Below are 72,089 nucleotides of genomic sequence, written 5' to 3'. Positions count from 1 at the left end.
TTAATAGCATAGGATACATATCATGCAAACTGGTTTATTTTTTTATACTGGTAATGAATGGAGGGGAGACTGACTTTGTGTAACATCTGTGTGAAATTCCCTTCATGTCACTTTTCAACTTTGATAAACAACAACACCTGCAAGTGCTAGATTTTGTGTCATTTATTTCCACTATGTACTCTATCCCAAAGTACACGCTGGGTCCCTTTTCTCCATGGTAAACCTTTTAAATTAGTTTGTCTTGAACAGGCAAAAATTAGTCTCTAGTTCGCCTTCTACAGCATTCACAGATTGGACTAGTGAAATCTAACCAGAATGAATTACTTTAAGATGTTGTTTTCCGCTTCATTAATTTTTCCAAACCAGTTTCCTATTTTCCTGCTATAAAACCCTGCCAAAAACACATTTTTGGCAAATAGTAAAATAATTCACATAACAGACATCTGAAATAATTTGTTTTGCTAGCTCCAGACATTAATGAAAAGCTGAAATGTTTTGATCAACTGCAAACATGTTGTGATCCTTAATAATTTCCTGCCAGTTCAACAAGATGTCTCTTCCCCTACCTATTATAAAGAAAAATGTCTGACACTTAACATAACTGGAGAAACAGTGAAGAGACTGTGGTTCTCATGACTATAATTTGAATTCTAAAGCCAAGTTAACTGTGAGAAATGATATTGTTCGGATAATTGGAAAACTGGATTTTTTCACTGTGTGAGAAAAACTTTTTATTATAGGGCAAAAATAACTGTGCAGTTAAAGGGCAGGCAACAAGTGCTCCGATAGGAAAATTTCACAGTGTCTAAAGTTACTCAGTCGGGGTTCAATTCAGTAGAAAATATTTGTGGCATTGTGCAAGGCCATGAAAGGAAAAATCTTTTCACCACGGCGCAAAGCCAAGTCAGCTGTCTTTGAGTCTTGTGAATCTTGCAGATTTTAAATGCATTTGGTATTCTATCAGTTGATGCATTAGGCTGCTTGTGTCCTGATTCTCCCTGCCCTGCAAACTCTAATTTTGAGTAAAGTTTGTTAGAGTTTTTTAGAGTTTTCAGTACTCAAATAAAACAGGTAGAACGTTTTTCAGAGCCTCCTATGTGACTGAGAGACTATTCTCTAAGGTGCCACAAGGACTCCTCCTTGTTTTTGCTGAAACAAACTAACATGGCTACCACTCTGAAACCTATGTGGCTGAGGAGCCAAAGTCCCATTTTCAAGTCACTTAGGTGCTTAGGAGTCTATGTCCTATTGAAAGTCAATGGGATTTTGGCTCTTAGGTGCCTAAGGGCCAGATTTATTGAAGTATTTAGATGCCTGAAAATTCAGATTGGCACCTAGTGGGGCTTACAAGAGCACCTAAACAGGTTAGGCACCTAATTTCCATTGATTTCAATGACTTCACTTCTGAAAGCACAAGTAGGTGCCTACCTGCATCTTTATGTAGCTAAAAACCATTGTAAATCTGGCCCAAAGACAGTTTGGAAAATTTGAGGAAGGCCCCTTAGGGCCTTTTGAAAATTTTATCCAGATTCAGATTTATAGTGTAAAATGGATTTGTCCTGATAGGGGCAATTGATCTGAAGAGTAGTGCATTGACCTAACACAGGTCCCCGAATTCTCAGCCTGAGAAGATTACATCTTCTGACCCTACCATCAGTGGCAAAGAACCTGCTATACTCAGGGGTTCTGGTTTGTAAGTACCACTGGACAGTTTGCTCTAATGCAGTTTGTTGCACAGGGTAAAGTGTTCCCTAGGCTCCATTGTGTAAATTACTTGATACCTTGTCCAGATTTACCTCACATATGTTGCCCTTATCCCAGTGGAATACTCTTGTTTGGCATAAGCACAATATACTTGAAAGGTCACCTTAACTACCATGCTATATTGATTCAAATAACCATATGCTTAGCTAATGTAAAGTGAATTATTTACAAAATACCTCTTTGGGGGTTAAAAAAAAGTTTTAGTAGTTCCTTTTTCTCCAAAACATTAGCCTGCAGCATGAATTGTAACAAGCTTCTGATGTAGGCACAGGAAGATACACAATATAATCACTCTGAAGCTATTCATATTCATAAACACAGAGCTGCCCCCACTGAAATCAATGAGTGTGATTCCCTTCTTAATTAGTGTTGTATATTGTCTTTTCATAATGTTTGTTTCTTCACTTCAAGTACAATACCAGAGGCAAAACAGCTTTCAAAATGGAATTTGGGGACAGAGCAGAACTTGCTCATAAATATAATATTGGTCATTTTGGGCCTGTCACTGAAAATTATTTGGGCTATATAAATTTGTGTTTCTACTGACTTCGGGCTAGATCATACAAAGCTCCTATTCACTTTAAGGGGATAGGATCAGGGACTTATTTAGAAAGTAGTGCAGATTCCCATAGCAATGTGTGGGTACCCTTTTGGATGAACTTGTAATCAAATTCCTGTAAACCTAAAATTTGAGTTTCCTTTTTTATTTCATGTATTTGATAAATGATGTTTTCTGAGATTTTAACTTATTTTTATGCTGGCATAAGATGATATTAATTCTTTAACTTACTTGGGATGCACAGTCTGACAAAAAAAAGGAAAGAAGGAAAAAAGGTATATATTGATTTGGTCTCAAGTATTACTTAGGAATTGGCTTTACTTCCCTGAAACAGCTATTTGCTTCTGTTATTTACAATGCAAGCAGGAAGGAGAGGTAAATTCTGCCCTGCATTAAATTTTTCAAGTCACATAAAGTCTGATCCAAAGCCTATCGAAGTCAATGGGAGCCATTAGTACTTGGATCAGACTCATATGGTTTAAGTGGGACCTAAGTGGTATATAAGTCTCATGCTTGCCCTCCACACAAGGGTGAATTTCATCCACAGAGAAAATGAAGAGAAGGAAGCCATATATTTATGCATTTTTGTTCCTAATGTCAGTTTCCTCATTATTTATTTCAAATAAATTGGTTAGTCTCTAAGGTGCCACAAGTACTCCTTTTCTTTTTGCAAATACAGACTAACATGGCTGTTACCCTGAAATCAGTTTCCTTTGAGTTGTTGCCAGTCAAATCTAAATTAATAGTCCAGTAGGTAAAACCATCCTATTTCAAGATAGGACGATAATGATTGATCGTATAATTATATATATATATATGCTCAGTTGAAAAACATAAAACTATCAGAGAACTCAGATTGACGGGATTTATTGGTTGGTAGTCAGATCTGTCAGAGCCTCAGCTCTTGCCAACAGACTGTATTCTTCTAGTTTATTCTGTCTCTAAAATGTAAAATAAAGATGGGTGAATGATTAGAGACAAGTATAACTTGAAAAAACGGATCTGTCTTGAACTCCTCCAGATTCTTGTAATAATTCTTGTGATGATAGCTTTGGAAAAAAACAAACATATCTTGGTTTCTCATTCCTTGCCAGTCCATTCTGGCTATTTTAAAATTAAATTAGGGTGGGTTAGTGGAAAAAAATCTTTAGACTGGGAGAAATTCAAGCTGCTGTCATGCCAAAGTTTCTGAAAGTCATCGTCTTTTAAAATGTGAGACTGTGCTTCTGATTGAACAGTTTACACTGTCTATATAGGTTTATTGTCTGAATTGTCTGATTTTTCATAAGGGGACTTTTCTTCATTATTTCAGAACTGAACTCTTATTATGAGTTTGAAACTGTCATAGTGCTTCTTGGGCTGTTGAAATCATGTGTCTCGTATTAAAGCAGATTGTTGCATCAGATGTTCCAGATTCAGTGTGTAGGCACCTTCCTTGCTTTGGCATGATCTCAGTGAGAAAAATATCATGAGAAAAGAGCTTCTCAAATTCTATCCAAGGAATGAAATTTTGCAAGAACAATTAATGTGATCTTTTTCAGTGCTGGACTGTTGAAATAGCAGAGAAAAAACAGAACTGGATTCTGTCCCCATGTCATTTTGACACTGGTGTAACTTCATTGACTACAGAGTAGTTACTCCTGATTTGCCCAGTGGGAAAGAGCAGAATCAGGCCCAAGAGGAAGATTCAGACCAAAGAGGGAGAAAGAAAAAGTGAGAGACAGTGAGATAAAGAGAGAGAGCAGAGGTGGCCAGCATTTTCAGAACTTAAAGTTTTTGATGAAAATTTGATTTTCAATGAAACAGAAAATCTGTAAAATTTTGCTGACAAGTTTTGATAATTTTTTGAGTGGGAGGTGAGATGATAGTCCAACCACTAACTAGCTAATGTATTTAGATGTTCAAAAAACATTGTCAAGATTTTGAAGTTTTGACATTTCTTTGAATGTTGACATTTCAAAACACTAATGAAAATTTTTGAAAAACTCCCATTAACTGGGTTTTTGACCAGCTATACCAGAGTGAAAGAGAGAGAGAGAATGAACTGCATACTCTCTTTGGGTTTGATCCAAAGCCCATTGAAATATTTCTATTGATGTCTGCAGGTTTTGGATCAGGCCCTCTTTAACAGAATGGTGTAAATAGTATCAAATGTGAAACAATGTATTGGGATTAGGCCTGTCAAGCAATTAAAAAAATTAATTGCAATTAATCACACAGATAAACAAAAATAGAATACCTTTATTTAAATATATTTGGAGGTTTTCTACATTTTCTTATATTGATTTCAATTACAACACAGAATACAAAGTGTACAGTGCTCACTTTATATTTATTTTTGATTACAAGTATTTGCACTATAGTAAACCAAAAGAAATAGTATTTTTCAATTCACCTCATACAAGCACTGTAGTGCAATCTCTTTATCATGAAAGTTGAACTTACAAATGTAGAATTATGTACCAAAAAAACTGCATTCAAAAATAAAACAAAGTAAAATTGTAGAGCCTGCAAGTCCACTCAGTCCTACTTCTTGTTCAGCCAATTGCTCAGACAAACAAGTTTGTTTACATTTGCAGGAGATAATGCTGCCCGCTTCTTGTTCACAATGTCACCTGAAAGTGAGAACGAGTGTTCTCACGGCACTGTTGTAGCCAGCATCGCAAGATATTTACATGCCAGATGTGCTAAAGATTCATATGTTCCTTGATGCTTCAGCCACCATTCCAGAGGATATGTGTCCATGCTGATGACTGGTTCTGCCTGATAACAATTCAAAGCAGTGCAGACCAACAGATGTTCATTTTCATCATCTGAGTCAGATGCCACCAGCAGAAGGTTGATTTTTTTTTTTTTTTTTGCTGGTTCGGGTTCTCTAGTTTCCACATTGGAGTGATGCTCTTTTAAGACTTCTGAAAGCATGCTCCACACCTCATCCCTCTCATATTTTGGAAGGAACTTCAGATTCTTAAACCTTCGGTTGAGTGCTGTAGCGATCTTTAGAAATCGTACATTGGTACCTTCTTTGCGTTTTTTGAAATCTGCAGTGAAAGTGTTCTTAAAATGAACATGTGCTGAGTCATCATCTGAGACTGCTATAACATGAAATATATGGCAGAATGTGGGTAAAATAGATCCGGAGACATACAATTCTCCCACAAGGAGTTCAATCACAAATTTAATTAATGCATTATTTTTTTAACAAGCGTCATCAGCACGGAAGTATGTCCTCTGGAATGGTGGCTGAAGCATGAAGGGACATAAGAATGTTTAACATATCTGGCATGTAAATACCTTGCAAATGCCGGCTAGAAGAGTGCCATGCAAATGCTTGTTCTTACTTTCTGGTGACATTGTAAATAAGAAGAGGGCAGCATTATCTCCTGTAAATGTAAACAAACTTGTTTGTCTTAGCGATTGGCTGAACAAGAAGTAGGACTGAGTGGACTTGTAGGCTCTGAAGTTTTACATTGTTTTGTTTTTGAGTGCAGTTATATAACAGAAACAAATCTACATTTGTAAGTTGCACTTTCACGACAAAGATTGCACTACAGTACTTGTATGAGGTGAATTGAAAAATACTATTTCTTTTGTTTATCATTTTTACAGTATGAATATTTGTTAAAATAATATACACTTTAATTTAAATTACAACACAGAATACAATATATATGAAAATGTAGAAAAAATCCAAAGTATTTAATAAATTTCAATTGGTATTCTATTGTTTAACAGTGTGATTAAATTTTTTAAATTACAATTAATTTTTTGAGTTAATTGTGTGAGTTAACTGCGATTAATCGACAGCCCTAATTGGGATACTTTAATATCAAGAGCAGTGATCTCAATCATATAGCAATACAGCATGTGTGCACTCTAGAGCAAGAATTTCTTTTCATCAGCATGATATAACTTGGTCCTTTGTTTATAAGTATCCTCCTGGTAAATCTAAATTGCATTTCATGGCTCTTGTTGCGTGCATAAGTATTAAATCACTTACTTTGTAAATTCATGAGTCCTTTTGGAGAAACTTTTTTTTCACAGGTTGGTGCCAAACCGTTTAAAGTAAATAGTTTAATAGTTGTGTCATATTATTTTAAATGAAGGTGTGAATTATACTGTAATTCAAACAAAAATAAATTTGAAATCACCAACATGTAATGGTAAAAATTTTACATTAAACTTTGGAAATATTAATTAATTATCAAAATTAATAACATTCTTCAAAGGGACTTATCAACATGACCTATTTTAATCTCAGGGGCATAAGGGTCTATGCTGACAGGCTGCATTGAAGGATCAGGGCCTAATAAATAAGTGATATGAAAATAAAGACTCCATAGCTCGGCTACTGTCTTGTCTGTCTTTCATCTTAAATGATTTCTGCCTTCTCTGTTTAAATGAACAAACTCTAATATCCATGTATTTAGTGTAAACGAGCAATAGAAGCAGTGCTGAAGAGGATAGCTTTGTTTTAGTTTAAAACACTTAACTCTTTTTAATAAATTACTTAGTCATGGACATATGAAAAAATTTATATACAGAAAGAGAAAAAAAAAAGCCTTCCAGAGAAAATTAATTTCCTTCACTCTGCTCAAGTTTCAGAGGAAATTCCACGTTATCACTCTAGAGAGTATCCCACAAAAGAAAACAAGTAGAAAGAAATCTTTTTTTCCAATCATTAAAAAAAAGCCAAATGCTGGGTTGCATTGTTTCCTCTGAATTTGAAAAGATTGACTACACATGCTGCGTGTGTGATTTACAATAAAAATGTACTTTTAACTCATGCCTGGGCCTAGACATGTGTAAACCCAACCCCATGAAAATTAGTTATAAAAGAAATTCACTTAGGCGAGATCTCATTTTGCTTTTGACCTACAGATACAGGGTTGGGGGTTCCCCTGGGAGGGGAGACCCAGAGTGTGGGGGCACTGCCAGGGGGCAGCACCCCCAGGTAAAGGGACACTGGGGTAAGGGAGGGACACAGGGGCCAGAGGCAGACAAGACACGGGCCAGGAGGAGGCACTCCATATGTTGGAGAGCTAATTCCTGAGAGGACAAGCAGGAGGTGCCGCACCAGTGAGTCATCGCTATGCTACACTCATGTTGCCCCATCCATGTCTCAGCCCTGTCTCAGCCCATGTCTCAGCCCTGTTCTGGATAGAACACATCTAAGGGCAAGATAATTACCATCAAATAGATTTCTTGAAAAGACTTACTAGAAGACTATTGACCACTGGCAGGCCAAATCAGTGCAAAGAACTCCATACAAAAACTACACTACAATAAAATTAATACTTGATCCTGAACTGACCACAGTAAGAAATTCAGAGCTGAGGCTGTTGAAAAGAACTCCATCCACTCCTTAACCTGGAGACCTTTGCACAATGTCATGTAAGCACCATGCCATGAAATCACTCACTGATCACAAGCAGTTGACCCTGTGATCTGTTAACTGATGACAATCATGAATTTTGAGAAATAAAAACAACAGCTTGAGCAGTCTTCCATCTACGTGTAGCTTGACCAGCCATTATGGGGAAAGTCCAGCCAAAAGAAAAAAAAAGTTCAAATTTTACAATGCTCAGTAATGTCCCACACCAAATATAAAATGAACCATCCCATTTAAGCCCAAAGCTACAGGAATGGCAGACTGTTCTGGGTAGCTCTTTGCAGGAATATATTCCTCCAGTATTCCAAAACAGGCAAATTCAATCCCTACCCCAGCTAACCAGCACAGAGCACAGGCAAGTCTTAAATACTTCCTGACAGCTCTAATCAGAACTTCCCCCTGTTTGAAGGACACAGATACAGAATGTGTATCAAAACTACATCCAGAACCAAGGAACACAGTTTTATTTTGCTACACGCTCTCTCTCCTAGGCTTGTACCTAGGCACATACATACTGAAGCATAGACATGGACAAAATAACTCACAGGTCATCAGTCTGTTTAGACCCTTGCAATATCCAGGCATGAAGGGGAAAGCAGAGACTTAGACACCGTTTTACATGATGCTTCAAAGACATTTTTTTAATGAGTATTAAAAGCTACAGAGCAACACGTGCTTGCAGAAAGCTGGTTCAGTTCATGCTGAAGTGTTTAGAGGCATGTAAAATAACACTGGATTTTTGACACAGCTTATCACGTCAGTCAGCACTGTGTGACCTGGGAAGTACAGAGCAGCTCTTCAGTGTGATGCAGTTGTGGTTTTTTTAACCAATGCAACACACTGTATTGTGTCAGCCCCTGCTCTGAGGCAGACGGGACAGTACTGACCATAGTTATTTTGGCAGCTTATGAAAGGAGTTGCTGCACATATGTAGTAGCTACTTTTTATATGGGAAAGGAATGGAAATATTGAGCCAAATTCATCCTTGGTGTAAGTTTGGTGAAGCCAATAGAGTTGGACTCGGGATGTATTTGGCTTCTTGCCTCTCCCTGGGCAATCATTGCCTTCCGTGTGCACAAGAAACTCCCCGTGAAGTCAGTGGGGAATGCAGGACCAGGACCCATATGTGCTTTTCTTTCTGCAGTCTGGAGCCAGTCAAAAGATTGCACCATGCTTCTGCTCCCAGAAAGCTTTGGAACCGTTACCATTGACTTCCCGGCCCCCATCTCTGTTTCTCAGCATCACTTTAGAGTCTAATGTTTGGCTGATAAATGAATTGTATTTGCATTATTTGCTGTTTAATGTTGCATGCAGGACAGTGCATAGGATATGGGTGTGCGCAGTCTGTGTGGGTAGGTATTTGTGTTTGACTTGAGCAGGGGGTTTCTGGAGCTGTTCCTCATTACTGATGAAAGTGAAGTAATTACTGTAGGAAACACACATCTTTCTGGGCAGCTCATAAGTTACCATTGCCTTTGGGCACATGACTATTTGCATCCTTCCATTCTCCAGGGATTATTTTGGTGTTCAAGGAAGATGGGTTTTCTACATAGAGTCTGCAAATAAGTAATACCCACTGACTGCACCTTTTGTTGAATTTTCACCTATTAGTCCTATAAAAATATAATGTTCTACACACCATACAAAGTATACAGTGTGCTGATGGCATGCATTATAATTAAGGGTTAATAACACTTGCAAAGTGAATTGAATGAGTAAAACATCCCCCTCCTATTTCTCAGTAAGGAACATAAACACGGACATGAAATAATTTGAGCATTTTATAGTAATAGAACTCATCAGCAGTATTGCTCTGTGGATGGAGGACTGGATTGGGAGTCAGGAGACCTGGGTTTGCATCCCAACTATGCTCCTGGCTTTCTGTTGAGCTTGGGCAAGTCACTTCACTGCTTGGTGCCTTAGTTTCCCCATATGTAAAATGAGGCTAATGGTATTGACCTCCTTGGTAAAGCACTTTGAGAACCGCTGATAGAAACCTCTATAAGACCTAGGTACATATTTATTAATTAATTATTATTATTATTATTTATTATTATTTGTACAAAGAAGGATTCAGTTTGTTTTGTGAGGCTGTGACAGAGACCAATTGGTGCTGGCTGGCAAAGAGTTCACTGCTCTGTCAGCAAAGCCCAACAGGCCTGACAAAGTCACTACATCTAGCATGCTTTTTCATGTTATTTATGTATTTTATCTTGTAAGGTGTCAAAGGAAAGCTGGAGTCGTGCTGCTCCTTAATAGCATTATGAAATGTATGTACTGATGATAGTTAAAGAATTATGTGTACCTACTAAAATATGTTTGAAACAGTGTAACAAGACAAGAGTTGACAACCAGGTTTTCTGACAGGCCAAGCATGACTATTCACCCATCCTTGTCTCTCCCGGAAATTAAGCACTGTAAGCCAAACACAATGGGAGCTACATTTGCATTCCAAGTCAACATGAGGATGTGAAGCCAACATGGGGATCAGCACACCAGAGAACAAAGGGCATTTCAAATGTTTACTGGACTATAACTGGGGCACAAGTAAGATGTTTTTGGCTGTCCATCACTGAGGGAGCAAAAAGACAGTGCTCTCTGCATCTATAAATGATGGAACCCAGCCATGTGAGTTGGTGGTGCTTGGAAAGATTGCCTTAGGTAAGAAACTCTTTTAGACAAGGATTTTAGCTCATAATAATGCAAGATAAATTTAGCCTCTAATAAGTGGGTTATACTTTTGTTTTTATGTGTAACCATTTCTGTTTCCATTATCCATACTCAGTATTTCTTAAATCTTAATCTTGGTTAATAAAATTATGATGGTTTTCGCTATAATAATATCTTAGTGTGGTTGTTTTATAAAGGATGTGATTGTGAGTTGTACCAGTAAACCTATGTGTACTGTCTCCTTGTGGACAGCTTAGCTGGTAATATCTGTGCAATATCCAGTGGTTAAGGGCTGGACACTACAGGGGGATGCTTCTGAGGAGCTCAAGGAGTAGGGTTTACCTAGTGTTAAGCTGCAAAGTAAAGTAAGGGCTAGAGAGAACGAAGGAGCTTGTTTGGATGACTAACAGACTGGGATATTAGGGAGCGGACATCCAGTTTACCAGCAGCAAGTCTCTCTCGCTGAGGCAGTGGGGGAGAGTGGTGTGATAACAGGGTGACTCACAGTCCTGGGCACCCCGAGAATGTGTCACAAAAGGATTTTGAGATTTTGGAATATGGCTTTGTTTTGAATAGGAATGAAAAGTAAAAATGTCAAAATCTCTTTGAAGGAAAAATCTGGACTAAAAAATGGTTTGGGGTCATTCTAAATGTTTCATTTTTCCAAAATTCAAATGTTTGGTTATGGTTTTAATTTTTTTAAATGTTGTATTATACTAGAAAATAAAAGAATTTCAAAATGAAAAGTTGCTTTAAAATGAAAAAATTGAACTATTTCACTCAGAACCCACCAAAATGAGATCTTTTGACACTGTCAGAACGTTTTTTCTGTTTTTCTTCCAAAATAAAATTCCAGTGCAATTGCCCCAATTTCATGAAGCATTTCAATTTTAACAGAACCACGTTCTCAGGGAATATCTAATATCTCATCTAATATCTAATAACCATCTAACTTTTTCTGAGCAGCTCAAATGTTTACTCTATAAGCTGCTGAACATTTGATTTCATTAGAGTACAGTGTACTTTACTTCCACATTAGTAGGTCAGTGTTTATCTGCTATTTCAGAGTTTCTGTTACGTCTCTACTGGCTTTTATTTGTTGCCAGATCATTATACATATTTATAGAACTATAAATATATTTTAAAATAGCCTCACAGGTCTAAAACTAAACGCTAAAAAGCAAGAACATTTCATCAGTCAGGCCAAAGCCTCCACCATAACCCAGCCTATCATTAACAGGCCTCACTGAGGTGCCCTTGTATACTCTACAACATGTGTTGGAGTAAGTACAGTGGCATACCAGGGTGAGGTAAGAATGGAATATTAGCCATTACTATGAATTTCCTTCCTTTTGCGTGTTTAAATCAGATCATTAGTATTATTTGCACATACGTGGAGGGTTTTATTTACATTAAATTTGAGGAGGTTTTTTGGTCACTATAAAACGAAAAGAGAAAACAAAGGGAGGCAGAAAGGAGAAGGCTCAAAACACTTTGAGAATGTACATAATAGAACGCAATAGTCACTATCACCTGTCATTAAAGGCCCAGATTCAGGAAAGTATTTCAGCACATGCTTTAAATCCGTGTAATCCATGTATGCTATTCAAGAGAGCACATAAGCACATGCTCAAGTCCCATTGACTTCAATAGGATTTAAGATGTTGCTTTGTATCAAGCACATGTTAAGTACTCTCCTGCATAGGGATATTTTCCTGATCTGGGGCCTAAGAACATAAACACTGTAGTTATAGATAGCCTGGGGCCTGATCCTGCAGTTTCTATGCTAATGACATTCCTATTGACTTTACAGGGAATTTTGGCTGCATGTGGATTGCAGGATTGGGCCCTGATATATAAAGGTGAAGATTTCAAATATATTGTTTACCAAATTCAAACAGCTCCTTCAGACCCTTTACAATACAGTATTTTGATGGATGATGACATATCAGACCTGCTTGTACCTGCATGGTACCCGCAGCTAATCAGAAGTTGTTACCTGCCTTGCCCAATCCCCTAAAAAACATGTGGGCTCAGAGATCAATACTCAAACTAGCTTTTTCAAACTGACCAGCTTGAGATGAAATGGGTTTGGTCTCCAAGCATTCAGCATCATTGCAACAGCTGGAAGAAGCCCCTCCCTTTAAATATAAAATGGAAGAAAGAAGAGTGATTCTGTATTCAGCTACTTAAATATTGCTTTTAGAATTACATTGGATACAAGTGAAGATAGGAGCTTGCATCTCTATTTGATATTTGTAAAAGGAATACCAAATTAGCCCCCTGTTTGCTGAGTCCCTATATATTGTATGCATCATCCTGATACATTTGGTTGACAGTTGAGAAAATATCAGCATTGTAATGATTAACTGTAAAGCTTTCATTAGTGCAGTAATGTAAGTCTTTTAATCACTACTCTCGATCAATGATCCCCTTTTCTCATAGAAACCACTAAAGTATGATTATTTTCTCTCTTTGAACATTTAAATCCAACCACTCTTTTTTTGCAGTGTATTTTTAATTTATTGTTTCATGAAATGATACCCTGTTGATGACATTCAAACACGAAGGTAGGTAGAAGAGGCAACCTCCATCCCTGCAGCAAGTCCATTGCAACTAATGGATTTGCATCAAGAATGAATTTGGCCCATTTAATTTGCTTAAAAGTGATTTTCATTAGGGCTCTGATATGAAATGAATGAGCAAACGATGCAGTTTGGAGGACAGTTAATCAATGAGTCAATGGCCTGGTTTTCAGAGGTGCTGAGCATCTGCAGGTGCCATTGACATCACTGGGAGTTGTGGTCCTCAGGACCTTTGGCAATCAAGCCACGGCTATGTAACTATTTCCTGTGCAGAGAATACATTACTCTTGACAAATGCTCAATGATCATTTACTTAATTACTTTTAAAAAATGACAAAATAACAAACAAAAAATACCCCAGCAATTTAACTTTGCATAAAGGACTCTTTTCAAAAGAGGCTGCAAGTTTGATAATCTATACATCTTGGGGGCCCACGAATTAAGCCGGGCAATTAGTACTTCCTTCATGACATCATGTGCTCCAAGATCTTGTCAAATGCTGAACTCAGTATAGAAGTACATACTATTCTGACTAATAAGCCTGGTCATGTTTGAGTACCACGAGGTCATCCTAGTATATTTCTGGAGTCGATTTGGTGACAAGATCCTCTGCAAGAAGCAGGGAATCACTAATCTGTAGTCATCTGATGCCTCATTCCATTTGAAGATACTTACACTAAGTGTTATATCATTTGTTATTAAATCCATCATATGCTCCAAAAATGAATCTCATTTCATGCATCCGATTGTTTGGGCATAGTGTGCCACAGAACATATGGGCCTCGTTTGAAACTCCTCCAAATCATAGAGGTCCATGTGCAACTGATAAAGGCCAATTTAGTGGGGGAGGGCGGGGGGAGAGAGTGATCTCTAGTCAAATCCAAGAAGGACGCCCTATATGTTTTCTAAGTGCTAAACCCAAGGGAAATTACTTCATCAAAACCTGATCCAGACCACAGTAATGAAGACTATGATGTAGCCAGTGTTCAACCATGTTGACTTTACAGTACTGGAATTAATCCATCTGCATTGCAGCTCAATGAAATCATTTCCAGGCCATAGTGTCTCTGAGGCTGACTTCATCTTTTCAGGCCCAGATGCTGAACCCACATAGCCAGGGGAATGACTGATATAACTGAAATGCTGTTAACTTTTTCACAATGACAGCTGTCTGCTTTGATGGGCCCCTGTCAAATTTTTATTAAGAAGATCATAACCCTGAGAGCTTTTCAGTGGCAATTTGCAGCTCTACCTATAGATCTGGTCCGTGCTCTCTGGATAGTACCATAGATCGTCTTTGGGAGTTAGCCATTCCAGAATTTTGCTAACCAACTTTGATTACTTTGTTTGGAGCTGAACTTTTCATACAACTGGAGACAGGAGAATACACTGTTTTGTTCTTCAACCAGGAGATTACTTAATTTAACCTTTCGTTAAAAAATCCATGATAATCCTCCTGTGACCTGGGGGCTAGTGGGTTACTCAGGGTGTAAATTAAATGTAATGCTATCACAGCTTATGTATCTATAGTTCTTCTTTAAAAGATGTCATAAATGTATGCAGCTTTTCTTTAATGTATGCCATTCCCGTATTTAAAATAAACATTGCACAGCATAATGATGTTGTTATAAACTAATTTTAGGCATTGACTTCTGTTGTCCAAATGAAAACTTAGCTGTTTTTCTGCTATAAAAATATGTTTTTCCACTGGAAAATTAAAGCTACCCTGCGCTATGAACTTTAATGAACCTTCCATAACCTCATTCTAGATACATTTCTTAACCTCCGGAGGCTCCAAAGAAAAATTAAACTAAACCTTAGTGAGAAAAAAAAGTTACTTTCAATGTTATATCTTTTTAACTGCTTCTATTTCTAAAGTGAAAAAAGACACAAATTAACCATTTTCATAGCCCTTTTAACTACTCATTTAGTTTCCTCTCGATTTTATTCTTTGTTACTAGAATGACTTAAGTGTAAATATAAATATCTGGATTTCACTTGGATGATTGAAACGCAGCACAAATACTTCATATTTTAATGAAAATGAAGGACTTGTATAAATTGAAAAAATCACAGCACATAAAAATATCCAGTTGTATGTCAATTATCTCACAGCCATGAGGAAACCCACAGAAATTCTTGTTCTGATTTGTTTTGGGCTTGTTTGTTTTGCTAAATAAAACTAAAAGCCAAAGAGCTAGATTCTCATCTCAGTGAAAGCATTGGAAATCCATCAAAATCTGGCTCATTGACTCCAATGAGAGTTTCATGGCTATATTGGAGGCTATAATGGCTGAATATATGCACAGTCTCCCCAGCAATTATCGCTACTCGTGACAATAATTTTCTATCAGATGGTGTATTGAGGAATTATTCCTGTCAACCTCTGCAACCACTGAGAAGTATAAAGTTTCACCTGTAAGTCTAGTGTGTTGCTGATCCATGAAGTCTTGCAATTTCAGTGATTTTTCGCTCATAGCCACCCCAGAGCTGCTTAAACTATCTATGAAAATAGAATTGTAACGTTTCTAAGGCCATTTATCAAAATTGAAAACATTCCTTATATTATCATGTTAATTTATATTAATGGTCTTAACCGGTGAAAAATGCAAATGTATACAATAAATGTGACTTTCAAACCTCCAAAAATATATTTCTAAAAGGAAAATTCTGAAAAACAATACAAAAAGCGAGTAAATCTAGAAAGGGATTTATCAGGCCTATATATTTGTACCATACTTTCTACCATCTTATCTAAACCATGTGATGTAATTTAATTAAGTTTGTTTAATTTATTTCTATAAAAAATGCATGTGGAATTAGGAAACATAATTAAAAAGAAACATTGTTAAGCAGTGTGATACAGCTATAATTTGATTTAAAGGACTGGATGATCCCAACATTATGAACGTAACCTGATAAGCCTTTTTCCGTTTTATAAAGATCTAAATAAAATACTGATAGTCTTTAAATACTTCTTGGTTTAGAGCAGGTTTTGGGAATTGAGATGAATGTGAAGACTTCTTTCTCCTGTTCTGCCATCCAAGCCTTTGCTCAAGTGGAGTAAGAAGTATTTTACGTTCAAAATAAACCACTTTGGGATCACTTGTATTTTGCATTCTGTAAGGCCTGGATTTTGATATATTTACTTATACTGAGTGAAATCGTGGCCTCACTGAAATCAATGGCAAAAACTCCTATTGTTTTCAATGGAGCCAGGATTTCACAGATTAAGTAGTGATTTACTCCTCAGGTAGTCCTATTGATTTCAGAGGAGAATGGTTCTACTCATTATGAGTAAGGGTAGCAGAACCTATTAAGAGAACCTCTTTCTTGTATTATTAATGATGTGTTAGGGAGCCCAGAGCCTTGGATAGGGTGTCTTTTTAAATTGTTTACATCTAAATATATAAATAAATGTCTCCTTTGGGGTTTAACAGATTGCAGAAAAAAATATTGAACTATTAATTATTTTAAAATATGACTCTTGGTGCTGGTTATGTACCCATCAGCAACAGGCAGATCTAAAGATGATGGTCCAAATCCTCAAAGGTGTTTCAGCTCCTAATTTCCATTGATTTCAGTGGAAGCTAGGAGCCTAAATACTTTTGCAGATCTGGGCCAATACATCTAAGGTATCTTATAGCTGCAGGAGATCAGTGTATTCCTATGTAACAATGGAATGTATGGTGCTTAGAGTTATTTAAAACATATATATTCCACAAATAGTAGTTATTGGACTATCACTGAATAGATTTTCATGTTTGTTTTCATATCCTGTAGGTTCATCCCTGATGTAACTGCTCTAAATCAGTGGAATTATATAAGGAATTAATTTGACTCAGTAAGATTATTTTAAAGGGATGCTGTCAATGTGAAACACAATAATTTAAAAAATGAATTAAAAGACATTTCAAGTACTTACCCATCAATCTTCCTATGAATTTTTGTTTGTACGATCATATTGTCTTGGAGGATTGTTTGTTTGTTTAGTTTTTTTCTTCTTCCTTGGTGTGAAAACCCCACAAAAACAACAGGAAAAACTGACTGTATGGGAGAAACCATGAAACTGACTATGCACAGGCAACAGTCAAATACCCAAAGGAAACAAATGGGAAAAATAAACATTATTATTTTCCTCTGATCTCTTTCAATAACAGTAATCAGAAGTGCTGTTTGTAACAATACAAGGCAAAACATTTTCAGGAGGAAATATGGTTTTTAAGATGACGTTGTCTCTTTAAATATAGTACTTTGTAACCACTGAACCAACAGTTGTGCTTTAAGGCCCTTTGCCTGAGCAGGACAGCATAATCTACTGTGTTTGCACATTTAAAATTCAAAGCATGATTTATATGGTTTATAACTTCACTGTTAGCAAAACGGATTGAATAGTATTGGTCGAGCGAAGTATTTGATTCACTGAGGCCATTTTATTTGCTTCACAAATAATTCGCAAGTCAGTCCCGATTTCTGCCAATGCAAACAAGACATAAGTAGTTTGGTTTTATCTGTTTCAAACTATGGGTCGGTCACACATACAAGGAGCTTTGGAGATTTGCAACCCTAGTTGTGATACCGGCAGTCACACAAATATTAGCAGAGACTGACTATTACTACTCCACAGATAGCAGTGACTGAAATGTGAGTGTTTTAATCACAAATATATTTCAAATCCATTTTTCCACTAAAGAAAGTAGAGAGAAACAGATTTTCCTTACTCATTTTCTGTTGAATTTTTTAGATGTGTTTTATTGTTTCGATAAATTATAGAAAAATCACAGGTAGGCTTTCCTGTACATATATTTTCTGTAGTCCACTGGAATATGGATTCACTCTATGTAACATGGCGACGGTCCATACTAGAACACTTAGAGGATAACAGGTTTTCAGACCTGTTACTTCAAAACTCCAGCTGTGTGGAATGGATAATAGAAAACATATTGAGCTAGTACCTTGTATAATAGGCTTCATATCACTGTTTATTCTCCTCAGCTCAGGAATTGGTGGGAACTGTGGAAATGATATATTTGAACATATATTCTTAACACAATGCAAGGGGCGTTAGCCATATATATCTAATTTAGCCCTAGAGGGAGTCATATGGCTTAATGCCCTATACAACATGCTGTGAATATATCACAGCGCCTCGAAAATGGAGGCTGCATCTTCTTTGGATTGTGCAAAAACGCTCAATTGTTTTCCATTCACCAATATTCTCCAGCGTTCTAGGATGTGAGCAGAAAAGACAAAAGTGAACGCCAACAGGCATCAGAATTTTAAAGCAAAGAAACTCCTCTTTAAAGCATCTTGCCACTGTGATTAACAATCACTGTACAAATAATCAAATGGTGATTATCATGTTTGAGAGTTATAGCCTCTGTTGCGTTCCCTATTTTGTGATTCAACAGTCTGCAAAGTAGGTGGGCAGGGTCTGGTGATTTATGTTTTTTAAAAAAATAGAAAAACCTGTTCAAGAAAGTACCATAAAAAACTCTAAGTTCTTTTCCCTTCAGTGGCAAAGTAAAATGGCAACTGCAAGCTATTTTGAAGTTTGAGTGACTTATTTAATTTTCAGTTTTTTTAGGTAGTTCCCAAAGGTCATGAATTAAAAGAAGGATATCAAGGTAACTCAGACCATATATATTTATTATTCATTAATGCTGGGCTCCATCATACTTTTCAGTGGAACTAGAGTAATTACATTAGCCCATATGTGGAAGTGCTGTTAAATTTATGGAATGAAAAATAATAAAAGTGAACAAATACAGCAACTTTAAGGGGGAATCCAGGAAAATAAACTCCCATCTGCTCTTATGGTATATCATAGAAAATTTCCTCTCTATTGCACTAGACAATTGTTATCTGTAGGGGGGTTTTGAGATTTCTAACATGAAATTAACATAAGGCCCACACTAAGATCTAGATCTGCTCATATATGTGCACATGCACGATTAAAGTTAAGCATCTGCCTAAGTATTTGCAGGAGCAGGGTCTAAGAGCCTGATCCGAAGGTCTTTGAAGTCAAGGGGAATCTTCCATTGACTGGCCACTGCTTTGGATCAGACCTTAAAGCAGCACCACAGATTCTCCCTTCACTCTGCTGCTAAGCACACTTACATTTAAATTGTGGTTCTTTGGCTCTGAAGGACTCCTGCAGCCCTATAACACAAATATGACAAGTACCAGGAACACTTGTTTCAAATTGTATGGAATATTTTTTGTTCTGGGATGGAGTATATTTTGAAAAGATTTTTTGTATGAATAACTTAGATGTCTTGGCAAATTATAAAATGTTCCATTGACTGCATTATTGTCGAACAGCAGGTCCTGCACTAATGTTCTCAGTGTGTTGCTGTTTGATTTAATGCTACACTCAGCCCTAAAAGTTCAAACTTAAGAATGCTAATGAATTACCAATAATATTGAACAGAAAACTGTTCTCCAGATTCCTCATAGTCTATTTCTGTAGACACAGGGGGGCTATTTACTCCAATAACTAATGGGTATGGACAGATTTGAGCACCACTGAAAGTTAATAGCAGCCACAAATACAACCAGATGTGTAACAAATACACAACTTTTTGATGGAAAAAACTTGTTGGAAATCCAAAATCAGACTCCACGGCTGGTTCCTTAAATCTAGGTCTTGAGGGTATGGAAGAGGCAGATTTTTCATGTACGAGGGATTAGCATTACAGCTCAGGCCTCCAGCCAGGACTGGTACTGTAGGTTATAGATAAAGGCAAATGCAATACAGGGTCTGATCTTAGAAGCGCTGGGTATTCGCTGCTCCCAGGCCCATATAGATAGTACCTAAGGTTGCATAGGGTATAGATATTATAGGGCCCCCCAATCAACATCTCTATTACCACCTGACAAATCTGGTCAAGAGTATAATATTCTTATATTGCATCCGACATAAATAAATACTGTCTGCAGTGTTGTAACCGTGTTGGTCCTAGGATATGAGAGAGACAAAGGTGGGGAGGTAATCTCTTTTACTGGACCAGCTTCTGTTCGCGGAAGAGTCAGAGTAATAAACACTGCAACAGGACATGATGAAGTACACTGATATATATATATATTTATATATATAATACATATGGAGAGAGAATTCCGCAGGATCCATTTCCTTTCCTTCAGCTCCTCCCATCCTGAATCATGGCTATGTGTCCTTCCAGCCAGGGAAGGCAGGAGAAGGCTTCCTGCCGAGTCTTTCAAGGCCATGACTGGCATGGCTAAAGGGGCTGCTTTAAATTTAAAATACAAAAAATTACTGCTCTTGAGATGTTTGATCTTGTATCTACATATTTAATCTATCTTGGTCATTCAGGTGAGCTGTAAAAAGACAGCTACAAACGAATTAAATACATTTCCGTGCACATAACAGCTGTAGCTGCCACAGAGGTGTAAGGCCTAGGTGATCACTTATGGCCTGGGAGAGTGTGAGCTGGTGGTGAAGCATCCTTGAGACAATCTCTTTGTTAAGATGGGATCCAGGGTGTGAAAAAGCTTGAGAATCCCTGCCTTGTGTGACTTAAACCTGCTGAAGCTTGCAATTACCCACCACCCAGGAAAAGAAAGGAGGGGAAGTTTCCCTGAGAAGAGAACTATTTCTCACAATCAGACTCCTAGGTAAATGGTAATGTGAAGGCAACTTCTATCTAGCTGAATCTCAGATATTTCTTTGTAGTGCTCAGTAAGAGAATGTACTGACTCTCGCTGAGTCTGGGACTGGAACTCTGCAGCTAGGCTGACGGCCGCCCAGCAGTGCCCTGTCAGAGTCAGCTAACCCCAGAGGTGCAACTCTCTTCAGACATTTTCTCTCTTACATTGTTTTTACATTACCCAAGGATAGAGCTTGTTTTCCAAAGTAAAGCCCCTGCTAATGTTACTGGCATTTGAATTTATGGCCACTGAAGGTGTTAAACCACCAGACCAGATGGTTATTTGCTAATCTGGGGGGGGCGGGGGGGTTGGAATAGTTTTTAAATCTGAGCAAAACTGTCCATATTTATGAACTAGAAAAAGCCATAAATTTAACCAGTCCTTATATTAAATCACTGCATGCTTCTCTTTGTTCCTCATTGAAAAAGATTATTTAATTCTTTTGCTGTATAATTTACAATCCAGGCTGTATAAGTCCATTGTATAAGTTACAGTACAGCCAGAAGGAAACTTTGGAAATTGAGATAATACCATGGAGACAGATTTTCCTGTACTATGATCTGAAATTACGCATGAAAGTTAAATCTTGTTGACCATTACAGCTAAAGTTGAGTTTCTTTTATTATGGCAACTCTGACTGTAGAGTGACAGAGTTTGCAGGATTTTATTTAGAATCTACCTGCAAGCACATTAATATGCAAGGATTGCATTTACCTGCTTTGTACAAAGCAGCTGGTGTTATTAGGTTACTAGTCAATCACTTACACTTATTTATTACTTTCAGATTGAAACCAGAAAATAATATCCAGCATCCCTAAGGAGATCCTTTAAAAAGCATAGTTTCACTGGGCTTTGTGCAGAGAGTTCATACGGTTTTAATTTCAAATACAAAGAATATATGGCTTGGTTACTGGACTGACATCACCTTCTATAGAAAATGTCAAGTGATTCTTTTTCCTTTTTTTAGCTATTACTTTACACATCTTTTGACAGATATTTGTATTGGCAGGTCTTATGAAATATTAAAGATTTTATCTTTACTGCTTAAATGCAAAAGTTACTTTTGAAGGAAACTCTTAACCAAAGCCCAATATAATAATTTTAAAATATATTAGTACTCAGAGTATGAGTGAAAACTTCCTTGCAAACTTTTTGGTTTATTGTTCTGCTCCCAAATGCATTATCCTTTCCAAGCTTTAATTTTCTTCCTTATATTGTTTGCATTGTACATAAATAATTAGTTAGACTAACCCAGGATAGAATGGCAAAATAAAGTTGAGTAGTGAAAATTAATAGTGAGGCTGAACATCCAGGAGTCTGGCATCCACCCAGTGCTGAAGTTTAGTGTAAATGTGCCATAGCTGCAAAGGAAAGATCATTTTATATTAATGGTGACTTCTCCAGCACTGCTAGCTGGAGGGGGCAGTAGCAGTTCACTGCACTGCCAGGTGGGAGACCCAAGAACAGGGAGTGGATCTGGAACTCTCACTCGCTGGGTAAGTGGCTGCATCCGATGAAGTGAGCTGTAACTCACGAAAGCTTATTCTCTAATAAATTTGTTAGTCTCTAAGGTGCCACAAGTCCTCCTTTTCTTTTTGGGTAAGTGGAGACTCACTCAGACTCTGAAAGCGTCAAGCTGGTCTCTGGAGAAGGGAGACCAGCTGCACCATCAATTAGCTGATCAGCGAAAGGATTCTGTTAGACCTTCCATGAGGGAAAGTTTTGTCAGAAATAAAAAATAAAACAACACACACAACCCCCTCACGCCCCTCCCCCGATAACGCAGAAACGATTGTCCCTGGGAGGTTTGGAAGGTAGAGCAGAGCTATAGTGATTCCACAGCTGCTCTTCAGCTGGTTTCACAGGTAAGAGCAACTGAGAAGGAATGGAGCAGAACAAACCCGTATCTCACAGGAACTCGGAGGGTAGAAAATAGACGCTGGCCTTAGTCCCTTTAGGAATGTGTTATGTGGAGAACCCGAAAGTTGGTGCATGCAGTTCATGTATTATGCAGTGTTGGTTTCCAAGAGGTGAGGAACCCATCAGCTGTAATTCTTTCTCTGGAGATTTCATATTTTAGAGCAGGGCAAATTATACAACATGGATAATAATCATTGTGAATTGAGCCCTTTTGTTTGTTCCTGATTCTGCAGGTGTATTCATTATTCATAAATATTCTCCAAATGATTGGTCATTTCAGCTAGTCACTATTTAGGATGGAGGACCCCCTCACTTAAGTCACATTACGTTGATTCTGTGCCCAGATTGTGTGACTGAAACATTTTGAACAGAAGAATCATGAGTTGGAAATAGTAAATAACACATCACCATGGTGAATTTTCAGATGAAGACTCATTTGGGGTAAAATTCCTGACACTTTTAGGGGTCACACACACTTTCACAGACCCTTGGTAGTAGGCTGAATACTGAGGAACCCCCAATCATCTGACTCCTACCAATAACAGCAGGCAAACTTGGTGCTTTTACTCATGACATGGTTCTGTGAACTGTTTTCTGTTATTTGACTAGTTCCACTGGATTTTAGTATTGCATCATTCACAAGCTGAAATAATTAAATTTAAATTATATTCATTGGGTCAAATTCATCTTTACTCTAATTCCATTAACTTCAGTGGAACAAGGCTGACGTTGGCCCTACATTTTTATTTTCCACTGAGACAATTAATCAGGTTGATGAGTTGTGAATTGGGGAGCAGGAACTATGTAGCGGGGGTTGCGGCCTTTTCTCATTGCACCTTCACAAATATGCCTTATGCAAGGGCCCACAGCATTCTCGATGCAAAGATCTCATTTCACAGCATCACAGACTATGGCCACAGCCTTGCCTGGGAATTTGTCACACATTTTGTGTGTGTTCTCTACCTCAGTGAATCTTCATCTTCCGCCACCAACCATAAGGCTACTGCTATGACCCAAACCTCCCAAACATATGGAAACATATAAAATCACTCAAGATTTTGAGTTAATGGTCCAAGCTACCACTATCATTAGCTTAAACACATAGTCTTTGGAATGTCTACAGTACCTTTCAATTCACATTCTCAAAGCACTCATCATATAAACCTCCCAACACCTCCCTGAGGCAGATCTGTTATCTAAGCTACTCAGAGTGTAGTACACCTTTAAAGGCCACTATCAATATTACTTCATGGACTTGATGACAGATGGTGCTTGAAGATCAAGGCAGATGAATGTCCATTCCTTCCCAGTACTGAACATGCCAACCATTTGTCTGACCCCCCACATGTCGAAAGGTTACTCACATCTCTGTCTGCTTTATGACAGCTAAGCCTTCTGATAAAGAGCTGCTGCCACCAGTCGAATTGAGGTCATCCAGCAGCCCATCCAGTTGCCACTGAAGTCCCAAAGGAAAGCTTTCCATTGACTTTAATAGGAGTTGAATCAAACCCACCTAGACACCAGTCCCCATGAGCCATACTCAACGAAGATTGGTTTCTTCCTATCCCACAGGTCTTTTCCTGGTCTGGATTAGGTTTAAGTCTGTTGTACATTCGTATTAAAACCAATCAGTCAGTTAGACATGTACTGAAAATTCTCCATGCTGTGGTCAAAATAATTATCAATGTAGGGCATCTGAAAAACACAAAGTGTAGAACAGAACTCAATGTCCATGAGTTGAATGCATCTGGTCATATTAGAGACATCGCATAAAAATTGTAAGTATTGGAGAGATGGACATGAGCCATAAAGTTTGGTTTTGGATCCAAACATCCCGAGATTTGGGAGTTTTCAACACCATTCTGGCTTGCCCTGTTATAGAGAACAGGGTCAGCAGTGAAATGTGAGCCAGAGTTTTGTGGGAGGGAGAGATTAATTTGGATCTGGGGATTTGGTCAGAGACCATCTGAAAATAAAATAAAATGAAAAGAACTTTAATAACTTTAAATTTCTGGATGTATAATAAAATAAGAGTTATTGCCACTGACAAGAATAATTTTCTGATCTCCAAAGCAAAGTCTTGGCTATACAGTGAAAGTCATACAGGCCAACCCACTAGAGATTTAAAGAGTTACAAGCATCACCCATCATGTCCCAGGGGTCTCAAAAGATAAATGAGATATTCCAGAAAACAGGCACGGGCATGAGAAGGGACAACACGCTAACCATTTGCCAGATATTTTCCAGAAAGCATAGAATATCAGGGTTGGAAGGGACCTCAGGAGATCATCTAGTCCAACCCCTTGCTCAAAGAAGGACCAATCCCCAATTTTTGCCCCAGATCCCTAAATGGCCCCCTCAAAGATTGAACTCACAACTCTGGGTTTAGCAGGCCAATGCTCAAACCACTGAGCTATCCTTCCCCTCTATCCCAGGTGTTATTTCCCAGTTAAAGTGAAATTTCGGAAGTGCTGGCGGCGTAAGCAACATGAATCTTCCACAGAAATCTTCCTCCTAGCAATTCTGAAAAAGTACCAAAGCACCAAAGCCGCAGCAGAAGAAATAGCTCCCTCTCAGCGTTACCCTTTTATTGGCTCCCATGGAAATCACAGCACGTTGGTCTCCCAAAGAAACATCAGCTGTCAAATTCTGTGATGAGTTAGTCTAACTTTCATGATGTCATGGAACACGGACTCTGTGTTCATCATTACCCACAAAGGGCCTCATTACATTTGTGTAAATCAGGAATGATTCTGTATCAATAAATGGATCTGTATTAGTGTAAAAGTGGTGTCAGTATTGAGAAGAAGAGGCATGAACTGAACACACCAATGAATTAAACTCACCAATTGAACAGCATGAACTGAACACACCACGTCAGATATTAATTTCTTTATTAACTCGTTCTACATTGAATTAATGTACAATGAATGAACCCATTGAAAATAAAGAGAAAACCTGTCTCCCACACCGGGTGGAAATTATTTTTCTCACTGCAAACCTTGAATAGCTGGAGAGTAATTCTAGACAAAATGTTTCCCTTTGGCCTCCATTAGGTGCTAAACCTTGATGGTTATGGTGCCTTCTCATGCCATAGGTTCCGTCCATATGAATTCCTATTGTGTGCCTATTTATAGTTGCCTTGCATGCATTTCTCCCTATCTGCAGAAGGACACAAAATGACAGACCCAGCCATTGTTTCTTTAATACCAACTGCCAGGATTCAAAAGACACATACAAAAATGTCAGTCCTGTTCAGTGCCAGACCACATCAGTGACATTTTGATCCTGTTTTCCTTACTGTCTCATAAAACTGTTCCTGTTTGAGTCAGGAGCACCAGGATGATCATTTCTTTTGATTCACAAATACTCTGAAGTATTGTTGAACTATGGTAAAAAAATAAAATAAAAAAATCACCACCACCTAAACACTAAATATCATGGTCTATTAACAAATATCAAAACATATCTGGGTCTCCCCTAAGCGGCACACCAGGGTCCTACAAGCAATCAGATAAAGGCTAAAGGCTAGGTGGTGGCTTTACCAATCACTGTGTGTGTGGAGTTGCGTTGCACCAGCAGCAGCACGTCAGAGGCAGGCAGAATAAGGGAGCACACACAGAAGAAACAGCTACAGCACCCTTTTCAGTGGTGCTGTCCCCAGACCATCAGCCAATGCTGGCAGGAGCAGAGAGGTCTTCAGCCACTCAGACCCCCCTTAAAATGCCTAGCACCATGGCAGGGCTCTAACTGCCATTCACCTTGTGCCTGGCGAGTGTACGCACCAAGAATTCTGCTGCCCCTGTGGAATCTCTGAAGGGCAAAGGGGCTCCCTACGCTTTCTCTTGCCCTTGTGCACTCATGCAAGAGCAGCCAGAATCTGGCCCAAAGACTCCAAAAACTAACCTACAGGACACCTTGGTCTTCTCCTGGAGGAAGAGTTAAGCTTTCCTTCCCAGGGCTGGCCCCAAATGTGCTGAGCCCTAGCCAAAGATGGGAGTAGGCTCCTCATCCCCATTATTCCATACTCGCTTCTTTTCATAAACCCACCTCTCCATGCTGCTGCTTCCTCTCACAGGCATCTCTGTTTGCATAGCTGAGCCAAATATGCTCCAGAATCCTTTGCAATGGCCACGATGGTGCCTCACAGTTGTTGCTGTTGCAGCTGATGCTCACAGTTCTGGGCACATTCCTGACAACCATGGGTGCCCATCACCGCACATAGTGGTGCTGAAAGAGCCCTTTTGCATGAGGGAATAGGTGCGGAGAAACTTTGCAGATCAAAATGCAGCAGCTCAGGTAGTCATGTGAATGAAACAGGCGGTGCCAGGGCTGGTCTGGAAACATTCCCTTAGACCTGGTGACAGGTGGTTAGGGCCACAGAAAGCCTGAGGGCATAAGCAGCCTCCTATATTCTAAGTATATTAAAAACTAACCAAACAAATTGGCCCTTTCAGTATCTGGGGCCTATCTGTGAGACTGCAGACTTGTTTAGTTTTTACTTGAAAAGCTGAAATAACGGTTCACCTGATCAACTTTCCTTTAATCCGGTGTCAGATCAATAGAATTCAATTTGGTGGTGAGTACATCTAAACCCAGGTTGGAAGTGTAACAGGGAATGCTCCCCTGCTCCTGTTTTCTCCCACACGTTACTCTGACACCTCCAGTTTGTAGGTATCATCGTGCAGTTTATTTATAATGCTCTACCCTACCACCTTTACATACTAGTGCAGCAATGCTATTTACAGTCTGTTCAGCTTTCCATAGCAGGGGAGGGAAGAGATTTCTCCACCCAGACATCTCTCTCACTCGAGCACCTTTCCCTCTCTCTCCTGCTTCACTTTCTCTCTTTCTCTCACTTCCTTCCTGTGTGCTCATTAGCTCTCCTCAGCCAAGGCTGATTTGGAAATTAGCCACTCCTTTCCTCAATCAGGCCCTCACCAAGAGAACTAATTGGAGTTACAGGGACCAATGTGCTGACTCAACTACTGGTTCTCAGCACTTTGTCACTGGGAACCTGCGTGCCCAAAGTAAATGGCATATTTCTGGTGTATTATCCCATTTTGAGTGGTTTTCCGCTGGGTAGGGTGTGAGACAAGAGTATAGTCTGTCCAAAAGCCTTTTCAACATCTACACAGAATTTATTATGAAACAAGCCCTGGAATGTTTTGACAAAGTGCAAGGAGATGGGATTTCTATTAGTGGACACATCTTAACTGACCTCAGACCCACCACTGACACAATGCTTTTTTCTACAGGTACCAATGCAATGCAGCAAGTGTTGGAGATTGTAAAAAGAGTAATGGAGCAACATGGATTCCCCTCTGAATGTGGCAAAAATTGAATGCATGCACATTAGCAGGAACAACAAAAAGAGGAAGCAGGTAGACATCACAGTGCTCATTAACGATTAACAGTCAAGTTGTAGATGCAGTCGATGAATTCAGTTAACAGGGATCACACATATCCAACCAAGAAGGCTTTTCCAATTAAATCGGAAAATAGGTAGGGATGGTTTGCTCATCCATGGCCTCCCTCATGAAAGTTTGGAAGTCCTGAAATGTACAAAGGTCCGGCTGGTGAAAACTTATTTTTTTCCACAGGGACTTATTGATGTGAATCATGGGAAATTAGTGCTCTTGGCAAGAAAAAAAGCTGAAACCTTTAAAATGTGGTGCTGGTGAAGATTCTTGGGTAACTCCTGGATAGAAAAGAAGACCAATGCTTCTATTAGCAATATTGTTGGAGAGAAGCAGACCCTGCAGTCAGAACTCAACAGGAGCAAAGTTACATACTTTTGTCTCAGCAGGCTTAGAGATGGAAATAACCTGGAGAAATGGATGAATGGTGGAGGGTCATTGTACTGGGGGATGACCAGCAAGGAGGTGCACACAGAGTGTGGCAGCTCAAAGGGAGGTCCAGCTGCTGCACGTGCAAATTTAGCAATGGATCAAGAAAGCTTCAGAAAATTCTGCTGTGATGTCACCAATATTCAGACAGGAATAAATGGATTTTCCTTATTTACTTATCTCATTTGGAGTCAGTGATAATCTCACAGATCCTCAGCAACAAATACCTGTAAAAAATGCATCAGGTAAACTGCTTATCTGACATGTGTGCCTGGATCTTATGGAAGAATTTGTCCCCCTTTATATGCACAATGCAAATGATCTGTGGTTAACAATAACTGACAAAGACACTTCACCTCTGTATTAACTACAGTTGGAGAAAGACTTGCTGAGGTATCTGATTACTACTTGAAGTGAACAAAATCAGAGCATATGCTATGTTCTGTGAACAGAGCACCATCTTTCCCTTTAAAATAGCCCTTACTCTCAGGTTTCCTAGCGTGAAAACATCAACTAATTTTAAACAATTATTTGAATTTGATGGAAAATCCCAAATGGAAAATTAGAGTCATCAGGCCAAATTCTGATGTCACTTACACTTGTGTAAATCCAGAGTAATTCCACTGAAGCCAAGGAAGGTACTCTGGATTTATACATGGGTAACTTGGAAGAAAAACTGGCCTCAGGCCTGCTCTGTATCTCTCAGTTGGTGGGTATACAGAGTTACTTAAGATGGCTTTTTCTGGAAATGTATTTTTAATTTCACTTGTGCTAGGCAGTTTCTCTGGCAGCTAACTGGAGAAATGATAGATTTTTTTCCTCATTACATGTGACAGGTAAGAAAACCATCAAATGCCCTTAAAAATATTTTTCACTTTCAAAAATGGGGGATTAGGTTCATTTTTATTACACACATACACACAATGCCCTGCAGCACTGTCTGTCATTCCCAGCTTCACAACTCATCCCTGAGGTAATTCTGGACAGGATACAGTTTGGTGCCATTCAAAAAGTTTTTCCACTTTATCCATGTGGTTAATTTTACGCCCTCTAAATCCCCTATTATTACACATTCTTTAAGTATTTTCTTTAAGAATTATGAGAAAAGTTCAACATATGTTGGAAATTTTTTCCTTTACTTAGTGAAGGAAGGGGAGTTTCTTATGTCTATTTTCTGCACTACAGAGAAATCTCTGTGAAAGAAAGGGTCTTTTATATGTGCTTTCAAATTGTCTCCCAGTAAAGGTTAGTGGGGTAGCTGCAAAAAGAGTTGAGATTTGCTTCTGAGAGAGGCCAAACCGAAGAGGAATCGGGAGAATATTTTGCATTAGAAATCGAGGCCCAAATTCAGCATTACTGTTAGCAGCTGCAACTCCCATTGAAGCCAAAATGTAAAACACCCACTTGTGCCAAGGATGAATTTCCCCCTAAAGGGCTCATGGAGGTGACTTTAATTGAAGTAAAAGGACCTTAGTTTATGGCAAAGCTCCTCGAAGATCACGACCCATCCATTATTAATCATATCTGCCAGCATCAAGATGAACAATCTTTAATAAAGTTACTGTTTAGTCACACTAAGATTCAAGACACTTTTGCTTTTCATGACTATTTGGGCAAATAAAAAAATTCACAAATAATAGTGAGTAAAAGAAGCCACAAATATTAGAAGTGAATCAGCAGGATTTATTTCTAAGAATATTCTCAAATACTCCTTTGCTGTATTTGTCCAGCTGTAGCGTGCAGTATGCAGACTAAAATCTTATTTAGATGCAGAAGCACTGAATTGTTCTGTAATTTAGTAGTAGTGGAAAAGAATGGGTGCTTGTTAGTCACAAGCAGTGCATATTCTACTCATGTACTTCTTGTTTCAGTTCCCCTCAAATATAAACTAGAATCAAGGAGCTAGTTCATGAAAGGAAATCTGGTAAAATGTATCAAGGTACTAATGGAGGTACTAACAGTATATGTGTATAATAGTGACACAGTTCAATTTCTGTAGTCATATAAGATGTCCTGTGAAACCTCACAGTGGATTGAATTATTATAGTCAAGGGATGTTGTAAAGAGACACATTAATGACAGTGCATTATGGCTTGATAATGGCACCATTAATGTATGTACGTGGTGCATCATTAACCTACCAACAGGTGTTGATTCTGGTCTTTACAATAATAACTGACCTTCTCGATGTAATGGAGAACAGAAACACCAGTCTGATGAACTCTCCTTCCACAAAAATCAGGTTTTCTGAGTCACCTAATTTGATTTATCTACCTCCAAATACTGTATACAACAGTTTTTGTTTCATTGAATCATTTCCTTAGAGTTTTATCCTATTCCCTGTATAGGCTTTTGTGTGCCTACGCATAAAATAACATAGTTGAGATTTATTTTAATATAATGTTAATATCATGCATCTGGCAGGTAACGGCACCCAAGAATCTCTTAAGAACCTTTGGACGTAATGAAGTTAATTAAAAATGAATTATCAGTGGCTTCTGTGGGAACTCTCAGGCCTAACTTTGAATATTCTTGATCTTAGGCCTCACAGTCTTGCCAGTGAAATCACCTGGGCTTTGCCATTTACATGTAAAGAAAGAACAAATACCCTAACCATTGCGGGTGTGTACACGTACACACACACACACACACACACACTCACCTAGTGCTTAATTGTAATGAAAGAGGTGCTGGGGCTCAAGCAGTTAGGTATCGGGACTCAAGCAATGTTTTTACTTTCATAACTGATGTGGCAAGCCCAGAGGTGCTGGGGCTATGAACTGCCAAGCTTAGAGGTGCCGGGGCTCAGCCCTGGCAAGCCCTGGCACAAATTAAGGCTGCACTCCCCCCTTCAGTGTCCCCTGCCTACATTGGCCTATTTTGCTTGTTCAGTTACTCCTTGGGCACTTCAGGCTGTATTTGCACATGCCAGTCTGGCTGTCTCTTATAGTCCAAGTTTGTGACATCAAAGTCCCTGCTAACAACTTGCCAGGAAACCAGTGGCTGCACCTGATTTGCAAAGGGATTTTTACATTTTTTTCAATTAAAAATAAACTTACATAACCATGAGATTTGCCTCCAATTGTATCACTGTTGTGGAAGAACAGAAATTGCTTCTTTGGGTTAACCATTAACAAAAACCTACAGTCGATCAGTTTGGGCCTCATGATGCAGTTACAGAATGAGAAGAGCAGGGGAACATGTGCTCATTTTATGGCTGCAGTTGTGTTATGCTGTGTTATGGCTTTGAAAAGAAACCATTAACAAGTGTTAACTTTTTAGCTTGTTGTATATCCTACTACTTGTGGACTGAAGAATCCTGAGACATACATATTTGGGATTTCTTACTTAACTTCCATTTAAAGACAGACAGGTTTCCAAGTAACAGTCTAACAAGCTTAGACACCAATGTCCTTCTACTACCAGCTCTGAAGCTGCTCTTCTGTCTAGTTCTAAATATTGGGGCGAGCTAGGATGTTAGAGGAAACAATGTGGCACCTTTTGCTGTTCCCATGCTTTTCAGGCCAAGAAGAGCGCGTGTGCAGTTCCTCTGAGTAATGGCCATGTAGGAACACTGCCATTAGGTATCTTGGTCCCTGCCTCTCACTCCCAAGACCAGAGGCGGCTGCATTTGCTGCAGAGCAAGCTGGAACGGAATGAAAGAGAGAACCTCCTTCTGCTCCACAGCGATCCCTCTGTCTAATTAAGGAATCACATGGCTATGTTATGATTATCCTTGGCAGAATTCTAATTTTTTTTATATAATTTCAACAGATAATTATTGATGTTTATCTTTCAGCAACTTTTCCTGTTATTTAAAATGTCACAGTTGCACAAAATTATGAGTTTTAAGCATTTTTTTAAATTATTTTTACATAAATTTTCACAGCTGTGGGAAATTAGAGGGAGTCAGACAATTATTTGATGACAGTGGATGCTGAGAGTCACAAAATTAAAGCTTTATAACCATTAAAGGGTACGCTGTCAATATCACACGTCAAAATATACAAAGTAAATATCCTTAAACTCTAAGAAGGTCTCAAGCAGCATTTTCCTTACTTTGCCTATCTGTAAATTTCAACTATGATCGAGGGAAATATTTTTTCGGGGTGTGTGTGTGTGTGTGTACGGTGAAATTGATGTTTACTGACATTTATTGATAAAAGTCCAATCCTTCCGAGCCTAACTATGAGTAATGAAAATCCTATCCAGCTTTCCTCAGCTAGCAGGATGGTGATTCCAACACAAGGCCTCAACGCAGAGGAGAGGATTGAAGCAAGATTCTCTGGGATGAAGATCTGAACTAGAGAGGAACCCTGGGAAAAAGAAAATCTCATTTTAAAACCCAAGGTAGGACACCCTTCTATAGTGTAAATAGCTAGAAGTATAATAAAACTTTGGGAACTTAATTCACTGGGGCCCAATTCCTGGTCCCTTAAAGTCAACAGCAAAACTCCCTTTGTCTTCAATAAAACACATTGGCCATATACACAATCATTTTATGTGCATCAACACATGATTTCCACTTGCTTTCCAGGACAGAGTTCATCACAGTTTTTTATCTTGGTTTTGCTAAGTGCTACAGTACAGCCTTAGGGTACATTATACTGTACTTGAATAGAAGACCAGAGGTTTATAGAAGTTCATTATGGGCCAGATAAGACTGAGAATGAAATTCAAGCTATGTGGTGGGACTTGACATTTGAGAACATATGGGAAAATGAGCTTGTAAATACTGGAATAGGCTACTATGGCTGTTGTCTGCCAAGCTTTACTCAGTCTTCGGGGCTTTTTATGAAAAAAATGCTTTTTGAAAAAGAAACTTTTCATATAATATCAGGGGTAGAAGGGAAAAGAAACATTTAATAGAATATCAGGGATAGAAGGGACCTCAGGAGGTCATCTAGTCCAACCCCCTACTCAAAGCAGGGCCAATCCCCAATTTTTTCCCCAGATCCCTAAATGGCCCCCTCAAGGATTGAGCTCACAACCCTGGGTTTAGCAGGCCAATGCTCAAACCACTGAGCTATCCCTTGTTAATGGGTTAATAAGCAATCAGTTAATAGTCCAGATAAACTGGTAGCAACATTTAGCAAAATAAAGGATTGATATTTTAAAATTAAAGTCCCCCAAACTCTCCAAAGAATCCAGACTATAAGTGACAGGTTTCAGAGTAACAGCCGTGTTAGTCTGTATTCACAAAAAGAAAAGGAGTCCTTGTGGCACCTTAGAGACTAACCAATTTATTTGAGCATGAGCTTTCGTGAGCTATAGCTCACTTAATCGGATGCATACCGTGGAAACTGCAGCAGACTTTATATATACACAGAGAATATGAAACAATACCTCCTCCCACCCCACTGTCCTGCTGGTAATAGCTTATCTAAAGTGATCAACAGGTTAGGCCATTTCCAGCACAAATCCAGGTTTTCTCACCCTCCACCCCCCCACACAAATTCACTCTCCTGCTGGTGATAGCCCATCCAAAGTGACAACTCTTTACACAATGTGCATGATAATGAAGTTAGGCCATTTCCTGCACAAATCCAGGTTCTCTCACTCCCTCACCCCCCTCCAAAAACCCACCCCCATACACACACAGACTCACTCTCCTGCTGGTAATAGCTCATCCAAACTGACCACTCTCCAAGTTTAAATCCAAGTTAAACCAGAACATCTGGGGGGGGGGGGTAGGAAAAAACAAGAGGAAATAGGCTACCTTGCATAATGACTTAGCCACTCCCAGTCTCTATTTAAGCCTAAATTAATAGTATCCAATTTGCAAATGAATTCCAATTCAGCAGTTTCTCGCTGGAGTCTGGATTTGAAGTTTTTTTGTTTTAAGATAGCGACCTTCATGTCTGTGATTGCGTGACCAGAGAGATTGAAGTGTTCTCCGACTGGTTTATGAATGTTATAATTCTTGACATCTGATTTGTGTCCATTTATTCTTTTACGTAGAGACTGTCCAGTTTGACCAATGTACATGGCAGAGGGGCATTGCTGGCACATGATGGCATATATCACATTGGTGGATGTGCAGGTGAACGAGCCTCTGATAGTGTGGCTGATGTTATTAGGCCCTGTGATGGTGTCCCCTGAATAGATATGTGGGCACAATTGGCAACGGGCTTTGTTGCAAGGATAAGTTCCTGGGTTAGTGGTTCCGTTGTGTGGTATGTGGTTGTTGGTGAGTATTTGCTTCAGGTTGCGGGGCTGTCTGTAGGCAAGGACTGGCCTGTCTCCCAAGATTTGTGAGAGTGTTGGGTCATCCTTTAGGATAGGTTGTAGATCCTTAATAATGCGTTGGAGGGGTTTTAGTTGGGGGCTGAAGGTGACGGCTAGTGGAGTTCTGTTATTTTCTTTGTTAGGCCTGTCCTGTAGTAGGTAACTTCTGGGAACTCTTCTGGCTCTATCAATCTGTTTCTTTACTTCTGCAGGTGGGTATTGTAGTTGTAAGAAAGCTTGACAGAGATCTTGTAGGTGTTTGTCTCTGTCTGAGGGGTTGGAGCAAATGCGGTTGTATCGCAGAGCTTGGCTGTAGACGATGGATCGTGTGGTGTGGTCAGGGTGAAAGCTGGAGGCATGCAGGTAGGAATAGCGGTCGGTAGGTTTCCGGTATAGGGTGGTGTTTATGTGACCATTGTTTATTAGCACTGTAGTGTCCAGGAAGTGGATCTCTTGTGTGGACTGGACCAGGCTGAGGTTGGTGGTGGGATGGAAATTGTTGAAATCATGGTGGAATTCCTCAAGGGCTTCTTTTCCATGGGTCTAGATGATGAAGATGTCATCAATATAGCGCAAGTAGAGTAGGGGCTTTAGGGGACGAGAGCTGAGGAAGCGTTGTTCTAAATCAGCCATAAAAATGTTGGCATACTGTGGGGCCATGCGGGTACCCATAGCAGTGCCGCTGATCTGAAGGTATACATTATCCCCAAATGTGAAATAGTTATGGGTAAGGACTGAGAGTTACCAAAAGCAACTACAGCATTTGCTCAAGAAACTTCCTGAAAAAGCACAAGATCAAATCCGCACAGACACACCCCTGGAACCCCGACCTGGGATATTCTATCTACTACCCAAGATCCATAAACCTGGAAATCCTGGGCGCCCCATCATTTCAGGCATTGGCACCCTGACAGCAGGATTGTCTGGCTATGTAGACTCCCTCCTCAGGCCCTACGCTACCAGCACTCCCAGCTACCTTCGAGACACCACTGACTTCCTGAGGAAACTTCAATCCATCGGTAATCTCCTGATAACACCATCCTGGCCACTATGGATGTAGAAGCCCTCTACACCAACATTCCACACAAAGATGGACTACAAGCCGTCAGGAACACTATCCCCGATAATGTCACGGCTAACCTGGTGGCTGAACTTTGTGACTTTGTCCTTACCCATAACTATTTCACATTTGGGGACAATGTATACCTTCAGATCAGCGGCACTGCTATGGGTACCCGCATGGCCCCACAGTATGCCTGTTGTTGTTATATTTCTTACAGTTATTAGGTTTAATCTTATCAATATTGAGGAACCACAACAAGTTGTATTAATTCAAAATCATTGCAAGTGAATGTACAGAATCTCTGAATCTCTGAAAACATGAGTATTATTATTATTATAGTATTATTATTATTATTATTATTATTGAGTTTAGGAAGTTTGACAAATTGCAGTCCATTGTGGAAATGATAAGAAAGGTCGAGTAAAATGTATAAATATGGTAGTATGAATAGATAGATTTGAAAATACTTTTTTTTTTTTTACAGAGACGGATATGTTTAACAGAAAATATTTTGAATAAATAACCTCTTCTTCATGGTGAGATTATTTTATTTCCAATTCCTCTAGCCATACTTTCGATTGTAAGAGTCCTTCACCAATTTAACCCAACAGCTACCAAAAACAAAAACCAAGAACTCTGCAAATTGCAGAGAAACATAGACCATTATCCCCAACGTGTCATCATCATTTATGTTCTGAAATTACATAATTCTGTGTAAAAAATGCATTTTCAAACCAAGACAGAAAATATGTCCCCATGCAGGTTCCTAAACACCAGTACTATTACAGAATTGCCTGATGTGTAATACTAACTGTGTGATTGGGTACCTCAGTCACTTGTTATTGTTTCTGCCCCATCACTTCCTGGCTCCCAAAACCACAAAGATCTTTCAACATGGCTGCATGAACACATCTGGTACAAATACATTTTGCATGCACGCTCGCACACTTCCTCTCCTTCCAAACATGTTAGGTGAGGGAGAGGGTACATGGTTAGTGAATAGTGACCATTGAGTAATGGAGTCCCTAATGCAGTCGAAGTGAAGGTGTACTTACATAGTCTATTATTGTTAGTTATTTAATCCTTACATAGTGTCAGTGATGGGCTTGCTGTTGTACAAGACACAAAATAAAGATATTCCCTCCCTGCCCTGAAGATCGTTCAATCTAAAAGACAGGCACAGTGAAGACAGGATGCACAGGAACCTCAAGTATGAAGGATGATTTTGGCGGGGCGGGGGGAGGGAGGAGGTGTGTGACTGTTGTAGAGGTGAACACACACCTTGCAGGTGATGTGGTAGAGGTGTGTGTTTTAGTAGGGAGTTGAGTAAGAAGGTGATGACTTGATGAAGTGGGAACGGGGAGTTATTCTGCATGTAGGTCAGCATGACAAAAGGCAAGAAGATAGGAGTGTAAGGAGGAAATGAATGGAGCTTTGTGGCTTGCATCACTGATACAGCGGAGGGGCAGAGGAAAGTGATAAGAGATCAGAGAAATAGTCTGCAAGACCTTGAAGGCATGGCTAATATGTTGAAATAATACCAGTGTGTGCCAGGGAAGCTAGTGGAGGGATACAAAGAGTGAGGTGACAGGGTCAGATCAACAGGTGAAGATGATAATTTTAGTGGCCATATTTTGGATGGCCCATGGGGGGGGGGGATGCACCTACTTAAACAAGCGTTCATGGATTTTATTTATGTTTTGGTAGCATTTGCCCAGTTTTAGTCAAGACTGTTTTTCTTGTATTAAATTCACCTTTTATGAGTTGTCAATGGCTTCTCATGGCCCCAGTAAAGCAGAGCACTTAAGCTTGTACTTAGTCTTGAGCGTATGCCTAAGACTCATAGAAGTTAATGTTTAAACTTAAGCATGTGCTTAAGTGCTTTGCTGAATCGGGGCCCCTATCCTCAGTGGGACGCTTAAGAAAGAATTAAAACACTGGAACAAATTCCTCAGAGTGTCTCCCACATTACTGTGAACCCAATGAGCACCAATGATGGGTAATCACGGATTTGTAAGCCTACGAGGTCTGTTGCCAAAGTTTGAACATCTGGCAGATCGATTACTGATGCTCTATTTATACACATCACAGCTAGTTTTTAATCTCCGATATACAGTGGACATCAGCACATATCTTGGAAAAGTCTCTGCTCCACTTGAGCACACAATGCAACAGCAGATGTTTTAAAAGATACATGCTATTCCAGTGCCATGTATTTATGATTAGAATCTGTCTGTAAGGATGCATCTAGTTGCACACAGAAAAGAAGAAAAGGATGCACCAGAGCTGTTTACTATAGGAAACAGCATCCATTGCCTATGAATACCAAAGGTATAAGTTTGAAATGATTAAAGAGACTATTTTGAAAAGGCTCATTTGTTATGATTAACCCAGAAGAGCAATATAATGTGGGGGCTGTAGTCTCAGAATATAGTCAAGATTAACTGAATTTGGACTCTCGTGTTTTTGTTGTCATGTCAAAAGATAGCAATATTTTATTTTGGTTTATATCCTGAAATATAATTTAAAATTTCTGATTCAGGCAAAGCTGTTTTTAGCTGAAAACATCTTTCTAATTAAGAGTATTGTAATCATATGGTATAAATTCTGCTGCATTAGGAAATCTTTCTGAAATGCTAAAAAAAGCGTTTCTTTGCTAATAAGTCTTCAAGCATGCAACAGTGTATGGATGTTACATCTTAGAACCAAAAATGTGTTAGTATCAAATTTATAACTGCAGCTTTGTATAAATCAATGACATTATATCAGATGTAGATATAAAAGATAAAAGTATTAGGTGCCTAATTGAGTGCAGGTGAATTGTAAATCTGAAGTATTAGCCATAAGCCGTAAATCTTTTTTTTTTTTTAATGCAAAGTAATCTTGGCAGAACCAAATGCGGCTTGAACAAAATTAAATCTTCCAAGGGCTGGCTGGCAAATGTGCAGTAAAGCCTTTATTTTAGACTTACCTGCATGCTTTAAGAGATCAATCAACAGTATTAACAGATCATTTTCAAGGTAAACAAAAAGTATGTGACTCTCTGGGCATAAATATAGAATTCGCTTTAAAATTAAGTTAGTTATTCCACACTTTAAGTCAATGATTATTTGTTCTACTTTCTGATAACGAGAGCACGTACATACCCTCAAATAATTTGTTAAAGACAATAAAATTACCAACCCCAACAATGGTTTGAGTCAGTCTGACAAATTAAAGTTCCTCAAATCCATTGAAAAAAAAACTACACTAATGTATTAATTGGACCTAAACCTCCAAAATGTTCCTGATTATATCATCCCAATTGTGCTATATTTTTGTTTTATTTTTCACCCTAGGAAATTAAAAGGGTTTGGTTGATCCTTGTCCAAGTTTTTGAAATGTATGGCAATGGTAAGGAAATAAAAGATTACTTGAAATACTTTTTAATAATATGTCATCTCAACAAAGATAAAAGTTCATATGTAATGCCCTCAGCTGTCTTCTATCAGTATTGACATGAGAACAAAAAGTCAATCTTGTACTCACTGAGAGAAGGGCCCATAGTTCACCATACTGTTAACTCGTGAGCTCATGTCATACTTATGACTGTGTTTCACTAAATTGGTTTAATTTCTGATTTTTAGGGAGAAATAAAGGATCATTGGCCCCACTGAAATTAATAGGAGTGCTCCCATTGGGGCACATCCTCAGTTGGCATAACAGAAGTCAGTGGAGCTGTGACAATCTACATTGCCAACGATCTGCCCTGTCAACTTTAATAGGGCAGGATTTCACCTCTAGACTTCAAAACTGGATCAGCACTAAAACACAAGGGGGCTAGGACTTTCAAAAGTGCCTAAAGGATGTAGGCAACTAGCTCCCAATGCAAATAAGAATGCAACTCCTTCAGGTGCCTTTGAAAATCCCAGACTACATTAAAGTAGACTGTGTAAAAAGGAGCTGGGGGCTCTGCAGGTCCAGTTCCCACTGAACTCCAGAGCAGATGAGGATCCCAGAATAGAACTAAAGCAAATAAAGGAAACCAAAAAATGAAGAATTCTGATAAGAATACAAAACTTTTCATTCCTAGCTCTCAAGGTATGTTGCAAAGAAAGGAAAGTACCACTGTCCCCATATTACAGAGGGGGAAACCGAGGCACATAATCCCAACAGAAACAATCTCTCAATCAGACAGTTTAGAAATAGTTGAAGAAAAGCCTCCAGGGGAAGAGTCTTCAAGGAATCTTTCTTTTTTTCTACTCAGGCAACTTATTTAGGGCCTGACCCAACTCCCATTGACATCACATTATTTCAAGAGGAGTTGGATTGAGCCTTTAAAATCAACATTTCCAAACCCGAATGCCTAATTTTTGGCACCTAAATCTATTTTCAGGCACCTAAATAAAAGTAGCCTGCCCGTCCCAGGCGATGAGCTCCCGAAACTAACTCTGGTGTGAATGGGAGCTGCAAGTGCTTAGCACCCATAGAAATCAGGCCACTTATATTCAGGTGCCTAATGGATTTAGGAGACTAACTTTAGATACCCAGGTCTGAAAACAACAACAGTATGCCAACAACAGTATGCCAGTATGTTGGCCTGTCAGTCTCACTCAGGGCCGTTTTGTCCATATGAATATGGACTTTTATAACTTGGTTAGCTATCTCAAGCTTACTGAGGTATGGCCAGCTTGTTTGTTGGATAATAAAAATCAATTTATTTAAAGTGAATTAACAGAGATGTAAACAATAGGAAACCTATTTGAAGCTGGGTAACGAATTTCTTTTGCGTGCTCGATTTAAAAAGCCAGCAGCATGATACTACAACATGTAAAATATACATTATCAATAATAGCAACATTTCACTGAAACATAAATATTTCACATACATGTCTGGGTCTCAAACTATATCATGGATTTCAATCTGCTGCCAGTGAACAATTACCTCTCATGTCTTACATACGACACTCCTGTTCATATGCCCCAGAATATTAGCTGTTTTCACAAGTTCATCACATTGTTGGCTCATATTCAATTTGTGATCCACTTTAATCCTCAGATCCATTCAGCAGTCCTACTGCCTAGCTAGTTATTCCCCATTTTGTAGTTGTGCCTTTGATTTTGCCTTCCTAAGTGAAGTACTTTGCACTTGTCTTTATTGGATTTCTTCTTGTAGATTTCAGACCAATTCTCTAATTTCTCAAGGTTGCCTGGAATTCTAATCCTGTCCTTTAAGGTGTTTGCAACCCCTTCTACCTTGGTGTCAGGTGCAAATTTTATAAGCATATTCTCCAATCCGTTATCCAAGTCATTAATGAAAATGTTAAATAGTACCATGCCTCGTACTAGGGTCCTGTGGGACCCTACTAGATACATCCTTCCAATTTGATGGCAAACCATTTGTAACTACTCTTTGAGTAGTCTTTCAACCACTTATGCACCCACTTTATAGTAATTTCATCTAGACCACGTTTCCCTAGTTTGTTTATGAGAATGCCATGTGGTAGTGTGTCAAAAGCCTTACTAAAAATCAAGATATATCACTTCTACAGCTTTCACCAGATCCACTACAAGAGTAACCCTGTCAAAGATAGAAATTGGGTTGGTTTGGCCTGATTTTTTCTTGACAGATCCATTCTGGCTATTTCTTATTACTGTATCATCCTCTAGGTGTTTACATATTGATTGTTTAATAACTTGTTCCAGTCTCTTTCCAGGTATTGAAGTTAGGCTATCTGGTCTATAATTTCCTGGGTCCTCATTGTTCCCCTTTTTAAATGTAGATACAATGTTTGCCCTTCTCCAGTCCTCCGGGACCTTGCCCATCTTCCATGAGTTCTTGAAGATAATTGCTAGCGGTTCTGAGATTGCATCAGCTAGTTCCTTAAGTACCTAGGATGAATTTCATCAGGCCTTGCCGATCTGCATATCCTTAACTTATCTAAATATTGTTTAACCTGTTCTTTCCTAATTTTGGCTTGCCTTTTTCCCCCTTTTCGTTAATATTAATCATGTTGAGTATCTGCTCACCATTAACTTTTTCAGTGAAGACTAAAGCTAATAGGCATTAAACACCCCAACCTGCTTGATGTCATCAGCTATTAGCTCTTCTTCCCTGCTATGCAGAGTCTACTTTCCTTCATCTTTCTCTTGCTCCTAATGTATTTAAAGAGCCTCTTCTTTTTGCTTTTTATGTCCCTTGCAATGTGTAATTCATTTTGTGCCATAGCCCTTCTAATTTTGTCTCCACATGCTTGTCCAGTTCTTTTATATTCCTCCTTAGAAATTCATCCATGTTTCCATTTTTTATAGAATTCTTTTTTGATTTTCAGGTCATTAAGAGTGATGGAGCCATATTGCCCTCTGACTATTCTTCCTGTCTTAGAGAACATTGAAATAAACCCTGAAATGTAAAGCACTTCTATAAATTAAATGATTCACCAGAAATTGTAGGTTTGCTTGGACATGTAGCATAAAGGAAAGACAACATAAGATTCAGCATAAAAGAAATTCCACCTTTCCAAAAAGTATCAGCAGCAAACAGTGCACAAAAAGGACATTCCTGCATCCTACATTTTAACCATGCTATTAGCTTAGCTGACCAGTGAACTTCATTCTCTCTTACCTTTGATTAAACTTCATCTGGTCTATCCAGATCCTGCTCCGTATTAGTGGTTTTAAATGGATAAAATATACTCTCATTTCAAAACAACATATTGGTCAACATCATAACTATCGGAATACATATCACCACTAGAAAATGCCACGTTTGCCAGTGTTAACTGATTGAGGGCCTAACTGACTTCAATTGGATTAATCTCCTGAATAAAGAGAGTAGGATTTTGCTGTGTATGTTAATAACAACAGTGTTACCACCCTTTTGTTATAATGAAAGCCCACTTCAGCCTCCTTTGGACAGGAACAGGTGGGATGAAAGAAAGTGACACAAATGATCAAAACAGGATATTTTTGCAGGTCCATTTAAACTAACTAATGCATTTAAAATTCAGCAGAAACACTATTAAACTCCACTGGGTTTTGTGACTGGCTCACAACCATCACTCAGCTTTCCTGGATTAAGCAGGAATCTGTAGTCTCCTGAGGACATAATTGTGCACAATAGGATCAAAGGGAATTCTCAGTTGGGCTTGGAAAACCATACAAATGTACCAGCAATTCCAAATGTGAGTTCTGAGCTTCCACTCCTTATTCGGGCAAAATTGCCAGTGATTTTTAGGTCCCTAACTCCCACTGAAAATAATAGGAGTTAGGTGCCTAAATATCGTTGGGAATCTGGGCCTTCCTGTCTGGAACTGCTCCAAAGACTGGACAGTACAATCACTGCCAGGCTCACATATTGTAATGTAAAATATAGTTATAAATGAATAGTAATAATACATCATAAAGTATTGATGGGAATTAATCATTTTACCTCCTGCTCCACACCCACCTATTCACAGCCATGGGCTGACATTGTTTTCAAAGGTTATTTGCCAGGGCCTCAGGTGCTGTGTCCTCGCAAGATGATCAGACAGAGCTTCCCTGACAGCAGTAGCTCCATAGTGTCCTGTAAGCCCCAGTAGGCAGAGCAGAGCGGAGCCCTCTGTCTTTTCTGATCATTCTCTTTTTAGTTTGATTTTTATGTCGTTTTGAAATTGTTGCCTGATTATTCTGCATCTCTAAGTATTAACAGGGAAAAATCCAGACAATTAGCAAATCTAGAATTCTCCCAATAGTTATCATATCAGAATATTGTTAATATTTATTATGTAACCATGTACCTGCATACCTCCTATATGTAAAACCAAATAAAAATTCTCTTTCTCTCTGTCTGTGTGTGTACAGGTTATGTGTATGTGAACCACAGCCATGGTGTATATGTGAAAATCAAATACCAGAGACGGAAGGGGAAAAGAAGTGAAAGGAGGTATTTTTTCACAAAAGTCCATTCTACTGCCATCTTAGATTCAGATAATTGTGTTCCAAATGACAGAAAGCACAGACCAAATCAAAAGCCAGGGACTTTTAATTGCAAGGATAACCATATAGCCAGAGCTTCAGTAGAAAAAAATGAATCACTGATTGATTTCAACCTCAGGTCTGGTGATTAAGTCGCGGGAGTGGGGAATGGGTGACAACATGGAAGTTCCGTTCGCCCATCAGCAACAGAAAGGGTCTCCTAAAATACTCCCAGGACTTCTGCTATTTGCATGGGCTGAGGAGTGTCCAATGAAACTTTGGGCTTCCTTTGTCTGCAGTCCTGAGGCCCACTCAGCACCATCAGCTGAGGACAGTGGTTGATTTCTCTCTCTAATGTTTTGGCTGGTAAAACTTTTCTCTGCAGATTTGATGTTTCATGCTCCAGCTTTAATCTTGCTTCTCTTGCCCAGCTGCCAGGAAGCTTTGCTACACCTCAGTAGGCCTCTGTGTTCCTCCTCTGATTGACTGAATAAGGGGATTGTCAGTTTCTTTCCAAAGCCATCTCAGGCCCTTTTTCTGCTTGGTAACTGAGAACAGAATAGTCTCCTTTAAGGGGAAATTGAGCTATCTGATTGCTTCTGTATAGTTCTGGGATATTTCAGGTTTTCAGGAAACCTCCTTCCTGAAACAGAAATGGCTTGTGATTTGCTTGCAATCCTGGATTTAAAATAAAGAAGCAACCAGAAGTTGTGGATGATACTCTTAATGGGACAAATCACAAAATAAAAATGGACAAGGGTTCAGATCACAAACCACCAGTCAAGCCAGGGAGCTCCTCCGGAAGTCTGCAGGGCCTCCTCTAGCCCCATTAAAGCCACGGCCTCTGGGTTCTTGTTAATATTGTCGTTTGTGTTAACTCATTTCTTTCCCTTCTTCTGTCTCCTGCATTGGTCAGGCCTGGAAAAGTGGAGCTTTGAGAATGAGCCATAGGGAGAAACAGAGGGATGGCCCTGCACCCATGATGACTAACAGTTGGAAATTGTTTGCCACCAAATGCTCACCTTCAGGCCTAGGATCAACCTCACAGCTGCAGGATCCTGTCTCTGAAGTTACAGGCCCAAAACACTACCGGGCAATGGCCCCTCTCCAGTTCTTCGCCCGTTTCTTTGGTAGCTGTTCTCATGCGCGGGCCGCCCCCGATGGAAATAATGCACAAATCATTGCCAGGCGTGTTCCCACAGCAGACCAGAGACGCGAGCCGATGTCGAGGGCAATCGCCTGGCTCTGCTCAGAAGCCGCTTGCTTGCCGGTGAAGCAACCCGCCACCCGCTCCGCTTCTAAACCGCACCAAGCAGGGCGCAGCCCCAGTGAGGACAGGAAACACATCGCGCACATGAAAGGGTGGGGCTGACCCGGCCCGCTCCGCTGCCTTGTTCCACACTCGGCCGCACAACAGACCCCGCACATTGTTCCCTTTTGCAAATGTACCTGCTTCTGCCCCCCTCACCCCCCCCCCCGGCTTTCACTGGTTGATGAAAGTCCCTTTGCTGACTTCTCGCCAAACCCCTATTGCAACCAGTACATTCAACTGAAGTTTAAGACTCGGGGTTGGAAGTAAAGTGAAAAAGAAGCGTCTGACTTGGATCAAAAGCGAAACCCTTCTTCTCTGCTTTATGTTTAAGCAACGAAGGGCAACATGTTGCTGGTAGGGGAGAACGGACTCACTCCTGCCCCCCATTTACACGGACGCTGCTCCAGACGGACTCGGTGCAACAGAGGGAAGCAGCCGGCCCGTTTTCATGTGCAATGATTGTCCTTTGTCGGACCCGTTTCAACAAACCTCCTTGCAAACAGCCCCTGGCTCCTACCTTCCCCTGGAATAAAATCCAGCAGCGGGGTGTCCAAATGCCGCCATCCAAAAGGCAAGGCAAGAGGCCTCTTGAGAGGTGCTAGCGATTTCTGGGGGCAAATAACCCCCCCCTCCCTGCCACCCACGCGTACCGACCGATGGCGGGGGCGATGTCTTTGCTGGCATCCCAGCTCCTGCACCAAGCCATTAAACCATCCTTTAATTTAGAGTCCCTCCGGGTAAGATACCTGCATCCATTTCTTGTGGCACGAGGCCGCTCTGTGTTTGTTCCATTCCCTCGGCTTCCAAACCGAGCAAGGGCTGAGAATCGTTTCCACTTGCGGCTGGCTGGCGCTGGCCGGAGAACCGAAGGCGCCCGTTAACTCCTAGCGGTCGAGTTCCGCTCGGACAGGCACGGGAGGTTCGGTTTGCGTCCGTGCAGACGCGGCTCGATTGCGTTCATGCCAGTTCCGATCGCTCAGAGCTTGTCAGGACGAGTCACTGTGTAAATCAGCATTTCCTTTACAGATTGGCTTGAAGCACGGGGCAATATTTCCACACCCAGGGATTATAACCCGACACAACGGTAACACCAGGAGGGAAAATTATTGGTAATTGGGTGGCTGTAGATCGGGAACTCTGGACCTGGCTGTGGACTAATTTTTGACCATTTGGGGGGGTTGGATGATGTGAGGTTGGTCTGTGAAATGAAAGTGTGTGTGTGTCGCATCGGGCCTGAGACAATGGGGGCTGAAATGAGGGAAAGCAACGGAGAGGTAATCAAATATCCGAAACAAGTGAAAATAAAAAGATCTGATACATAATCCCCCCATCCCAATAACTTCTTTGTAAAGAGTCTTGCAAACAGAACTTCCCCAGGACCCCAGAAGATTTCGGGGCGAGCCTGCAATGTCCTCCTGGTAGAAATGGCTTTGAGTTCAGTTTAAGAGTCTCGTGGAGATGCCTGGGTTTTGTGGAAGTTTTGCTACTGCCGCGATCGGAGGTTAGGTCAGACGAGTTTCCTGGTAGAGAGAAACGGATTCGAAGTGGCTGAGAGACGCTGGAGGGTCGATTTTCAGGTCTGGTTCTAGCTGCAGCCCAGCCACGTTACAGAAAACAAGACGGCCCTGAAATGTAATCTCCTCTCTCCTCCATAATTCATTCGCTCCTCAGCCCCAGGCACCTGCTGCAGTGAGTCGAGGAGGGATTCTCGTTTACATGGACTTTGATCCCAGCCCCACAGGTCACATCTTCTGGGGAAAGCCACGTCTCCCCCAGAGGAACAGCAAAGATTTCAGCACCTGAATACCCCGGACTGCATCTAACTGGTGACATTTTACTGTCAGATCTCATCATGTGTGAGCAGCTGGATTACAGCAGGATTGTAAAGTCACTCCTTTTGCTTGAACCTTGGTCGAGAAAGAAGCAGGGAGGGGAGGTGTATGTTACAGGGGAATTCTGAGACTAGAAGTGCAGCGACTCCCTGATTGTGATGCGTGTGCAGCGCTTCCTGCACATGCATTTCTCCCTGTCAGGAGGAAATCGCTAACAGTGTTCAAAGGGAGACGGTGGAAGGATTCTCCGTAGCTCTGTTTACAGGGATTCAGAGGCAAGTCCAACGCGTTTGTTTCCACGTGTTCTTAGGGTGAAGGTGCTTTGCAATGCAACGCAGATCTCCCAGTGCAGTGCTCCCCCCCCCCCCCCCAGTGTTTCATTGCAAGCAGCTTCTAACTGTGGTTTCAGCGCTGTTTGTGCTCCTCGGTTCAGCTCCAAAGTATCGAGGTCAGCTGACCTTCCAGCGCCCGGGGAATGAATGAGAAAGTCGCGCTCCCCAGATGGCAGGCCCCTTTCCCTGCAAACAGAGCGCAGGGCCTCAACCGCCTCGTCCGGCTTCCCTTCCCAAGGCCTCGGGGGTGGAATTCACTGCTGAACCCTGGCAGGGCTGGCCTGGGGGTTCCAGCGCCCCAGTCCACCCTTCCCTGTGCGTCCCCGTTCACACACCAGCCCCTCCCACCTCTTCACCTCCGGGGCTGTTTCCCACCAGGCGGGCTTCCGAGGGGCTCCGCGGCAGCCAGGAAATCAAAGCATTTTTCTTTTCTGTACGAGCATTTGCCACCCTCCTGCTCATCAAAAGGCAGAGAGACAGGCCACTCACCTGGTACTCCAGGCCACTTCGGGGGATGTTTGTGGCTGGTGCAGGAGGGAGATGCCGGGGCATCCTAGAAGAAGAAGAGGGAAATAAATACAACGAACACCAGCAAGAAGGATGATACTCTTTGGTCCAGCAGATCCAGTTAGTATTAAAGGCATATATGGGTAACAAGAGTATCCAGAGTTATGAGTAAATGTTTGAATAATTTAACACCAGGAAGGAGGCAAAAATGGCCACTGATTTACTGACCCAGTTAGAAACGCCTGGCACTGCGCATTGAAAACAGCCCCTAAATGACTCCGGATTGAGCTGTGCCCGTCATGCCCTTGAACCAAGAAGGCCCTGCCTTTAGGCTGATCATATGGGACCACAGGACAGACAGTAAGGGCAACCCCAACCCCTCTGATATCATTTGAAAAACCGAGAGTGGGAGAGGTGATCACTGCCTCAGCACATATCCAGATTCAGAAGAGCCTTAAATAGCATCAGCCTGACTTTCAACTGGTTCCACTGATACACTAACAGCTAGTGTAGGCCTGCCCTATCTCCCAGGGTTGATGAGAGGGTAAAGACATTAAAGGCTCTAAAGCAGTTAAAGCTCTGCTGATGAAGAGTGCTATATAAGAAATAGGTGTTGTATTATTAAGAAAGAAAGAAAGAAAGAAAGAAAGAAAGAAAGAAAGAAAGAAAGAAAGACTAGTGTAAGCCTGCCTGGCAACTAGCTAGTTGGCAACCAGTGCAGATCATTTAAATTTCCACCTTCAACATGCACTTCTTTAGTATTTTACTCAGCACTTCCTGTCACTTCGAAGTTATTTGGCCTGATTCTCTTCTCACTAATTCAATTTCTGTCAGTGAAACTCCCTTGATTTCAGTGGAGTCACTTCTGATTTACATTGGGATAAGTAAAAATATTAATAGACCCATTATGACCTTATGTTTTAGACAAAACAATTAAAACATTCTTTGAAATGCATTGTGGAATTTACATTGATATTATACTTCATACCACCTCCTGGATAGCTGATTTGAAGTTTCCCTTCTTCTGTTATAATTTCAAATCCATCTGAAATTTTCCTGTTCTTTCCCATTACAGCTAACAGTAATTCTTTCATGTCCTAATCTTGCACAGTATTCTCATTAATTCAAATGGGAATTCCATGTGTGGAGTACTTACAGTAACAGGCTTGCATATTGTAAGGATCTCTTAAGTAAAAATAGCAGAATTGAAATCTAAACCAGACATATCTGGTATCAGGAAAAGAACCTAGGACCCTCAGTTCCCAAACCACAGGTCTCTGGCACCTGAGTTCTATCAGCTGTAAGGAGGTCTCTCATCTTCTCCATAGTGTGCAGCCAGCCACTGTAGGGTCTTGCAGCACTCCCCATTATATTAATATATAACATGTAACCTTCAGCGGGGGCTACATTACCAAGCACTAAATAACCTCAGATCCCTCCTAGCAGAGAAGGTCCTGACACATAGATCTAGGTTTTGAACAGAGCTGAGTAAGTAATTGATTTTTTGGTTCAGGAGCTGACCTGAAAAATGTTTTAAAAAATCAGTTTGAACCTCTGCTGATTATTTTCATTATTTCTCACCATAATGAAATAAACAAAAACAGAAATCAGTTTTAGGTTGAATTAAATGTTTCATTTGACTTGAAATTAATTCTTTCAGTTTTTCATTTTGTTTTCAGGCATTTTCCAGGTGTTTTTCACCCCTTTTTTGTTTTGTTTTTTTCACAGCTAAATTTTGAAATGAAACATTGTTTCAACACAAATGATCAAAACAAACTTTCCCGTTTTTCAAATAGGATTTTCCTTATTTGTTTGTTTGTTTGTTTGTTTATCGCCTAAAGTATTCACCAAATTTGACTCAAATTTTCAAATGGTTTTGGTGTTCCCCCAAATGCATTTTCCAGCAGATTTATTATTTACTACTATTAAACTAATATTTATTATTTACTATTATTAGACTTACACTAGTCTTTTTTTCTTGCTTAATAATATACCTATTTCTTTTCCTTTTACAACGTTTCATCAGCAGACCTCTAACTGCTTCACAGCCTTTAATGTCTTTACTTACCATTAATTACTATTTACTTATTGATTTACTATTGGCTTCCTCACTGTAAATATGGGCCCTGATTGGCTGAGGAGCAGTATCTTGAAGTAGAGAGGGCTGCATTCTGCCCCCTGCCTCTCAGCTGGTGGGAATTCTTTCCCAGGTCCCACTCATCTGCTGGAGCAAAGTGTGGTCAGTACAATTGTTAATTCACACTATTTATCAGGTTATATTTTTCACAGTGTGGTTCACTGTAATCCCACAAGCTATTTTTTTTCATCCTGAGAATACCAATTTGTTAAACAGTCCCAGATAAATTATCTCTTCTGGTTCTAGTGATGAATTTGTTGTTGAAACTTTGTTTTTATTGGGCAGATAATGGGGAGCTGGGCAGGAGAGATAGGGGAGTTTTCACATAACAGGACACTTGTGAAACATATGGGTAAAGACAACGCATCTTACACTGTCTACTGCAGTGGAGTATTATTCAACACAATGCACAGTCAACCTGTGGAACTCCTTGCCAGAGGATGTTATGAAGGCCAATACTATAACAGGGTTCAAAAATAACTAGATAAGTTCATGGAGGATCGGTCCATCAATGGCTATTACCCAAGATGGAGTCCCTACCCTCTGTTTGTCAGAAGCTGGAAATGGGTGATGGGACGGATCACTTGATGATTACCTGTTCTGTTCATTTCCTCTGGGGCACCTGACATTGGCCACTGTTGTAAAATAGGATACTGGGCTAGATGGACCTTTGGTCCCAGTATGGTCATCTTATGTTCTTATGGTCTATCTGAGTCACATGCCTGGATCTGTGGTTCCCCGTGGTCCCCCATCTTGACCTGTAATTTAGAATTCCATTTTGGTGTCTGGCTTCATAAGGGCTGGAGTCAGAAGCTGCTGCCCATTCCCTTGAACAAGAAATGTTCCCAGTTTGGATGAGACTGTTCCACATCCTGCAAAGGATTCAGACAGTCCTGAAATTTCTTTTCTGTTGATGCAGTCTCAGAATATGATACATTTATCCCAAACTCACTCTAGAAGTTGACAGTGGCACCAGACTCTAATGTCCCAAACACAGGAGACACGATTAAAAGGCATATGAAAATAAAATTAGACTCTTACACCCTTTTAATCCATGAAGCCACTTCTATTGTGTATATTTAAGGCTGACACCAGGAGGTAGAGTGGGGAGGTGGTTATGTAAGAACACCCTTTATAACTGAATTACACTTCTTTGGGCAAATTGTTTCAGCTTTTCTATGCCTCAGTTTGCCCAGCTGTAAAATGGGTATGTTCAGCCTTTGTGCATAATATAATTATACAACCCTGGAAATGGCTGTGCATGCTACCTTTTATTCAGACTGCAGCATAAATCCTTGTTAGTGGCACATGAATGCACACACATGCTGCGTACCTCTGCTTTAGTTTCTTTACAGCCTTTTTGCCTTCTTGCTGTCTCCTTCCCTGTCTCTTTCTTTGCTTTGTGCTTTCCCCAGCAGGGGAAGGGGATGGATTTCCTATGACTGTTCCAAGAATGCTGTCCTTAAAAATACAGAGTGAGAGGCAGCAAGAAGATCATTCCAGAGCGAGGACACCAACAAAGGCAAAAGTAACTCCCTGCCTGTCTAGGTCTTCTCTCAGGGCGGGTGATGGGCTTTCCACTCTGAGCTTTACCAGCTGGGGAAAGGAGAGGCATCAACAATTTATAATCTGCCCCGGCCAGTGAGTCTTATGAGCCCTGCAGGAGTGGAGACTGTGACCAGCTGAGGGGGTGGGGGAGCAAAAGCAGCAGTGACAATAGGGGCTGCAGTACTTGAGGGGACGTAGCAGAGGCAGTGGCTACTTGGGGATCTAGTTGCCAGATGGGGAACCTGTGTTCTAACAAGCCAAAGCTTTGCTCCCATAAATGGTTGCCCAATTCCCCTTTGCTGCATAATTAGGACACAGCTCTGCCTCATGAACCCTGTATTGTACATGTGTGTCTGTGTGTGAGCTGCTGTCTCATTTAGGCCTAAGGCTTCTATGCTTGGGATAGGGTAAAATCCCCAAATTAGGACTGACTCACTCTAAGGCCTATGTCAGCGCAGGGATTCAGGGCATAGAAAGGCTGACCAGAGGCGCTTGCCCTGGTGCAAGGGGCCTGCAACTCCTGGTCTGGCGGGACCCCGGAGTCAGGCAGCACAGCTCCAAAAAAGAGGGAAGGGTTTGGCCAAGCTGCTGGGGGCTGCTGATTCAATGCGGTCTCCAGGCAATCTCCATTGGGGGGGCTCCTATGGAGGCCTAGCCACAATATAGAGCAGCCCTCCTCCAGTAGAGCCCAAGGGAGGGCAGGAAGACAAACCCTGCCTGCCAGCAATTGCTGGGGAAGGGGATACAGTTTGCAGCCACTCTGCCAGCAGGGCTGAATCAGGCCAATTGATTTCCATGAGTGGCTTGCCTGAAAATACTTGTGACAATGAATCATAGAAATAGAAATGTTGGGCTAGAAGGGACCTAGACAGGCCCTCAAGTCCAGCCCCCTGCGCAGAGGCAGGACCAAATAAACCTAGACCATCCCTGACAGGTGTGTGTCCAACCTGTTCTTAAAAACCTCCAGTGTGGGGCATGCCACAACCTCCCTGGATGGCCTGTTCAAATGTCCATGAGTTTGCTCAAAGATGAAATTACCACAGGAATTAGTACATCCATTCCCAGTGTCTTCAGGAGAAATGTCTGGAAATCTCCCCATTACAGAGAGTGGTATCAGTCCCGTCTGCTTCTAAGCATTTTGTTTGTTTGTTTGTTTGTTTGTTTAAAGAGCAAGTGACACGTTGGGGAGGTGAAGACAGAGGTCCAGAACAAAGCTTTTAATGCACCTCTGTTGAGCCAGTCAGGAGGCAGAGATTTACAGTAGGTTGGCATCAAAGGTGAATAATCTGTTTCACTGAATTCAATGGCAGCCGACCAAGATGCATGTACGGGCTTGGCCGCAGCTACCCGAGAAACTACCTGGCTTTGTGGCTGTTGAGATCAGTTGGAACACTCTTGCTAAAAGCCTCTGGATTCGACCATCTGGGAGCCCAAGCAAGAGGTCCGGGCTAGGAGACTCAGGTCGGGAACTCCCCTCTCCCGTTGGTCTGGGAGTGATCAAGGCCACAGGGCGTGGTATAAAGGCCATCTGTTCACTCTTTGCCCTGGGTATGGAGCTCGCCCACAAAACACCCCTGCGCCATTTAAGATCCAGATGGAGGGCAAACGTGTGAGTGCACTCGCTGCTCCAGCCCACCGATAGTGACCGAGAACGGGCTCCACTACAGCTTTGCACCCAGATCTCCGGTTGGAAAGTGGCTTCTGCCCTCTCTCCCCCAAACGCCTCTGTGCCAAGGGCCGGATTGCTCAGTCTGCATGGGGCAACGTTCATTTCACCTCCCGAAGCTTTTGCTGGAGAGGGACTAAGCCTGAGGGAGTCTGTTCGTTGTTCAGCAGCTCATTTTGTCTCGTTTCTAAGAATGTGTGTCCATGCCCCAGGGACCAGTGTGATGGGTGCATAAAAAATAATCAATACATATTCGATCCGACGGACTGAACCCGCTGTGGTGTTGACCTCTGGAGAGGTTAAAAAATAGTAAAGTCCTGATTCATCCTCAGGACTTCCTTAGCCGATCAAGACCAGACTGTTCTTATCTTTTTACACTTACCTATCACCCAGGAGGTCTGGGAGGTTAATTCAATTAATGTCTGTAAAAGCGTTTTGAGATCCCCGGAATGTAAGTGGCGATTGGATTGCAGAAATTTGATTTATATAAATAAAAGCACGTGGATTTAGAGCAGAATGTAAATCCTACTGTTTGGTTTGATTTTGCTCTTGCTTTTTAAATTGAGGTTCTTTATGAATCAACTTTGCTGATTTTGCGAAGTATTATATTTATTATAAAATATACTGGCTGAAATATAAACAGTAGTATCCGATATCTACTTTCCCTAATTGTATAAATATTCTCAGTACCCGACACAGCGTTTTTATCCTGGGAAAGGAGGAATGATGCATCGACATTCTCAGTAGTCCTCAATAATGAGTGAATTATATTTGTATAAATTGGTTGGCAAGGATAAATTTACGGTTATTTCCTTTTCTGTCACATTTTAAACGGCATGGAAGTTGTTTCGAGGTACTTTTCGATAACATTTCCAAGCAGGAAGACGAGGTTTGTAATATTTGAAACATAGTCACTGGAGTTATGGCTGAAATCGTTTCAAAGGAAAGGAACGATATCCACTAATGGCCGGGTTTGCAGGGCTCAGATTATATTTCTGTTCATCAGTAAATGAGGGGAAGATCTGTTCTGAGAATTGGTCATTTAATCGTTGCATTTTTATTATTTTAAATCTCTGAAGCTTTGTGTTGTAGCCTTGCCTTTGTCTGTTATATGGACATCTGCAACACGGCGAAGCTATTCGAATTAGTAACTGAAATGAATAATGTGAATCAAATATTTTGATTTTCCCCCTTCTAATCTGCTGCAGATGCTGGCTCCTGGGTGGCAGTGATGCAGTGTCCTTGTCCTGCCTTGGAAGTGAAAACGTGTAAATGTTACATCCTTGATCCTGTTAAAAAAAAATCCTTCGTCTTGCCTTTACTGTTACATACTAAGGAGTCGCCTTCACCTGGGGGTAGGGGACTACAGTTTGTCTCGATGTGCTTTAAAACCCCAAAAGACGTCGGTTTGCTTCAATAGCACCGTTTCGGTTTCCGAGGAGGGAAAGCAAGGCAGCTGAAGTGAATCACACACCTTGTGTCTTAATTGGGGTAGCAAAAGCCTAGAGAGATTTTTGCTGGTTCTGGTTAAACATTATTTGCACTTTTGTTGGAAAAGTGGCCCCTAGTGTGCAATTATGTCACATTTCTTTGGCTTTTACAATTGAATGCAGAACAGTAACCTCTTTGATTTATCCTAGACGGGGCAGACTCCCTCTTTTCCCCACTCCCTCCCTCCTTTTCTGTCTTCCCCCTTGTTTTTTCTTTAGCCCTAGGAACTGTCACTCAATGTTTTTTACGCTCCCCACAGTTTCCAAAACAAACAGTGGTGCCTGCAGCCTTCTATTGATTCAGTTGGATGCAACAGTATCTCTCTCACGCGGCGGCTCCCCAATCGGAGCTGCTCCGTTTGCCAGTGAGGGCAGGTCTGTTCCCTAAAAATTCCTCCCCTTGCCAATCTCCTAGAACCACCAGGAGGAATAAATCGAGGGATTTAACCTGACGCGGGTGCCCGCATGCACGATGCGGAGACCGTGCGAAGGAAGGGGCTGTCAGGAGGAACCTTACCGCTCCTGCCCGAGGGGGCTTTTAGCTCTCTTTTAGGATTTGGGGGATTTCCTCCCTATTTTTAAAGGATCAGGCTTGAAGTTCCGCTCGGGAGGATCCAATTTGCTCCGGGATGGCTCTAAGCTCCCGAGCTCACGCTTTCTCCGTTGAAGCCTTAGTGGGGAAATCCGCAAAGAGGAAACTGCAGGACTTCAGAGATGAGAAACAACAGCATCGCGTGGAGAAGGGAGAGGAGGAAGGGACCGGCTGCAGAGGGACCGGGAAAAGCCAGGGACCTGGTTAGTATCCCCCGTTTTTCCTCTTTAAATAACGTCTGACAGGAGGGGGCGCGGAGAGTCCTTGGTGGCTAAAGGCTTCCCGAACTCACGCAGTATCGGTTCCGCTCCTCAAACTCCGCAGCCCGTCCCGTCCCCCAGCCAGGTCACGGGGAGAGGCTGCGGGGAGCCTGAGATCCGCATACATGCAAAACAACAGCCATATATTAAAGAAACCTCCCGAGCTCTCTGTCTGAGGTGCGGGAGCTGAGCCGCATCCACCAGCTGTTTCCCCAGCCCGGCAGACCGGCCGGTTTCATAGAAAGAGACCGAAGAACCTGCCCAGGTGGTGCACGCCAAACTTCCTGATCGTTTGAATCAACTCCCCGAAGGCCCTGTCTCACCTGAGCCGGTTCCCGTTTCCTTTGCCAACCCGTAACTAGAGAAGCGAGCGCGGCCCTGGGCTCACCTTTGACACAGAAGGATTTGTGCCGGCCACGGAAAATAACCTTTGCTTTCCTTTCCCACCCCCGGGCCTTGATAATCTCCAGGCGCACGCGGGGATGGTGAGTCTAGATTTTAGTAATCCGAAATATGCTGTATAATAGATTAGCTACTTCCACCTCGGATGCAGTCCGTATCCGCAGAGCCAGTGCCCAGGGTGGGGGCTCTGCAGGCTAATTCAGGGCCCGGGGGCATTTCGGTACATGTAAACTTGCTCTGAATAGGAACCGTGCAAATACTTCTCATTTCTGATCCTGGCAGAAAAGAGACCTAGAGCAGACACATCGGCTTCTTTCTCAGCGAGCGCCGAAAGCCGAGACGCGAAGGATGAGATCCACGTGGAACTGCAAGGCTCTGAACTCTGGAAAAGATTTCACGAGATCGGCACGGAAATGATTATTACCAAAGCCGGCAGGTATGGCAGAGCCAGGCACGCCTTGGGTGCTGTGTGGTTGTATGTAAATCATGGGTGATAGCCACAGGGTGTCTTCTGGCCCAAGAAAAAAACAGGTTCTTAAATACATTTGTTGTGCTTTCGATTGCTCGTGCTAACGATTCAAAAACTAGGGGCAGCTCTGGAGAGCGTTGTAAAATATGAAACTTTCCCTGAATCCCTGCAGCAAATCCCTTTGTCAAAGATTTGGCAAGTGGACCAAAAGCAAACCATTCGGCAAGCGTTCAAAAAACGTGTAGTATGCATTTATGCATGTTAACCGGAATGGTAGCCTATACAATCTTCATACTTAATGTTCCAATATATCTCCTACAGACGATATATTTGGTGTATGTTTTCTCTTCAATATTTTAATCAACTCGAGTCTTATTAATATCTATATGAACAACATTACAAAGGAGGGTATGTAACCTAATGTTAGAAACCACGATCAGTGGAATTCTGTTTTACTATAGCCATCATTTTTTCATGCATGTACTGTAATATTTCCCATATAGTAGATCTTACGGCAACTCTTTATATACAGCTAAATGTAACTTCCTTGTCTCTGCGATCACCCACGCATAACAGATCGGTTCCCGCTCACGTTCTGTGTAGCGTTTTGTGCTAAGAGCGACAACCACCCAGAGGATTTCACCCCGAATATTTTCGGTACAATCCCGTTTCCCAGTCCCCGAAAGTGATTATTTTAAGAAAAATAATCGTTGTCGACTTTTAAAGTGGGAGCTTTGTCCTGAAACTTTTTACTCCCGCCTTACAAGCTTCAAAAGGAAAGAGGGGAAAAAACGGGCTCCTTTCTGCATCCTGCAGGAGAATGTTTCCCTCCGTCAGGGTGAAAGTGAAGGGTCTGGAGCCAGCGAACCAATATTACGTCGCCATTGACGTGGTCCCTGTGGACTCCAAAAGATACAGGTAAAAAAACGGATCCACGCAAATGCCGCGCTGCGTTTTACAGCGCAAACAAAGAAGCCTGCACCATGCCCATTCACTACAACAACTAGCTGATTACCCACGACAAGCAAAGGATCCCACAGTCCGCCGGCTATCGCTGCTGAGTGGGATCTGAAAACAACCGCCCCCCCCCCCACACACTTGCAAATAGCGGAGCCCCCTCCCCACCTCATTGCGGGGAAACTCCCTAGCGCCCAGCCTCAGAGCGGCGGCTCTCCCACACTTGTGTCCTGCGTCAGTTTCACTCACGCGTTTCAAAGCGCGCCCCGCTGCCTCTCCGCGCAGCAAACTCACCCGGGAGTGTTTGCTCGCCTCGGGCATCTCTGCGCTTGACCTAGGCCTCTTGCAGCTCCGTAGGATGCCTCGCCTGTCGGTGTTCCCTTGACCATCTCTGCCCCGGGCGCGCCCCCCGCCCCTCCAGGGCAGGGCAATGCGTCCAGTCCCCAGCCAGGTTCCTTGTGGCCTGGAGCCCCCGAGGGTGCTGGGGGGAGGAGGGGAGCCAGCTCCGCGGGTCTGTGCGGCTTGCCCAGCAGTCACCGAATGACAGGGGGTGTCAAAGGGACACGGGGCAGGGGGTGATCGCCGCCCGGAGGGGACAGGCTCTGGTTTGCGAGTAACAAGGGCAATTTCGCTGGGGGTGGGTGGGTGGGTGTATGTGCAAAGATTACCGGTGTAAACCGGAGAGCGAGGTTCAGAGCCGGCCTTGCTTTGGGTGCAACAGCGAAATGACCCAACGACAGTCACAACAAGCAGCCTTGCCCAGGGCACCCCCAGAGCAATCAACCTGCAGGCACTGGGGGGCAATTAAACTAGAGGCCCCGCAGCTGTGTGCCGGCCGGCTGGAGGGGCTCCGGGCTCCCAGGGACTATCCCACTGCCCAGTAACAAGAGCTGAGAACGGGTTGGGAACCTAAGCTCAGGAAGGAAACTGTGGGGGGGGGGGTTGTTTCTCACCTAACCCTCCCCGCCCCCCCAGGTGACGAGGCAGACAAAGCAGCGGGAGCAACTGATAACTCCGATTGGTTGCTGTGGTGGTTGTTGTTGTCTGATGATTTGCAGCCCTTCAGAAACACATTTGTTTTAGCGGGCGCACGTGCGCACAGGGCTAGTGTCTGCGCAGGGCGGAGAGCCCGCGGGGGCCCCGCTTCTCCTTGCCAGGCTTATCCCCCCCCCTTCCCCACGCCGCCAGCCCTGGAGGGATGGGTGAGGCTGGAAGCCGACCCAGCTGCGGGGTTTCCCTGTGCCGGGCCCACACACATCCCTACAATGGCCCGGCTGGGCACAGCCTGGCTTGGGAAACAAGCGCCACCGCTGGGGAGCTGGGCCCGGAGCGGTGCACGGCCCCGGCCGGGGGCAGGCAGAGCGCTCGGGCTCCCCGGATCTCGCTCAGCGGCGCAGATCGGTTTCCTCTGCGGCTGGCGTCCGGAAACAGGGGCCAGCCCCACCGAACGCCCTGGCCCTGCCGCGCCCCCTGGGGCGGGAGCCACAGGCCTCCCTCGGCCTGGCTCCCGGCCCGGGGTCCTGCTGTTGTCTGCTGACCCCGCTGTGCCCTCCCGTTGTAGGTATGTCTACCACAGCTCCCAGTGGATGGTGGCTGGGAACACAGACCACTCCTGTATAACGCCCAGGCTCTATATCCACCCGGATTCCCCCTGCTCCGGAGAGACCTGGATGAGGCAAATCATCAGCTTCGACAGGGTGAAACTCACCAACAATGAGATGGACGACAAAGGGCATGTAGGTGTGGATTTAGCCCGGTTCTCGTCCTGCAGGGGGAGGGAGGCGGGCAGGGGCAGCCCCCCGGGAGGCGGACACTCCCCCCGCCCCTTCAGCTCTTTTGGGGAGGGCCCCGGGGGATGCAGCCGCATTCCCGATCTACTCTCCCCCCTCTGCCATGCACAGCCCGGTTTGGTCCCGTGCTTGCACGGCCTGGGGACTGAGCCCCTAAACCAGGGCTGGAGAGAATCGTCACTTGCCCCTGGACGGGAAGAGGGGGGAAGGGGTGTATCCGGCCGCAGTGCCGGCTGTGGGGTGAACGCAGTTGAACAGTGTGTGTGTGTGGGGGGGGGCTTTCTTTCGCTGTCCCTGGGTCTCCTTGTCCCTTGGGGATCCCGCTTCCAGTGTGTGGCTGGATCCGGGGCACATGCTGCCAGGGGAAGCTGAGGAAAGAGGGACTGATCAGGAACCGCCCTGGGAGCTCCAGGCCCCTCCCTGGGGCGAGGCCAAGACCCTAAAGACGCCACGCGTTTTTCAGGCGAGTCAGATGCCTGCCAGGGAAGCCCCATGCGGAATCAGTGTGTGTCCATAAGCACCAGCCTGAGTGAGACCCGTTATTCCAAGTGCCCAGCACCTTGCAGAGATCGGGAAGGAGGGTTATAGCTGCACACAAGAGCCGCAACTTTACAGCCTGTCCACTGCAGTCATTCGTGCCAGAAAGCGCCTAAATCCTATGAAATATCCCGCACTCAGCTGCAATCTGTCCCTTTCTTCTTGAGTTAAACGAACTGGATTTTCGAGCCCACAGTTCCTATCCGGATGAGGGGGGGTTGTTCCCCCCCCCAATATTGCACGAAGATTGGGAGAGCAGTTTGGGTCACCAGAGAGCAGAGCCGTTGATTTAAGCGGGGGGGAAGGTTTGCTGGTATTTGCAAAATAAAACAAACGGGGCTTTAGGAAAGCAAAATGGACCCCCCCACACACACACACTCCCCCGGACCCCCCCCCCACACACACACCCGAATCTTCCCAGAGGCGAACGCAAATTTGAGTTAACTAACGCGGTGTTTAGAGTCAGGACAGATTTCGAGGCAGTTGGTTCAGCTCGGAGAACGGGAGCAGGAGAGAACTACTTGGCTATTGCTAATGGGAGAAGCATTTCAGCCGGCGACAGGGGTTCTCTCGTCCCTTTCTGTGCAGAGGGGAAAGCTGCTCACCCTCTTTTCCTTGTAATTTACAGATTATCCTGCAGTCCATGCACAAATACAAACCGAGAGTGCACGTGATTCTGCAGGATTCCAGATTTGATCTGGCCCAGATCCAGTCTCTGCCAGCGGAAGGGGTTAAAACCTTTTCATTTAAGGAAACCGAATTCACCACTGTTACGGCTTATCAAAACCAACAGGTAAAGCGGCCCCGGGGAACAGGGAGAGCGCCCGAGCTTTCCTGCACTGCAGCTCGGCTCGGAGCTTCACCTTTGCTGGGTTCCCGGGAAACAGAACCGCAGCTGGAATCCTGGATTTTTAACTTTTTTTTTTTTTTTACTAATTTTGAGCATGTTCCACAACACACGCTAGGATATATTACCGCCTGTTAGTGCCTGCTCACGCGGGGCTGCTACTTTCACTAAGAAATCTCTGGAGACTTGCTCTCCCCCGGGCCTTGACTACAATAATAATATAATAAATACTAACTGTATTTAGAAAAGTCCTGATGCTCCGAGGTGCTGAGTCCTATTCCTATTAACTTCAGCACCTTGTAGGACCTGGCACTGCCCTCACAGACTGCCACAGCGCCAGGGTAGCTGGGCGATGCTTTATAATAAACAACGCGGTAAAGTGTTGTGGAAGTAGAATTAAAACATGTGCACAAAACTGCAGATAAAATAAATAGAAGGGAATCTTGTTTAGAAAATACCAAAGGGAAAGGAACTCAGTCTGCTTGAGATTAAGGAATCATCATCATCATCATAATTAATAAATGCTGCTTTAAAGTGCATAGGGAGGGAGGGATATTTATAATAGAAACAACTGCAATATTGAGCTAAATCTTGCCCTTACATTCAATTGAAGTCAACAGGGCTATCTGTAGGATTCAGGAAAGCAGATTTTAATCTAAACAATATAATTCAATATAACATCAGTGGATGTGAGGGTACTATACCCCTCTTATATCATTTTAATCCTACTTTCACCTGGCCTTATTTACTCACTACAATTATTTGATTATTTTAATTTTTTAATCTGTAGATTACCAAGCTGAAAATAGACAGGAATCCCTTTGCTAAAGGATTTCGAGACCCTGGGAGAAACAGGTAATTGTTATAAATTGTCAGCTACAACTTCTGTACATTCTCATGTGTGTAAAAAGATCTACGCTCTATTTCATACTACTTTTAATTTACGATTTGAAATGACTTTGTTAACTAACTGGAAAGAAAGAAAAGAGAGAAGGCTTTAGAATATTTATGCATTCTTTCTTTATGAAAGATATCTAGAAAGGCAGGAAGTCCGCAAATGTCATTCTCTGCAGGAGCCATATCCATTAAGTCACTGAATTCCACGTTCTACTTTATAGGGGAGTGCTGGATGGACTTTTGGAAACATATCCATGGAGGCCACCACTTACTCTGGATTTTAAGACCTTTGGTGCAGAAACCCAAGGTGAGTTTTGAATCTTCAAGTGGTTTCTAAGGTGTAAACAAAAGATTAAGTGTAAAACAGAAATAACCTAACTGTTGTGCATGTGTGAAATGACATGGAAATGACATGGAGATGTGGATGTGTGAAATTACATTAGGAGGATGCCATCCTGGGGGATGGCACTGTGATGAAAGGATTAGAATTCAAATTTACTGACTCAGTCCTTTCTTGCTGTTTATGCTTAATAACAACTATCTAGCTGATTGTTTCTGTGAGCAAGACAATATTTTTACATTAACTCTTTATTAATTTTCAAATCAAATGACATTGAAGAATAAATAAATATCTGAAAAGAAGAAAAAGGACAAGAAAGTAACTATATTAAGTCACTAATAACAACAACTCATTTAGGGACAGCTACTTCAGGCCCTGATCCTGCAAAGAGCTGTGCCCAGGAGGATCCTTGCACCATTTCAGTGGGGCTCCATACAGGTGCAAAATCCTACCCTCCTGGAGCTTATTGTCCGTTTGAAGCCTTAAAGACCTTCTATCACATTATGTTTTATCTGTGACTAAAGGCAATCTTGAGATGCTTGAGTTAATGCCATCATATTTGAACATCTGGTGGTGGGCATTTTCAGTGAAGGACCCTTTGCTATAAAATTCATTCCCTCTGCTGGTCTAATACAGGCTGAGCCCTTGGGTGTGAAGTCTGTATTCTTTCCATGATAGTGTGTCAATTAGTTAATTATTTAGGACTATAATTAATGTATTTTAGCATTGTGTATAAACTTAAAGATTTTGATAAGTTCATGTATTATATCTAAACATAAGAGTACATACAATAAAATAAATATTACACAGAGGAAGTGGGTAGATACCAAACAACATTCTGTAGACCTAACTCTACATACCTTGTGCAAGGAAGACTCCTGTAGAAATCAATTTAAGGAGTATGAAACTTGCCCCAGGAACATTGTAGTAATGCTTTAATGTACACTAACCATTCAACTGTAGCTGAGAATACTGAAACAGGATTCACACCTATAACTTGTATGAAAAAATATTATTCAGCTGTTTTAGAGGGATATTTAGAATAGGTTTGTTATTTTGCTATCTTGTCACAAAATCCATAAATTTCTTGTGATTGTCCATTCCATTCTAGAAAATTATCTTGAAATAGGATCATAATAATATTTAATGATATTTTCTATGGTTTGCTACTCTTCTTTTTTGGATAAACAAAATCCAATGTTTAAATAGTAAAGACGATGATACAATATCTAGAAATTATCAATAATAGGACATTTAACTGCTGCAAAATTGCAAATAAGTGTTGCAAGATTTTTCAAATAATAATTATCTCCACTGAGACGAAGGTTTCTAATCATCAGAGGAGTGAAGTTCTGGAACAGCCTTCCAAGGGAAGCAGTGGGGGCAAAAGACCTATCTTGCTTCAAGATTAAACTCGATAAGTTTATGGAGGAGATGGTATGATGGAATAACATGATTTTGGCAATTAATTGATCTTTAACTGTTCATGATAAATAAGCCCAATGGCCTGTGATGGGATGTTAGATGGGGTGGGATCTGAGTTACTACAGAGAATTCTTTCCTGGGTATCTGGCTGGTGAATCTTGCCCACATGCTCAGGGTTCAGCTGATCACCATATCTGGGGTCGGGAAGGAATTTTCCTCCAGGGCAGATTGGAAGAGGCCCTGGGGGTTTTTCGCCTTCCTCTGTAGCATGGGGCACGGGTCACTTGCTGGAGGATTTTCTGCACCTTGAAGTCTTTAAACCATGATTTGAGGACTTCAGTAGCTCAGACATAGGTTAGGGGTTTTTCAGGAGTGGGTGGGTGAGATTCTGTGGCCTGCGTTGTGCAGGAGGTCAGACTAGATGATCATAATGGTCCCTTCTGACCTTAATACCTATGAGTCTATGAGAAGTTATTTGTTTGGCACCCAATCCTGCAGAATTTACACAGGAAAAATGTCCACTGGAAGTTTTGCTCGAAGAATGAGTGCTTGTAGAGCCAGATGAAAAATTGTAGACTCTACCACAAGTACTCCTTTTCTTTTTGCGAATACAGACTAACACGGCTGTTACTCTGAAACCTAAAAAAAAAAAGCTATGCTTACCAATTTAACACAGCCATTAACCTTAGAAAAAATTTGAAGATTTCTGTATTGTGGCATGTACATCCCATGTTATCTCAAAACGTGAATAGTTCCTATTTTATAAGATCAAGAAGTCAAGATACATAGACATAGAGGCTACACACATAAATACTGTATAGAATTAATGATGGTGTGGGATGTTATAAAAGGTTTATTATTAGAGAAAAGGTTGAAAACACACATCCTAAGGGCTTAAAACCTAGAAGGCAAATGATTTATTTTAAAAATCTCATGATTTTTTTAAGACAATTTCATGATCTTTTGGGGTCCAACTGACTTTTGAACACTGCGAATACGGATATCCCTTCACTTATATGATATGGGCACACACACATACATTGTGATACATGTACGCACAACTTGGTCTAAATACCCATTGTATTCAATGGGAATAAGATCAGGTCTAAATATTTGTACGGCAAAGAAAGCTAAGTGACCCATGAAAAGTTTTTCAGTGACTTGTTGCAGTGATTTGCTATGCTCTACTTGCATTTCTGAAACACCGACAATGTGTCCATTAGCTACTCCGAAACAGGACTTGGATTTTTTTTGTTAATAATTTCAGAACATGACAAGGCCATCTAGACTAAACATGCCTACATAGATCCATCTGAACTGTAGAGCAGCTTACGGATGAGCAAGAACTTTCACATTCCAAAAGTTAACAGACCTGCCAAGGAAGGGTGCGTAACTGATAGTGACACGCAGAGAGCGTAGACGAAATGAATACTGTAGATGCTGAAAAATTCTCAGCAACAATCTATTTACAGTACCTAATAAAAATGCTTAACCAGATTTGCAGTATTATTTTATTCATTTCTCACCCCACAAAATCCAAAGATCTATTGGAAAGCACTTTATGTACATTTTAAGGAGCATTTTAAGTTTATGATAATATTCTACGCACTGTCCACTACTTAGCCACATAGGGACTACTTTTGCAAGTTGAGATAATGATCTTGCCATCACAAATGTGATCTTACATTGCTTAAGTTGCCTCTTAAACACTATAATATTAGTGAGAATTAGGGAGAAGGAGGAGAATAGGTCCTTTCTGTTGCCTGCTCCCTCTCCCATTGAAATCAATATTAAAACAGCAATTGACATCAGTGTGAAAAAGATGAAGCCCTTAATGTGCAAAAATATGCCATCATTCCTGCAAATACATACATGATATGGTCTGCAGTTAATCTGAGAACAAGAATAGTTTCTACATTGCATCACTTCTTAAACCTTCACATTGTATCAATCTCATATACTGACAGCAAAACGTATAGAATATCAAAAGATTCCTGATAGACCATTACACATAAAACCTGACCAGATCGTGTCTTGCGTACATGATTTTGAATTATAGTGTAAATGAAGAAAGATCCTAAACATGTCAGAACCATTTTACAAGTGTGACAAAAAGCAAGTGGGGATATTTTGTTTTTTTCCATGCCAGCATTAATACATATAAATAAATGAGAAAAAAGTAGACCCAAATTTTGTGATATAAGGTGCAATGGAGCTGTGCTAATACATCTGCAGGAGAAGAATGGGGCTTTTAAATGATGCCATCTTAAAACAGTGTCTGCTTAGTAACAGGAATACACATTGCTCTGCAATGTTTCACTGTCAAAGCAACCATCTCTCCTTAGCTTTTACCCTTGAACTTACATAGGAGGAGCTGAAAACTTGTGCTGAACAATGGCGTTACACACCAGTAACCTAATAAATATAAAATAAGTGGATGTTGTTTTTCTAATAAATTTATGAAAGCAATCATTAATCCACTTCAGAAAATAGGTTGTTAAATTGAAAAGAATGTTTAAAGTTGTTTGAGAAACGGTGATTAAAGGTGTCTTATAAACTGCAGTGGAAACTAAATAAAATGAGTCAATTCCTGTGATCGGGGTCCAAGGCAAAATTTCCATTAATGCTGAATAAGAAGTATTTCTATTGTTATATGCAAGGAAAACCCCTGGAAATCAGGAGGAAAATAGAGCACCTTAAACATGACACTGTTTGTTTATAAACAGAAGAAGGGAATTGATTATACATAGAGGCCTGATTCAACAAGGTATTTAAGCATGTGTGTGAGTTTCAGCACCTAAGAAGTTACAATCAAGTTATTGGGACAAAAAAAGAGAAATGTTAATGATATAACAAGATATGATCAATATACAGAATGTTGCTTAATATTGTTAATTCTGTACTAAGACATGTACCCATACATGTCAAGACAATGTAATTTAATGTCTTATTGTAAATGACCCAAATATCAATACATAAAATTTTTCCCCGTTCCTGCCTCAAAAAAGTTTATGTGAGTAGTCACATACTTACACACACATGCATGACTACCTTGCTGCACTGGGGCCTAGATAACAAAGATATGATGCATAATTTATGGATGGATCTTGCCATAGTCTTGCTTGCAGAATTCCCTTTGGAGTCAGTAGATATTTAGATGAAAATGATAGCAGGCTACATTGACTTCAGTGTGGTCAGGATTCCACCCATAATTCTTATTCGTTAACATCCAATAGCATCATTTTGACTACTTTTGCTTTTATTTTTAGATGGGAGTTCTGGTTCTTCACCTACGACCTCAAGTGGTGGGACGCCATCTCCTCTGAACTCCTTGCTTTCTCCATCTTGCTCACCTCCTACATTTCACTTGTCAGCAAGCAACATTGGAGGATCATGCCCTGAAACATATCTACATAATCTCAATTTGCCCCTTTACTACAAGATTTGTCCGACAAGCCTTTTGAGACAACAGTCACTTGTATTTCCAAGCCACGAAAAACTAGGAGGCACCAATCCACATGTTTTACCCCACTTCATGGTGGATGTGCCTGTGCTATCTTCCCTTGGTATAACAAATCTGAAAAATGGTAAATCTGAAGACTTAACTGGGCAGTGTCTACAAGTACCCAATTCTGCTAATCAAATGTTGTATGGACTACATGCATCTGGAAACATTTTCCCATCAAGTCCCATTGCTCGGGAAGCACTTAATTGTTCTTTACATTCTCCATATGGCTTGTATGGTTATAACTTTTCTATGCCATCTAGACTGATGAACGCAACAAGCCATTTCAAAGTGAATGACAGCATTCCGACTTCTTTTAGAGATGGCAGATGTAATCATTCTAACTGGCACTCAGCAATTAACCATTGCCTCTAATGGAACTATAGAACATTTCTAACGCAGTGACATGTAAGCAAGTCTTTTCTTCAATCATTCCCAAAGGTTTGCTGATTATTGTATATAAAGTGCTTCATAATCCAGGAGTGACCTGCCTAGATATTTAACATTTCATGTGCAACTGGGTTGTAAAAAATGTTCTGAGCATGGGGGACAACAAGATAGCCAACAACAGAGAGATGCCTTTTGGTAAGAATTATTTATGTAATGTTCACAGGATAGGTGCAAACTTTACATTCACCTTTTTAATATTTGCACTCTGCAGCAGGAATGAACCTCAGTGTTAAGGAGCAACTAAGTATAATAAATGTGCAGTACTTTAAACATTATTTTCATAAAACTCTTTATCTAGCTTCCTCTTCAGTTACCTTGAAGGTGAAGGGCTAGCTTCTGCTCACCTTACTTGAGTTGTCCTACTTATGTTAATGGGACTATCTGAGGCCCTGATTTAGCAAACCATCCCTGTTCAGCTATGTGCTTAAGCCCATGCTTGAGACCTATTGATTTTATGGGGCATACTTAGAGCGAAGCAAGCATCTTGCTGACTCAGGACCTGAATGAACCAGCTTAGCAGGATGTGGTCCCAAATCTAAACATTAGATGTTGAAGGAAGCAAAGACTGACCAAACATCCAAGGGCTTGATTATTCCTGGCCTCGAGTGGTGGGGAAAGGGTGTCTGATGAGAGGAGGGTACAAAGAGCCTTCCTGACCCTGTGCCCCTACACAGCACAGTCTGCTCATTATGCTTTCCTAAGGACTCCGCTAGATAATGCTGAAAGTGACACTAGCCTGTCCCAAAGTGGGCAGGGAGGACAGGGCAGGGCCATGTCTGCCTTCACTTTGGCCAGCTGGTCCCCATAAGGGGAGCTCAGGAAGCAGATCTCAGAGCTCCAGGAAACATTGAGCCTAAGTGAGACAAAACTCTTCCTGAAGCACTTGCTGGGGCAGTGCTCATCTGCATCTCCTCCAACCCCTTGGGGCATGAAGGAAAATAGGAATTGCCAGACTGGATCAGACCCAGGGCCCATCTAGTCCATTATCTTCTCTCTAACAGGGGCCAGCATCAGGTGCTGCAGAGAAAGGTATAAAAACCCTACAGCAGGCAGATATGGGGTAATCTGACCGCCATAGAGATCTCATACTGATCCCTAAGAGCTAGCGACTGACAAACTCTGAAGCATGAGGTTTTAATTCCCTCCCAATTTTTTTGTTAGCACTAACTGTTCTAACTCTGGATAGTCTTGTTACCCATGTAAATATTCTCCACCCTGCAAGGGCACAATATAACGCTAACAGTTATCCACAATTGGAGGCATGCGGTTTATTTTTCTTTACTTAATGTATGTTCAGACCCTTCCTGAAGTCAGTTGATTTGTACGTCTAACTTGATATATAATAGACATTTGCAGAGAATATTTGACAGGAATTAGCCACATTGTGGAATTAAAATGAGAGAGAGAGAGAGAGAATCCTGAATTTACAAACATAAAAATGAAAAGGAGTACTTGTGGCACTTAGAGACTAACAAATTTATTTGAGCATAAGCTTTCATGAGCTACAGCTCACTTCATCGGATGAGCTGTAGCTCACAAAAGCCTATACTCAAATAAATTTGTTAGTCTCTAAGGTGCCACAAGTACTCCTGTTCTTTTTGTGGATACAGACTAACACAGCTGCTACTCTGAAACATAAAAATGGTACTACATTGCAAATACACGTGGATTTAAGAATGAAAAGTTATTGGCAAAATTCTGTTTTTACTCTCATTCATAAATTGTGGTGAAACTAGCCCAAAACAGGAGCTGTTTAAATAACACAGTTTAAAGATTTACTGTCACAGGACTTTGTTAAAATGAAATTGCATTCCGGAGATTGGTAGCCTTAACTTTTCCTGCTGGTAGAGCTGCCTGTGACCTATTCACAAAACTCTCATATATATCAATAAGAGATGAGTACTTAGGGTATACATAACTCTGTTAAATTGATATCAAAACAGTTAGTAATATTGCAAAAAGGAGAATATCTGCGTTCTAATGTTATTTTTTAGCAATGTCTAGGGTTTTTTTTAAATTAAAAGTGAAACATTGCAACAAAGCACTGTTTATAACCAAATGTCTTACAACCACCTTCACTCACAATGGGACAATTCCTGGCTGCTTTACTCATGTGAGTAGTTCCATTGAAGACAATGGACCAGATTTTGCACATTGGTATCACAGAGATCAGAATCTTGGTTCATCAGGAGTGCTCACGAGAATAACAGGAGCAAGACATGGTCCTAAAACTTGAATATATTACTGGGGGAGCAGGAGGAGGATCTTCTAGATAAGTCATTTTTTTCTGGGTGGATGCAAATGGTAAATCCCAAATTCCACAATAACAGTAGTGATTAAATAAAATATTACAATTATGATAGATTTGAAGTTGTGGACCAAAACTGGTATTTTTCCACTTAAAAGAATAGATTGAAACCTAAGCTATAAATTTTTGGCATAGATGACTTTATGAAAAAGTATCATTTAAATCTGGATCAAATAAATTATATCTTTATTTCCTAGAGCTGAGCAAACAATTTATTTGACAAAATCACCCTCTTTTTCCATTCACAGAATGTATGATGTAAACAGAATATGATTTTCTCAAATGTATTTGTTATTTGATTAACTCTTCTCCACTTTTTTTTTAAACTTTTAAAATTAGCAATCTAACATTTGAGTTGTATTGTTTAGTTACAATCATTCTTATAAGTCATGTTATATTGTTTATGGTTCCTGATTGGATATGGATAATTGAAGTTCCTGTTGTGAATACAAATGGAAAACAAATTTAAAATGAAGTTTTTCATAAGCAGGCAAGCATAACTTTTGTGTTCTTGAGCATTCCAGGAAAACCCAATCATGCAATTATTTGCAGAGAGCAAAAAAGAGAATGCAAACATCACTAATCAATTGTTTAAAATGAATATTTATAGAACATTTCTGTTGTGCTCATGCAGCTCTATGTGCTGGTGCAATTGTTGGCAAACTCTCAGTGACTATAAGATACTTCAACTAAATTCAAATGTACATTTCATTGTGAACTGGCAACATCTAGTATGAGCTAAAACTTATTCACCTTACTCCCTCCTAGAGTGACTTCAGTGGTATAGCGTGAGGAATTTGGCTCACAGAGTGAATATTCAATACAGTGAGCCAGATTTTGTTCTTGGCTACAAGTGTGGAACTCCACTGGCTTTACCCTTCAGGTCTGAGCTGAAAGAAAAAGTAGATCTGTTAGATGTATAAAGGATATAATAAGAATGAGAATAAACTCTGTAGGCAAGATTTTAGGCTCCAGATGATGTGAATTTATTTAACTGTTTTCTCTCTCCCCTTCCTTTAGCTCTTCATTTTATCATTTCAAACACCAGTTCTGCTCCCATTAAACTCAAATAGACTTTTACCAGTCATTTAAATGGGAACAGACTCAGGCCAGTTCACTGACTCATGAGACCTCCCAAAGGAGCATGGAGAATTCTCTACCATTTACTTGATCTGGTGGTAGCACTGCAGAACATGGAAGGAGCGAGGCTCCTGATCTGGCTCCCACTGAAGACAATGGAAAACCCCCATTGACTTCAATGGGAGGCCTATGAGTGGGCTTCACCGGTTCTAACTCACTGGGCCACAGGTATGAGGTACTTATAGAACCAGATATTGGTAGGAACAGTCTTATCCAAAAAGGAATCAACACTTTGAGTGAAAGTGTCTGGAGAATATTATGCACTTTACACATATTAGAAAGGTGAAGGAGAAAAGGCTTCTGACTGGTGTGATATTGAACTAATGATTCAAGAACCATATGAAGTACTTTTTAACCACCCCGTTGAGCAGTTTCTAAATGTAATTCTGCTGCTGTCACTGTTCCACCAAAACGTTTTGTGGACATTTGCAGATTTTGACTCTGCTGCTGGACAAGTGATTGATAATACATAGACAAGGCACGGGAGTGGGGGGAGGAGGATGCCACATTTTGACCCTTATATAGCAGGCATTATATAGGCAGAGAAGCCTTTCAAAACCCTAACAGCTGACCAGACTGGAATAAATGACCCAAGGTTTTCGATCTGTGGCTAGACATTTCTGCTCCAGTGGCAAAACTCTGGCTCACTATGCCAGGTCTGATTTTCTTCACTCTTACACCAGTTATACAGCATAGGCTTGAATGGGATTACTCTTGATTTACACTGGTATAAATGAGAGGAGAATCAGGTCCTTTGATTTTAGAACATATAATGTATCTTTCCCATTTCACTGAATGGCACCAAGGCCATTTTATTCATATTTCACTGTTCTCTCCAGCTCTATAATGATTCTGTCTAAAGATTCACCAGTTTATGACAAAGGCCTTGAGAATTCTGGCCCCATATCAATGAAGGAGCTTACTGAAGTCCACTAACATGGCACACACTGGGCTTACTCTATGTACAGTGTAGCTATTGGAAAGGATGTGATTTGAGCTTCCCTGTGAACAACTGGAGGACATTTCACAATCTGTGGAGTCCATGCAGGTCAGAAAACCAGAATTTCAATCAGGCTGTGAATCCAATCCAGCTAGCCAAGGAGACACTATCCGGATGCAAACGGTCCAACTTTTGATAAATTGGGAGAGTGCCAAGCGGAACTAACAGCTACATTTGTAATAGACATGATGGTATTTTGGCCAGATTTTTAACACCATTGTATATATGGTTTTGTTTATAGTAGAAAAGCTATGTCCAAATGATCAATGATGACTTACAAGTTTCCTTTTTGTCTTACTGTTTTAAACTGCTACTAGTGATAACTGAGTGACAGAACATGAGAAAATGAATTACCACCATTACTTCAAATATTCATAATCGTAAATCTTTTTTTTTTAAATGTGCAAACGGGATGAATGAAAGACAACTTCAAAAGGACCATATGTCCATAACATGCAGGTATATTCTATATACTGTACCAGTGAAGTTCTTTTCTTTACTATTATGTGGAAATATATGACAAGTGCAAAACTTTCAACTTTCTAGCCTCGGTCAGTGGATTGAAAATAAACATAAAAATACTGTGTGGGTGAATAAAATAGGGAGGGAAATACATTTCTCAAAAGCTGAAACTTATTCCACAATTTAAAATGTTGTTAATTCAACCTTAGATTCAAAGCTATTCAGAAATATCTGATTATATTTAC

The 72,089-nt window shown here is 41.1% G+C and overlaps 1 protein-coding gene across 1 annotated transcript; it reads left to right on the top strand.

Annotated features, from left to right (window-relative positions):
- Window positions 1–55,092: 55,092 nt before the first annotated feature.
- Window positions 55,093–66,859, top strand: TBX22 (T-box transcription factor 22). The gene is made up of 8 exons (XM_077826929.1): window positions 55,093–55,258; window positions 56,000–56,153; window positions 57,003–57,104; window positions 58,705–58,879; window positions 60,099–60,263; window positions 61,108–61,172; window positions 61,436–61,521; window positions 66,249–66,859. Exons 1-8 carry the CDS (start codon window positions 55,093–55,095, stop codon window positions 66,857–66,859), a joined length of 1,524 nt encoding a protein of 507 aa, XP_077683055.1.
- The last annotated feature ends 5,230 nt before the right edge of the window (window positions 66,860–72,089 follow it).

The sequence above is a fragment of the Eretmochelys imbricata genome, chromosome 9, assembly GCF_965152235.1.
Source record: "Eretmochelys imbricata isolate rEreImb1 chromosome 9, rEreImb1.hap1, whole genome shotgun sequence".
Lineage (NCBI taxonomy): Eukaryota > Metazoa > Chordata > Testudines > Cheloniidae > Eretmochelys > Eretmochelys imbricata.
This window is presented reverse-complemented; position numbering and strand designations above follow the sequence as displayed.

Excerpts from the sequence above, each read along its gene's own strand:
- TBX22 (XM_077826929.1), top strand. The coding sequence starts at position 55,093 with ATGGCTCTAAGCTCCCGAGCTCACGCTTTCTCCGTTGAAGCCTTAGTG. Across the intron at positions 55,259-55,999 it reads CGGGAAAAGCCAGGGACCTG|AAAAGAGACCTAGAGCAGAC; the intron begins GTTAGTATCCCC and ends TGATCCTGGCAG. Across the intron at positions 61,173-61,435 it reads CGAGACCCTGGGAGAAACAG|GGGAGTGCTGGATGGACTTT; the intron begins GTAATTGTTATA and ends TCTACTTTATAG.